This window comes from Diorhabda sublineata, chromosome 1, assembly GCF_026230105.1.
Source record: "Diorhabda sublineata isolate icDioSubl1.1 chromosome 1, icDioSubl1.1, whole genome shotgun sequence".
NCBI classification, from domain to species: Eukaryota; Metazoa; Arthropoda; class Insecta; order Coleoptera; family Chrysomelidae; genus Diorhabda; species Diorhabda sublineata.
Genome location: NC_079474.1, coordinates 8,312,046 through 8,384,134, shown reverse-complemented (window position 1 = coordinate 8,384,134; position 72,089 = coordinate 8,312,046). Strand labels below are relative to the sequence as shown.

Sequence of the window (72,089 nt, the reverse complement as noted above, 5' to 3'; positions counted from 1 at the left end):
TATCTGAAGCACTGAATATTTCATTCGAACGCGTTCATGATATGGTTCATGTCAATTTGGGCATGAAAAAACCTGCTGCAAAATGGATCTCCAAATGTTTGAATGTTGACCAAAACCGTGCAAGGGTAGAAGCATTGCCCGATTTGAAAACGATATAGACTTCTTAAACCGAATTGTTACTATAGATGAGATTTGGGTAAAAATCTACGATCTAGAAACAAAGCAACAATCTATGAAATGGCGACACTCTGGTGCTCCCAGACCTAAGAAGTTTCGTGTCCAAAAATCTGCTGGAACAGTTCTTTTTGGAAAGGTCTAGAGACGCTGCAGGTTCGCTGTAATAAATGTATCCAATTAAGAGGAGAATATGTTGACTAATAAAATATTTTGACGTTGAAATTTTGTTTGGTTCTAGAGTAGGCTAAGAATTTTTCAATACTCCTCGTAGTGGTGCATATTTTGGGATCAATTTGCTAATTTTACCAGAAATATAAAAGCGCATATAGATCTCAATTATTATTTTGACATCATTTATTTCACCACGCAGTAGTGTACACGATGGACTTTTTGAGGTCAGTACAGAAGTAATTTTCCGGTGAAATTAAAGTTCTCATTATTTCCTATCGATACAAAAGTAACCAAATTATAGACAATTTCAGTACAGCCGACATATTTAATGTACTTCTACTGTTGAAACTACACATATACGTTAATCTACATATGTTATTGAAGAAAATAGCGGTGATAACTTATTTACATGAAAATCCAAATGAAAAGTAGACGTGGTGAATTTAAAACGAATTTATGTGACATTTTTAAAATGCTAATACGCTTTAAGCTACTCGTACACTTACTTCACAGTTATTTCCTTGTTGCTAACATCATAAAGTTAAAAGCCAGCTGCGTGAATATTTTACTGAATATTCCTCCATAGCGAGTTGTATTCACTCTTTGAAATAACTTTGAAAGAAGAGTATGAAAATCTATGAAAAATTCAATGCACGAATTTCTAGCGATTCTTGGCCTATATACCAGACACTTCGTAATATCTGGTATCATAGAATATGAATATGGTTTTCACGATTCTAAGCACTCACGCGTTAACGTTAGAATTACTACTTTATTGTAACATGTCAATCAGGTCATTGTTTATTTTATTAAATTTATATTGAAACCATTTTATTCCAATACTTTCAATGTCACTTGATATCTTTTAACAACTCTTACTATTTTTGATCTAAGCAAATCATATCACGACAGTAATCAGTTATCCGAATAAGCATAATTGAAACGTACGGAAATAATAATTACTTTCTTTTCCAGTTCAAATCGAAAATTTGGTCGTGAATTTGAGAAGTGCTGGAGAACTTGTTTGTGCAAATAATAGTCGTTACTACTTACTAGTACTGAATAAACTGCTACTGTTACTACACCAACAATCACAATAAAAGGTGCGTTATAAGGAAAAAATTGAATGAACGAAAATGTTATTCCAAGGAAAGGTGAAACTTTGACATTACGACTTGTTGCGGTCTTTATCAAAATCACGGTCTTACTAAGAGGTATGGAAACGAGATAAGAGGAATGGGTTCATTTCACGGCGTTAAGCTCCCTCATTTTTGCTCGCCAGGTCGGCGCTAGAATCGAGAGATGCTGTCAGTTGTGGTAGGACAAATACTGCGACTATGCAGGATCTTCCTGATCTGAATACTTCCTGCTCGTCTGCTACTAATGTGATTGATGTAATTTTGTTGGTGCTAATTTTGGTAACGAGTCTCATTACCGATTTTCAGCAATTATCTATTTTATCGATAAGGCAAAAATTTTTTCAATTCATGTAATTCAAACTAATGAATAATAATAATAATAATAGTAATAATAATAATAAACAATAACATCATCATCACTTTATACCAGCATCGGTTATTATTTTATTATTTTCAAACCAAAATATTCCTTAAATGGTACACAATATTAAGTTGCAGTATATAGAGTAGGTGTAAAATTGAATAATGATCAAGATCTTCTAAGAGTTTCAATGATAACGCTATCCTTGAAAAAGTTATGTGTTATATATACTTCTTAATACGAGCCGTCAAACTAACGCCTTCTATGAGAGTCAGATATAAAAACATTTCATGGAATATACCAGCTTTCAAGACATATTTTTATGAAATTTTATCAAAATGTTGCCAGTAGTTTCGGCAAAATCGTAAAAATCGCTTTATTTTGAATCCGGCCAAAATCTTTTTCTCATTTTTCCATTGCCTCATTTCTTCCAACTTTTCCTGTCCTGGGTTAGTATCTTTACTCGATTTATTGTCTGTTATCTTTGTTTTCATATCTGCTATTTGTTTGTTCCATGTTTTTCTTCGTCTGCCTCTTCTACTTCTTTCTATAGTTTTTGCTTACAATTCTCGTTTCGTTAATCTATCATGTTTTATCTTTGTCAAATGTCCAAACTAGTCTAAGATTCTCTCATTTATTTTTTATTTCATTGTTCCTCAATTTCATTTCTTATTCTATCCATCTTAGTTTTCCCTCCTATTTTCCGTAGGTATTTCATCTCAATTGCGTTTACTCTACTATATATTGTGCGTTTACTCTACTATATATTGTTTGTTACTTACGTTTCACATCAGTGCTGGAACTGTTATTGTATTGTATACGCTCAATTTCACTTTCTTTGATATCTACTTCTTATTAAAAACTGTTTTATTCAAGACATAGTACATCTTTGTTGCTTTTTCATTCTATTTGTAGCCTCGGCTTTTATTTTTTATCCTTTTTTTTGTTTCTTCATAGTTCTTAGTATTGCATCATTATTAGTATGAACAATATATGGGTATTTATTATTTCATTCAATATATTCCACAAGTTATGTCTTTGATTGAGCTGATTGATGTTCTCATGTCTATGAACGTTAAGTGCCTTATTTCTCTTTCTTCGTAACGTCTTTCTATTATAGCCAAAATCTTATGAAATATATCATCTTCTTCTAGTCTTTTTATGTATGGAAATTCTCTTTAATAATTTCAAAAAACTTGTTCGTTCTACATTCAGTAAAAGTCCCCTCATTACCCTGATGTGATTCAAGCTTCATTTAAAGCCAGATTAAGTTCGTTTGGATGAATTTTAATTTCCTTCTACTTTTTTCTCTATTCAGCTCTTTCAAATAGTATTACGGAATAATCAGAGAGTTTTCAATTTCAAAGAAACGTCTGTTTTACTAAGAAGATCCGAATCTAAAATAAAAAAGTTTAATAACGTTAAAGAAGATAATTACGATGAATAAATAATTGTCCTCGATGATGCATATTGAGGTGAGTGTTGATAGCATGCGTATTGAAGTAGATTGAAAAATAATATTTTGAACAAATATGAATCAATACAAAATATTAAGACTCGAAAAAGCTTCAATTAAGTGTGTCTGAATGCGTTGTACAAATTTAGAGCGCCAATATCATAAAAAATAATGGAATAACACGGAAAAGTCATATGAAGTGAACAGTGTACCACTCTTGGGATCAAGGTTAAAGACATCATCCCACATTTTTGATTTTGTCCACTTATACAAGTGTCAAATGCTTATCTAATAGAAACAATTGGTCATTGGTCAATAGATCTCTTCCTAAGCAGACCATCAGCTTAGTTCATTTCGGAAATAGCATCTATCAAATAAGAAATTTGAGTTGAAAAACGTGGCAAACGAGGAGTTAACGAAATGCTATAACTCACCTGTCGGATAACATGTCACAAAAGTCACAGAAAATTATACCCTGACAGATGCTGGATTGCTTCACACATTTCCTATAAGGGTCATTCTATAAATCTATAGAATCAGCAAAGTTTTGACAACAGCTGCAAAAAACAATTATTTGAAAAATATTCTTAAAAAAGGACCAATCAAGTCACTCGCATAGCAGGCACCTCAACCGAATAGGCGATAAATAATCTTTGAGTCGCAGATACCTATATTTACTTGGAAGTAACAAATACGCAGGTTATTTTGTCCAAATTTTAGGACGCAGAAAATGAAGAAGAAAAAATGAGCATGTGGAGATTCTATACCTGTCTGGTCAATTTCGGATTTTATTATTCTATTGGAACTGATTCTTGATTATTCTCTCATTTATATATTGGAAAGCACACAAATGGAATAATTTACTGAATATAAATAAAAAAGTTCCATAATTTGAGATAAAAATCTGATTCAAACAAAAATCAATCCAACAACTATCCCAAATCGGTTCAAATGGTTCTTGGAACATTGAATTCACTCCATTACTCCATGTTAACATATTTAAGGGAAACCGAACGGAATCTGGGAAACTGGGAAATATTTTTTTTTGCAAATTCTCAGTAAAGGGAAATATGTAATAAAAGGAACTATTATTATATCATAAATGTCTATGATAGGATTGAAATAAATCAATCAATCAAGTTTTCATATGAATTATTGGCGTGTATGTTTCAAACTTGTATTGAACGGAATTTCGAAATTAGAACAAATCTTCAATTGACGATTAAATACTAGTTAGTAGTTTTATAGTGACGAGAGTGTGTCTTTTTTCCATAAACTGCCTTAAACTCTCTTTCTATGGGTGTTAATTCCGTTTTTAAAAAGAAAATTATAAAAAAAATAATTAGACATAGTTATCTCAATTATTGTCTTCCTACCATTAAGTTTGGACAAAATTGTACATAAGAAAGTATTCTGGTTTTGTCTAGTTTATGATGAACATACCTCAGATTCACCTTGTATATAGTCTTTTTCCAATCAATAACATTGCTCGAAATAAATTCCCACTTAAAATCAACTACTTATGCAAACCGCAGAAATTCAGTTTGTCGCGAAACATTTTTTGTTACAATCCAAATTCTATCAACACTAAAAAGTATATAATTAAACTCTGCTGAAAGTTGTCGGTGAAACGCAATTTGTGCCGCATTTAAACCTCCTCATTTTCACTAGTATAACTGTTCCAAAACGAACGTTCATTTATGTTAATCTCGTTACCTCTTTGTTCTCTTTAAAGTGGGAAATTCTTGCAAAGCGACGTGACTAGAAAGAGAATTCAACCAGTATACTTATTATAGTCAACTGAATTGGTTTCAATAACATGAAAATTGGCTCTCAACAGTTCTAAGACATGCTGATGTTATTGTGGTGAAAATGATTTGAGGGATTTCAACAGATTTTGCTATGGTTTTTTGTCACTTAATATATAACTTACAACTCCATTTGTCATGAATTGTTTTGAATTATAAAACACTATTTTAATTCGAATAAAGAATCACTAAATTACATATTGCTTAGAACTATACATTATGGAAATAAGTACATGCTTCTACATATAATTACATTGGTGACTATCACTCTTTTCAAACTTCAAGCTCTGTTTTTTCCTCTACACTCTTCACTGTAGCTATCCATGTCTTTGTATGCTCGGTTCTTGTCAGTTATTGCCACTTATGTCAAATCTCATGTTACTTTTCCTAACCATTTCTTTTTTGTCTTAGCTCCTGGTACTTTATTTTTGTTTTCATTTGTATCAAAGTAGTCTCAATATAGACTTTGTTGAGCTCAGTATTCGTTCTTGTTCTCCATGAATCGTTGTTTATTTTCCAGGGCATTTTCCTTTTTCACTCTCCTATTTCCTCAGCAAACACTGGGACAGTGCCCGTACTTACTTGTCAGTGCACTCAAATGCTCCACTTAATAATGATGCTCTCAGACCCTATTGCCTCAGAGACAAATAGTATTTGATAAATTCACACAATAACAAACAGACGACTGTGAGGTCACTGTATACTTTCAATTGATGCTTTTCAAACTATATCAACTCTATTAACTTACACATTTAGTCACAGTGTAATTATGAGTACGGTTCCAGAAATCCTAACTTAATAAAACGGAGAATTCCTAATTAAAAATATAAAGTGGCAATTTAGCCCGCTGCTACTTTTTTGTTAATTGATAACTTTGTAGAGAGTGATAGGTAAGTGATAAGTGAGAGAGAAAAATTACTTTGATAATTAATTTGAAGGATGAAATTATTCAGAACCAGATAGATAGATCTTGTTATATGTATATGCTATGTTATTAATGAGGAATTTAAAAATATGTTTATATTGTTTACAAAATTTAAATAGATAAATATGAACAAGGTAGAATAATAAACGGAAGAAACAAAGATGACAAAGTGTAGAAACAATAAATACAAAAGAAGAATCAGTATATCAATACCCAGGCTCTATTACAATTTCACAAGTCGTCAAAATAGACGCTGAATGAAATAAAAAACAAGCAAACAAGCAACAAGATTAGGCGTATGAATCAAATGATCCTTAGCAAAAAACCACGAAACAAAAATAAAGAAATTGAAATAAAGTATTAAAGGATAATAGTAGAAAGAACTAAATAGGACAAAAACACAAAAAAATGAGGTAAATCACAATGCAAACATCAATAATCGATTAAATAGAAAAGAGAAAGTGAGATTGGCTTGGAAATATAATCAAAATGGGTAGGAGGAAGGTTAAAGAAGAAAAAGAGAAAATACTATGAAGACAATGGATAGCGAAATGGTGAAAATAGTAAGATGTAGAGAGAAAACTCTGAAATAAAATGATTAAGTTCGCAGTGACAGAATAGCAGAAAAATATGAATTAATAGGTACACAGAGTTTCCATCTTAAAACTGAGAAAACATTATGATACGATAAAACAAGTAGCGTTTATCGGTCAGAATTTGAATCAACACACACATTGATTACCTGGAAAAGAACCCAAGTTATCTTCCACAATGAACAACTTCGTTTAGTTATGATCAGAAATATTATATTAACGCAAGTTATTCCTGATTCTCAGTCGAAAACATTGACTAAATCGTTTTACTCTGACTTTGGAATCAAATTAGACTATTAATATTTTTATACGCACTTCAAAGTGAAACGAAATAAATTATAGCAATTCTCCACTGAAAAGGGTTGGTAGTAAATTGTATTCATGTTATATAGATATTCAAATTTGCATTTAAATGATGATCGTCAGAATTCTGTTTTTGCTCATTCTGAAAGGCAAACAGCTATCCTGAAAAATAACAAAGATAATGACTCTACTACAATGTGGAACGTATGCAAGCATGATTGCAACAATATATCGTAATGAAGCTGTGACAACATGTAAACAACTGGAATTCCCGTATAAAAATTTGATTGTTTCTGGGGGAGGGTAGTGGTATTGTATAAAAATGGAAATTGAACGATAGCCTGGACAAAGATATGTTTTTGAAGGATTGTTTAATCGGCGATGACACAAAAATATCTTGTTCTACTGGGGCGTATGATTTTTATTGAATTGGAACCGTAACATATCTTTCAAAATGATTACTGAGGATTTAACGTCTTATAATATTTGCTATATTGAACTTACTGTTGATACATAAAACTGAAGAGAAACTGGAACAACTTTGTTGATACACACCTGTGGGCACGGATACGCAATGTTTCTGCGACAATCCATTAGAAAGCACTAGTAGCTAAGATGACTTTTGAAGAGCATGAGCTCACGAGGGTTGTTACTTAAGTTTTGAAATATAGCAACACACAAAATATGAACATATCAAATATGACATTCTCATCATGAAGTTTGACATAACGTGTTATTATACGAGTGCTATTCGATTTTTTCACAGACACTTGAAATATTAATCTTGGCCAAAAAATGCAATTAAAACGCGAACCTTTCCGTGCAATGATTTTCTATGATGTTTGACGTGGATTATACCAATAGCAGTATGCAAAAGAGGAAGCTTCGACTGTTGGTGATTAAGTATCATCTAGAGTTATCATATTTCACTGGTTGAATTCCGTCCAAAATCGGCTGTTGTGAAATAAAACATCTATGCTGTGCGTAAAGTGATATACCGTGAGATTAGGGCATACTTGGGCATCAATTCTTGCATCTTAGTGCTTAGTTTGAGAATGATAATTAATGTGTCATTATATCTGATTTAGATATAGAAGAATATACCCAGTACTGGATATTTTATGGTTCTCAAATCTAATTATTGACACTGCTGTTTATAACTGGTTCACTTAAAATTTAGTACAGAATGGTTATTGGCCGATTATTATTTTATGAACTCAAATTAAAATTTCGATTCATTATAGATTTTTGAACATCATAGAGTAAACTGATAGTATCCATTTCATACTATACGGGGTGTTCCGGGACTTGATGCACAAAATTCGGAAGATGACGTGAAAGTATTGATGTGATATAAAAAAAATATTTATGAGTTATGGGGTTTTCAAGATGCGAGATCAGACCTCATATTTAAGTATATTTTCTAAATTATACATTCAAACAATACGAATTTTTAATGGATGATTACGTATGTTCATGTTATGTGTTTGACGGAATGAATACTACTATCTGCAGGCTCATGTCCAATGGTTAACTTTTTGTTTGACCCGATACAATTCATGATTTAGGAGATATGTTGATTTTAAGATCGTTACATGCCAAGGAAACCGTTCGCCGTAAAGAGACATTCTGAAAAAAATTGTAATTATTTATTTATTTATTTATTGAAACGCATTGTATTTAAAGTTTCAATATGATGGAATTTACCTTTAGTAAACATGCTGATATGCATTTGATGGCTTCTTCTAACCCATCAGAAGCAGAAGGTTGTATACTGAACACTCTCCGGGCAAAATTATACCCGATTGTATAACTTCAACTAGCGTTGAGAGCAGCTTAGAGGAAACATGTTTGTCTACATAAATTAAGTAGACTTGTCTCCATTATACTTCATAAAATGATATTTAGGAAGTTGTGAAGGTAAACGAATTATAAAAACACCAGATGCTGCATCTAATGCGTACATAAAATGTCACCACAATTTAATGTATCAACGAGATTTATTCATAGGATTTTCCAGGAGCAGCTTCTTAGCCCCTTCCTTCAAATCCATAAGGTGCATCCCATGGAAGTAGAGTATTATTCAGCAATACTGGCCTACGCTCGTTGGTTTCTCAATAAACAACGAGTTGATAATACATTTGTTGGAAAAGTATTGTTTACTGATGAAGCTGGTTTCATATGAGACGATTTTATTCATATATTCATCATAATTTTCGTTCATGGGTAGATGAAATCCTCACGGTATTATTTAAACAAAGAATCAACATCGATTTTATGTTGATGTGTGGGCGGAAAGAATGGTCTTCCATTCTTATATTAATGACACCATAAAAAATGAACAAAGATCATTTCATTCGTCGAAAAAGTGATGACTACAGTTTTTTTGAGACAGTTATGAGATTGCGTTAAACGTCTATCTTCAAACAAGTGGAACAATATCAAGAGATTTTTACGCATCATCGCAAATTGCAAAAACTAACCTTTAAGCTGACTTTTTTCATCTGATGAGGACTTAATCGCATACGTTGAAGCTTATTTTGAAGAGGAGGACTGCACCTATGTTGAGAAATAGAAATTATGATATAAAAAATGTCCTGTTTCTTTGTTAAGTAGGAAACTTTCAGCTAACCATCCCATAATTGATTTATCAGGTTAAGGTTTGATTCTGAGTCTTTGTTTATGATTAGAAGCAGTGAGCTCATCTGCAAAGACGTATTGTGACGTCAATGGGCGTCACTTATAATATTAATAGCACTATACATCTTGTTATAGTAATTTTACCAAAAAAATATACATTCAGTATTATCTTCTCCGGACCTCACAACATATAAATTTATCAATATTTTCACTTTCGAAAAACGGAGCAGCGAATCCTTTAAAATATAGCACGTCAGAAAATCGTGACATTTTTACATTATATTTATTCGCCTTGCACCTGAATCGTTTGAAGCGGAAATTTTCAAATAAATATACTTAACACAGAAATTCCTAGCAGTTTTAATGACATTTTATATCATACACAATACATGAATAATATAACAATACCCTGATTCCAGAACAAGAGTCCGAAACTGAAGATATTTCTGTGATTTTCTCTGGAATTTGTCTGAGCCAATTATACAATATATAGATTGTAGATACAAATTTCTGCTGTAGTATATCAAGGAGTATGGGATTTCTAAAAAGCTCTGTGAATTACAACAGTAACCTCGAACACACTGTTTATATTATCACCACACCAACACTCACAATTATCCTGCCTGACACGCGCCGTAAGTGTTGTTGTAGTAGTATTGTGAACAGTTTATATCAATATGCGATTTTACTTCACTAATCAGTTCGGTTGACGTCTTAATACGCTATTCTCACTACGAAGAATATATCAAAGTTGGTCACTTGAATTCAAAACAACTTCTCAACTTGTGTACTTTTGAAAGAAAGAAGGTCATGTATTTTGAGAGATATGAACGACCAGCATTCCATCAAATTCATTCTGTCATAGAAGAGTTAATATGTATCGTAGATTAATTCCAAACAATTAAAATCAAATCGGTTTCACGAAGATCGGAAGAATTGACGTCTCTTTCCTCAATACAAAAAGTAAAATATTATGTTTGTTGTCTATGAAACCACCTAAAAATCTTCAAAGAGTTTTATTCGAAACTGTTATTCACATATCCCTCTGGGTAAAATCGATGCAACTACTAGGTATTGCCCAGTGTGTTCTACTGCAGTTTAATATCCGCAATGTAAGTACAGTTCTCTAATAACGAAAGCAGCTATATACATCACGTCTTATCATTTTATTCGCTCCATGAAAACGAAAGCAATATAAAATATGTCACGCGATATTACAATGTTTTACAAATGTTCATCATTTCTTATTATTCACAGAGTTTGTTGAATTGGAAAGTATGATGATCAATTAAAAAGAAAAACTGAATTTCTGATACGCTCAATAAATAGAAGATTGCAAAAGTCCGGAGACAGGACTATCCACTTGAGTCAATACCGAATGAATGGCAAAATTTCTGTTATTTCAACATTATATTCAGAGGATCAGTTGGAAATGTTTCAATTCAATTCTTATTCGACGTTATAAACTGTCATGTATATTCATTTGAAATTCGGGATTGTTGATGTCATTCAAGACAATTCAGTAACTAAGCTCTTGATCCGTTGATGATAGCACGTAAACTGTGAACATGAACAAAACATGGTATAGAGAGCAAATGCATAGAATTGTTCAGGGAATCACAAATGCGCTAGAAAAGAGATACCTCTCAGAAATATAAAAAGAATCTGGCGATAAGAGGCAGAAAAACTTCGTTTATAGGTCCACAACCGTCTAGGTTTCTCAAAAAGCCAAGTCATAGTTATAAAGAAACGAAAAGAAATCAGAAACACGAATCTGAAACAAAGCTGAGAATTACCGATATGCTCACTGTACACTGTCCGATGATCTGGCATCTAGAGGACATGCAGGAACCCGTGCTAAATCTGCAAGGAACCAAAGAAAAGCGCCGAATAAGTCGACACTGGTGATACACAATAAATCAATAGGTCATAGTATTAACAAGGAAGATTTACAACTTTTATGACCCAAATCATCTAATCGCGTATGTACAAATATATTTTCCAACTTATTTTGAGTCCTTATATATTCAGATTGAGATCAGTTAACTCTCTTTATCTTTAATTGATAACACACTCTATACATTGATATTATATAGAAAAATAATCGTAGTTGGAAGAATTAATCGAATTCAAGCATTTTTTGGAAAAAGTACATAGCTTTAGAAATTACCCATGGACACTCCAATTTCATTATTAATATTACTTTAAACTGAAAATCGATACTGGGGTCAGAAATAGAATGTTGTAAATGATTTCCATTGTGGTAAAATATTTATAACATCAAGAAACAATGGTAAAAATAAAATTTATAACACTGTCATTAGTATACCCCGCAAAGGTCAGTTGCTTGTAATTGGAACAATTAGAGAAATGAGGGGTTGTTATCACTACCCTCGGGCAAATATGGATTGTGGTTTCTTTAAACGGCTCCTACTGGAAAACTTTATCTTTATCAGGACGCTCTGCATGCGGTAACCCCAGCTACACTCGCATATGAAATCTGAACATTTTACGGGCGAGAATAAATTTTTTATTCAAATTCAGATACGTTTTGGTGCGGCGACTGAAAATTTAATCGCACGTTGAAATAATTGATTGCCCCGCTTCTTTTTAATTATGTTTTACATTGAATTCTGTCTGTGAATTGAGGAGTTACGATTGTCGGCAGTCCTGTATATATTCTTATTTCAATCGAGAATAACTGCAGTGTTCATAACAGTTTGTCTCTAAAAATGTGTCGAATATATTTCGAAGTAGGAGGAACACTTCAATTCGATTTAATATGTCAATTCGAATACTTTCGAAGAAATAATGCTTAATAATTGTGCTAACTGCATTATTTTGATATTAAGGAGTAGGTTCATAACACCAAAAGACTTGTTATTAACGCAAATTTAGAAGTGTTTTACACTAGACAAGTTTAATATATATTTTTCACGAAGTACATTATTTTTTTTGCACTTGACAGCTCATGCAAGTGCTTTTTCAGGTATATAATGCTAGAGTGCGTCTGGTCCCTATTAATTAATAACGAGATGGATCTAAATAATGTTATGCATGTATGTGAGTTGAGTGGCATATACACTGGATTTATGGTGCTCCTTTCCTTACTATGGAAATGGGATCGTCTATGTTCACAACTGATCTATTAATCCAATTTCTTTCAGAAGTTTTCAGGATGTGGGATGGCTCTTACTGTCATAAATTTTCATCCTATATATCAGATGTAATGCTCTGCGATTTCGTAGTCTTTTATAATTCGACACATTAAATTGTACTCAAGCCATTAAAGAGGCAACTCAATTTCTGCAGATCGTTACAGTAACTGGTTTACCTCTAGCCACCTTATTTTCCAGTCTGTCAGCTATTTCGTTTCTCTCCACTCCAGTGCATCCCAAAATCCATTGAAGAATAATTCCAGTCTTTTTGCCTAGCTCATTTGACTTGTTTAAGAATTTCAGAACTAACTCTAAACTTTTGACAGTGATGTTTAGAGCCCTAATGGATGTTTGCCTATCGGAAAAAGTGATAATTTCCTGTTTGTGATCATTATTTCCATTTAAAAAATACTTTGTGTCTTACTCCTCAAGGTTCCGGGGTGTTTGCTTTTGAGCCCGTCCAGTTCTGTCTGGTGTTTTAAAGCCGTGCGTGTATATTTGGGGGCATTTAAAATCGGATCGGTGAAAGTTTTTCTTCACGTTACTAATATGGCAGCCCCAATATTCATCTAAACCAAATTAAAATTTGTGTGTACTTAGTAGGAATATTTGTATTTTGTTTATTTGGTAATCATCAACATATTTGGCAAAACTCTTTTGATAAAAATATTGATACGCAGGGTGAATAAGTTTCGAAATCCGAAGTTAATATTAGCCATATATTCGACGAAAGCATGCTCTTTGGCTAGCTATATTTATTCGTTCCACTAACGCTCGTAATCCCTAATTTACCAAAAACATCGATATAAAGGTAAATCCAATAAAAATAATTTCTTTATTCTTCAGTTCTTCATTTATTATTTTTAAAGTAACTTGTTTTCCTGAAAAATGAAAAGTTTAAAACTACCTAATCTGTAAACTTAGACGTAGATGATGAAAAATCACACTTTATAGATAATATTTCATGCATGAGTGATGTGTAATCCCAATTTTCCGTTTATTTGAAGTATAAGCTGACTTTAATCTAATGATTAGGAACATGGGCCGGTATTGTCTCATTATTTCACATGTTATTTAAGGGATTCTGTACTGCTATTTCAGTTCCCTTTGGTACATCCTTCTCCTTCCCTTTTTTAACAGAGCATACCGTTTTCACTGATATTTTCAGCGCAGTAGCCACTCTCTGAAATGTATGATATGAAGTCCTTAAATAGATGTTAACTTCAGTATAATACCAACTGAACAAATGAAAGAGGTTGAAATGGACCGCAGTTGTTTTTTCCATCTAAAATATTCAATTTAATTTATAACGAACTGCTGTGTGAATTAAGTTTTCCAGCTTAAATGAACCTTTTTTAGATATTAAATGAATTAATGGAGCCGTATTTTCTGATGTTATTTCGCTTAGTTAACGAATTTCAAACGACAATATTACTGACATTGACCATTACTGTCAAGTAGGCAGGCAAGTGCTATTCTTTTAATAGATGTTAAGAAAATAAAACCCTGTTTTTACTTAATTTCTCAATATCAAAAGCTAAATGGGAAATTAGTATGTAGCGTAATGTAGCGAAAAAGTGCAATGAAATAAAATACTCAATATTTCTAAAACAATAGAGAAAAGGTATTTCACATGAATTACGTCCAGAACATCAAGAGAATCAATCTCGTGATGTTAGAACGATTGGCCCAAATATAATATAAAAATATGTATAAATTCATAACAATCATGAATTATTTATATAAAAATATTCAAAAATGTATAACAACAATGAATTACTTATACATTTTTTTATATTTTATTTGATCATAGTTTCAGTCCCAGATGATGAATTCATAAGTATTCGAAAGCTCGGAATATACTAAAGTTAGTACACCACTATGGTGTTAAATTTTGCCTAATTCACATCACAAAAACGCTTTTGATCTAGCTGATTAATTTTTCCTCAGTCCTCAGTTAACAGCAATCATTTCTGTTTACCTTCAGTCTCTGAAGACGATAACTTGGTTATCGAAACGCGCGTCAGACAGTATAATTGTTAGTGTTGGTGTAGTGGTGGTGTAAACAGTATGAATATCGCCAACGGTTTCAGAAATTCCAACTTAACTGAAACCACTTAATATTTGTGAAAACAAAAACAAACAGTTGAATATAAGTATAGTACATTGAACATGAATTATGTCTAGATTTCTCTAAGGAATCTAAAAAATGGAGACTATACTGGAGGTTGCATCTCGAGAAGAGAAACCTGGCTGCTGTTGCATGACAAACCCTGTATACTTTCCAAATTTGCATCGGAATATACTGAAGTTTCCAATTCTTCTTCTTAATACACTCTCATTTATTCATTGACGAGAACTCATTTCATTTGTCTTTACCAATTTCAAAAAATTTTTGAGTGAGAATAAAAACCAAATCAATCGTTTATATTTACAACTATAGATTCAAACACAGATTCGTATTTTCATCTTATCGAAAAAAAATTTTAAGTAATCATTTTACAAGGGTTTTCTGGAAAAAAAATTGTTTTCTGAAATATTTTCTATTGAAAGACCTATATTTCATATTTAGTGAATTAGGTGAGTGCAATTCGTGAATTCTAGCCATAAAACGTGAGGTGCGTTATTCTGACGAAACTTTTTTATCACATGCAGTAGCATTTTTTCACAATTTTTCTCTTTGTCTTAGCAAGTAATTATACATGATACTCTCCTGCTTTTAATTCACTTTTTAAAGATAGTCGATAACCATTTTAGGCTCAAAGTAGGTTCATCCTTTGCAATCGACTGTTTTGAATGTTTCTTATTTCAAAACTATAAATGCATCGCCTTTCAAAAATAAGTATTCAATGGCACAATTCCTTCCATTTTCACAACGTCTCACGCATATCACTGTCAAATAGAAACCGAACGTCCAAAACTTCCCCAACAACTCTCGTAGTATATCCATAAATTGGGTTTCAAATTAAGAGAAATAACTAAATAAGACATCAATAAATTCAACATTTACTTTTGTTGATTCACTATACTTACTGTCTGAACAGTTTTTAAAAGTTATTTCATCATAATTATTCTACTCTGTAAATATATAAAATTGGGATTTCTTCAACAGTTCTGATGCGATTTCAATAAGGAAACAATAAATATTTGCAGTAGAAGGACACAAGAGGCTGAATCAAACCGGATATTAAGAGAAGATTAATTATCAGAGACTTTCAGGCCATCAAGAACAGACGCGACCCTTTTCAGAGATAAGAATTAGAAGAGAAAAAAACATTTCTTGCTCTTTTTATTACAATGGAACATAGGTGAATCAAACAACATAATGGGACAGTTTGATTATGTTGAGAGAATTCTTCGCTTAATGAATAAAAAAATCTCAGAAATCAAATTATTTCTATCAAATGTTTCATGTATATCGTTTTTTAGCCTTTGAGTTGGATTTATTTTCAATGAGTAACATTCAAAAAGTTTATTATCTTCGAGTACCTTGATAGGATAACTATCCTATACATCATAGAAAGGAAAGAGATGTTAATATTAACTACTCATCTCTATTCTTGTAAAGATAGTATTTGACACGTAATGTTAACATATCAGAACATTTCTTTAAAACTCAATAATATACACACCACCAAATTTATTCCATAAATTATGAACCAAATTTGTAAATAGGGTATTAGCGTCATATAAAATCGAAGATTCACATACCTAAATAGAAAACACATTCGCGCTAGCGCGTCAGAGAGCTCGTCCCGTTAAGAATCTACCACTTAAAAGTCAACAGTTGGATGCTAAAGAGAACATTCCACTATTCCCTGTCATTCGTCTTGTTTTTTGCGCGTAGTCTTTCTTTGGTAAATTCCAGTAGGTTTCCTCTCTTCGTAAAGGGTTATTTCGATGAATATACACCCTAACCTTGTTATGTCAGAAAAACTTTAGTCCGATTAGTCCTCACCCTTTTCTATAACTGTCACCGATTTATAATCTGGCACTTTCTCATGAATAACGGAGTTTTGACATATGAGTTAGCTGGTTTCTCTTCCATTAATGTTATCGTTTTTGGATGTTATATCAGTCATGTGAAAATCGGAAATGTATAATGAAATTTAGGTTCATATCTTTGAATAGAGGATAAATAATTTGATTCTCTTATATGTTATTTCAAGTTTATGGAAACCTAATACTCACTGATTATGTGAATAATGATAAATCAATGGCTCTCATATCAAGTTGTACTTTCGACAAACTTAAAAGGTATAAACTATTTAAGAACTTTCCAACGACATGAATTTCATGCAAGAAACTTCTATTGAGTATCAGTATATGGTAGCCAGCGAAAACTGATCCCATATAATAATAACATCGAATTGTAGATTATCTTGAGAAATTGTTGTTCCACAATTCGCGTCCTACTGATTCTTTAGCGATTCCCACAGTTGCAATAATTGTAAAAGTACTTAACCGATGATCAGGTCAAATTAGACTACCGACTCTTTCGATATTGTCTTCAGTTTTGATATGAAATTGCTACCCGAACAGAAATCGTTCATAACATTTTCTTGGCTATGATTAAACAGCTTTACGTGCTTAAAAACAAGTGCACGCAATAAATAAAATCTGCAATACATTTATTCCGATGAATTATCAATTAAATCGCACTTTTCACGATAAATCAATGATCTGTTGTTAGAAATTCTTCCAGTGAGACACAAAAAAACAATTTTTATGATAAAGGTGAAATCGGCTATAGTGATTTGTTCGCAATAACAACAGATACTGCCTTGGTTATAGAAACTGTCATAGTAACAGCTGGAGATTGACACTACTCCTTGACTTGCCCAACGAACTTCGGTGAAATAAGGGACACCAGAAAAATTTATGTCCAAATATTATAAAAGCTAATTGAACCGTCAATGATTTAGTCCTCTGATTCTCATTAAATCTACTATTTCAATTATAGGTTGCCTCACATTGTTCATTTTCAAATATTCGGATATCTATGATTTTTAATGAATTATACAGTGGAATCCAATAAAATTTTATCCTGTTTTAACTTCGAGTCGACTATGTATTCTGCTATGAAATGTTCAATTGCAGAATAAATATCATTTGCTGTTATAGTACATGTCAATGGAACGCATTTAAATAGGTCTTCAGTTATCGCCAAACTACTGTCAATATCTAATAAATAACATCAATTTGGGCTTTATCCTTGGTACTGTCGTCAACTGCCATTGAAAAATATGTAAATTTATTCATTTTCTCCTTTAGCTGAACAGTTTTTTAATAGCGAAATATTTCAAGTTATTGACTTTTGGAATGGAAATGTATCATCAGTAACTTTCAACCAACAGTTTTTAATAATTCCACCATCAGTAAGAGGTTTTTATGTCTTCGAGAATTTTAATGCTATGAAAAATATTTCAAAGCATCTTCGCTCTCAGTATTAGCTTTAGTGAACATAAATTATTGATCTTGAAGTTCAGATTCTAAAGACGAGAATGTATCCATTGAATTTTTTTCAGTTAACAATCGAATTTTGATTTATGACTCGAATCATAGTGTCTCTTTAAGTAAAACTACTTAGAAACAATCAGACTGACAAAATCTGCACTATCAACTTGCATGCATAATACTTCCAAAACCACTAGTGCTTTTTTATTGTGGTCACAAAAAAATTCTAGTTATCTTCATGGATTTCCATTTTGTTTTGAACAAATTTTATATTATGGTTTCCGTGTGAATTCTTATTTTCATTAATTTAGAAAATAGAACGAATAAAATAGAACAAATTCCTATTATGTTTAAAAAAGTATATTTCAGTTTATCATATGCTAGATCATATATTTTATTGAAATCTGTTCTTTTAACTCGTTCCGTCTTTAGCAAATTTCCATCTGTGGTCCCGCTTCCTAACTCATTCTATTTTTTTCCCGCAGTTCTACAGCTGTCAGGTTAGGTGCTCAACCAAGGATTCAGCCGATACACCACGTAACAAAGGAAAACCAACTGTCCCAATCATACAAAGAACTTAATGATGAACCTACTCTAAAATTCACTACAACTTATCCTTATCTAACCTATAAAAATTCAACGTCATTCATAATCTAACCAATTAAAAATCCCTATAGTAACCAAAATCAATTTTTCGATTGAAAATTTATACAAGTATTAACACTATCAAAAATAGCCATATATATATATATATATATATATATATATATATATATATATATATATATATATATATATATATATTGTTTCTGATTTATAACTGCTTTTATTCATTGTGCTCTTTTGGATAAGCAGTTAATTTATTATTGTTATTAACAATAATCATTAATTTGGATAATCGTGTACGGGAATAGTTTTTGTTTGCCTAATTCTCATTATAAATTCAATTCATAAGGTGTTTCCAGCTCTTTCACCTTCATTTCTCATTCATTTTTAACGTTGTTCGTTAAAAAAATGGTGGCGTCCAATTTAATATTAATTGCTCACACTATCTGAATACCATTTATTCAAATACTTCAACTGATGCCAAATATTACTTCCTGAGGAAAAGTCTTCTACAGGGGAACTAAGGTTTAAACTAAAATATTTCTTCGATTACTCCACTCAATTGACTCATGAGGAACGACCATTTTATAATATCATAAAAGTCACAATTTCATAGTATAAGAATTGTGGAACATTATCTCTTCCATTGGTTTTCATAACAATATCAATTTAAGTGTGACAAGCAGCAGATCTTACAAATATATACAATGAAAAAATAATAATCGCTATGATCCTTTCATAATAAGCGGTATAATATAAATTATTACTCTAATGATGAGTTATTCTCACAAAATATCTTTTCAAAGATTTTACAATCTCGGGGCAATTTTACCCTCTAATTGAAATGGCGCGGAAATTGTCTTATTGTTGGATCAAAGAGAAATATTGTTACACTCGAGTTTTCGACGGCTTATTCCAGATGAACAATTCGCTCACATATTTCACTAGAGTCTCATCATCCTTTGATCGTCTTTCTATACAAAGTACATATAAATACCCGTACAGACAATTTCTATTACAAGTATCTATTCAATACCTTTCTGAAGTTAATTGAAATTAGAGATATTTATAGCAATACATAATAAGTTTGGAAAGTTCTAATAGATTCTTTATCTGGACTTTGTTATTGAAATTCACTAGCTATAATGAAACAGTTATAACCGAATAAATAAAGCATATTAGAGATAACCTGGATTTTCTGAAAAGCACCTCTTCCTCGACTACAAAGTCGGTAAACAGTTTAATCACTGTTTGAGCAACTTTTTGACCTTTCTCTGTGAAAGGCTCTAGTAGGACGTTAACCGAATCTACAAATCGACTTGTAGATAGTTAATCTCAAAGCTACGCTTGCCACATACTTTATTATTCACAAAAAAAATATTTGAAAATAATTTGATGAATTTGATTATAGAAAAAATATTTCGATTTATGTAGAATACCTTATTTACGTTCATTATTTTCTCAGTATTATTCTATTCAGTTATCAGTTTTATGTATGAATTTTAAGGGGCCAACTTTTTGTGTAATGTTGTTGTTTATCTATACTTCTAAATGACTCGCTGATTCTAAAAATTGAATATTGTTCTACTACTACAACTATTCAGTTGGCAAAGAGACACCTCTTATCTCTTTTTGTGAATAAAAAATTCCGCTATTCGATTATTGGCATTATGTTACTGAAAGAAGTCTATCGTGAGACCTATGTCCCTGAGAACGAAATTGAATGTGAGAAACCTAACCTAACCATTCGTCAGCAGTTTCACCGACTATAATTTGAATTTAAACTTCATGTGATAATCATCGTTAAAATGTTGGTTCCTGAAAATTAATTTCTTAATTCACCTTGATACGGAAGCTAACACTTCTGAATTTTCTATATTAGTGGAAAATGAGTTTTCTTTTCATTACTAAAAAAAAATTACTCAAATATCTACAGAAATGTATAAATTTCTTCCCAGAGTTTTTATATTGTTCACTTCAAATGGTTTTGATAACATAAATACATCCGAACGCTCAGTCAAAGTTCCGGATACCATTTTAAGCTTCGTTTTTATCGTCGAATTCAATATCCCGTATAAATAAAAAGGTATCTAAAGATACGTAACGATGAGAACTGAATGATTTTCCGACAATATATTATTATGTAAATACGAAGAACCAGCTTCTCACGTTCATATGATATTCATGATAGAAAAATTTCGTCACAACATGTTACATTTGAATATAATATTATCCCGAATGCACAAAGCTTCCTTTGATCTTATAAACTGAATAATTTCATAAAGATACATAGAGTATGACTCATTTGCTTTGGAAAAATACATGTAAGGTATATATAAATTTTTTACTGCAATCAACCATTTTTTCAAATGTTGAATTAAAAATGATTCACTTCTGGAAAAAGATTCAAATGTTAATCGTGAAGAATTTACTCCAACTCAAAACAAAACCACTAAAGAATATATTCTCACATTGCAAGGGAGTAAAGAGAAAACGTTTGAAAGTAGACTAAACTGTAAATTCTAGCAAAACGTGTTTCATTCAAGTTTTATGACATACATATTTTCTTCAACATCAATAGATTGAATCTAGATGTCTAAGTTACTCGGTTGGATCATAAATTGAATATGATCCATATTTAATTACAAATAACGCTATCAAATTTTTTCCCATTAGTTCCAATGGTACACTTGAATAGCATTAATGTGCACTTTAATGTCCTCGACAGAAAACTCTTCTTCAAGATGTGGAATTTGGCCTCAGTTAAAGTATTGTTACGCATTTCCAATTACTGTTGCGAAATTGAAATTCAATGGTTAATATTTAAATGTAACGAATAATTCTTTATTGACCAAATAATCGAAGATACATTTTGATACCTGTTACTCTATCGTGTTCTGTTTGCGACTGTTTGCATTCACACACATGTGCGTAAGAAATCCTGTCTTAGCATCTACCCCCGCATAAATCCCCGAATGGATGCGAGAAAGAACATTCCACCACTCTCTGTCATTTCGACGTGCAAAGATTCCTGCCTCTTCCTTGAGTTCTATAGGAGATTCTGAGAAGTCCTATATTTTTTTCAAGAGTTAACCTGTTGGCTATACACTCTTGTCTTTCTGGTCCTTAATGATGAATGAATGAAAATTTTCTTTTTGTTTCCAGTATTTTTTTTTATATCTTTGAAAAAAGTTTAACTTAACTAATTCAACCTAATGATGTTGTACTCCGTTCTACTTTACCTGTTGGACAATCAGCGTTGCGTCTGCATGTTCTTCAGCATACTGAATAGCTCGTGCTTTCCTTGTGTTGCTGGACCTGGCAATTTCTTAGCAGCTAGTGCTACTTGAGTGGTGTTCGTGGCTGGTTCATTTGTTTCTGTCTTCTTTGGATTTTTCGGCTACCCCCTATCGTTAGCCGGGTACTTACCTTCGTAGTTTTGCGTTTTCGGCTCTGCTAAGGGTAGAGTCCTCCACCCAGTGTACTTCGGCATATCTCACGCAGTACATGTCCATATTGCACGTGTTTTATCCATGGTGGAAGCCTTGGCATCAGTAGCATTGTACAGGTCAATCGTGTTTATACTGGTCAACCACACTTATCTAGGTTTGGTATAGATATCTCAGTTTTTTGTAAGACTGCTCCTATGCGGGCTTCTTTTACTACACGTAGTAGTATTTTTCGGATATGTGTCGCGAAAAAAATTGATTGAAAGTAAGAATGGAAGAAATTGGTTCAAGACGTCTTACTGTCTAACGTTGGGACCATGACCGTGTAGAACTGCCGAAATCTTCTGTTTCGACTTGTGCTTGTGTATTGCATGGTTTTGTATGTTCGATCTTTTTCAATTCGATTGGAGTGTCTTTTGTTCTTGAATTTGCAATCTTCTTTCCAGATCCTTGATTTTCCCTTCAATCAATATCATTTTATTCTCTATATCTGATTGTATCTTCTCATTCATCGTTGTCATCTTCTTCATGGTATCCGATTGCAATGTCAACTTTCAATGATAGGATATCGGCAGGAATATCATCCTTCAGAGTTGAAATTTTCTTATCCATAATAATAATTATAATAATAATAATATATAATATATAATAATAATATCCGTAATATCATTGAAGCCTCGTATTTTAATTGATATGTTCCTGGATCAATACCTTACTTACCTGTACTACTTTATGTCTTCTCTCTTCTAACCAGGCGTTTCCAACTCGCCATTATCCAGTTCACCTTTCAGTTCCGTCACTATCAGGTCACTTAGTATGTTGGCCATGTTTATGTCACTTATCATTTACAAACTGACAATACTGACACCAGTGTAATGTTTTTGATTCATATTTATACGATTAATAGACACTGTCTACTACATTCTTGATTTATTTGAAGAATATACAATACACTAACTTATAATAATTCACTTATCACTATCACTCAACTAACTTGATTGATTAATTTGCTAATTCGTTGTGTTCACTACGACTATTCAATATAAACTGAACTTAACTGCGCTAACAAATCCGCTTATTTATCCAAAGAAGTTCTTAAGAGTTCTAGAAAAATGAAGAAACAAAACAAATAAATAAATAGACCTTCCTAGAAATTATTCAAGAGAAACAATGTAAAGTCAAAGGCGCCGCGCACCTAGGCAGGATCGGCTCTAGGGCGGAGACATCTTCGTAACAATATCCATGTAGGCTTTCATAAGAATATTTTTAGTTATATCCTAAAGCTCGTACAGAAACCAGAATATTAAATAGCATTTAGATCAGAAGGTGAATATTTTATTTACTGACGTAATCTCGTGATAAAGAATTGTTATATAAACGGCTGGAATGAATTTGAAACTGTTTGATCATAGCCCTTGTAATTTAATAATCAAGTATATTTCCTAAGCGTTGATATGGGAAATTCGGAATCAATATCTAAATCCTGTGTGTTGTTTCAATTTCAAAGTTGTCGTCAGATTTTTGGAATTTAAAATATCTTTTGAGATTATCTAAACCTTGAATGCACTCCGCTATATTCAAGTTAGGATTTCACAGAAATTCAGGAAGCAATTGTTGAAAAAAAAAACATTCCAAATTTTAAGTTGAACAACAAAAATTCTATTGTTTGTAGATTCTTAATAAGTAATTTAAGACGAACTATGGTTATCGATTCTTTGTTGCGTTCTCTATTTTTCTACTGTACGTCAGAACATTCACAGTGCTGGAGCACAGTGGGATAACATATGCACGCCCTACTCTCTAAAGTATAAACCATACGTGAATCGTGTGCTGCAGTACAGGAGAATTTTATAAGCGTGCAAAGGCGTGAAAGCAGATGAAATCCTACCTACTTGGGGGTTAATTTTGTTATTATTTTGTTGTCTGGTTAACAAGTGAAAACTTCTATAATTCTTGTTACTGCTTGCTTTGGTTTTGCGATGGACGTAACGGTGTTGATAAAACAAAACCGCAACATATTATTTCAGAATTTCGTAATGTGGTTTATGCAATTACAGCAACTGAATCAGAAAATCGATGAAATGATTTAATTGGAAACAACTTTATAAAAGAAAATGGGAAACTGTTTTCATTCGAATGAAGTTTCGACAAAAGAATGGTTTATAGCTAATATATGTAACTCAATTACCTGTGGTCATAATACAAATAATTACACAAAAGCTTCAGATAAAATACTGAAAGACGTTATAGAGCAGAGATGTTTAATGTGTGTGCACTTATTGACTTTATGAAAAAGTGCGTGATAGTAGAAAATAATAGTTACAGCAGACCTCAAAAATGGAGCGAGTGTCCTAGAATTTTTCATGGGGTGAAACAAAAAAAGGGAAAATTTCCTGAAGAATATCATCATTTGATTTCTGTACGACAATCCAAAAGCCAAAAATTAATCGAAGTAATGTCTACACACACATTACCCTACGAAATGAAATTACGTGTTTGACTAGGAGGAATACAACAAAATCATTGTTTTTGGAAGCTTTTTGTTGTTTTCATGCAATCGGGAACAACAAAATTATAGCAGCCTATTATGGGCTTCTACATAGCTTCTTGATACCGATACAAAGCAAAAAAAGACATACCTCTTGTAACTCCAATTCAAGACGTGTTTTGGTGGAAATGACTTTACCACCAAAGAAGAACTTTAAGAAGTTTTAAGTAACTATCTAATCCCACTAACAGCACAAATCATTGCAAAATGTATGACAAGGCTAGTTTTTTGTTGTAACGAATGCATGAAGTGAAGACTTTTAAGAGTGAATATGACAGTAAAATCTTTCAAAGATGATTATCTATAATTTAACGAAAACATTCTGAATTAAATATTTATCAATTCGATTTCGAATCGTAACTGCAAAATGAATATTTCCAATTATACAAAATCGCTTTAGGAAACAAATTAACTGCTATATTTCAAGAGATGATAACGCAGCTGGATGAAAAGACTGTAATTACATAGGTTCAATTACGTATCTCAAAGAAAGATATCCGTTAAAATCAGCAGAGTAAAGTCTCTCTTTGAAGCTTTTAATGAGGTGAAAATTTTAATTGCAATACCTTTATCTCATTTTCATCAATACATTTTTATTCTGTAGATTAAAACATGAATTTATGCAATGACGAATTTAGAAATCAGTAAGCTTACATAGCTAATGAAACAATTTTTCTATTAGTATGATTAGTTAGTCAATTTTTTACTCAGTCATTCAAAGCAGAAAAAGAACGAGAAAAAATGTATAACATTGTATGAATCTCAATTCTCAAAGAGGGTTTATTTGTAGTATCCAATGTTTGCGAACGGAAATAATAATATTGAATTTAGGAAAACGGAAAACGATAATGGAAATGAAGAGAATTTTAAGACTTGTCTGCTCCTAATTATAAAAGATTATAATTTGTCAACCGCTTCTTGTCACAGACTTTTCATATTTCGTTAATTACTTATTGTATGCCGCAGTCCAAAAACTGTAATAAATTAATTTGTCGAATCTCAAATTTATTTCACAATTCGTTTTCTCTTGATAATCATAGAGAAAAACTAGAATATACATCTAGCAATACATATTTTCTTAACTTTTCTGAAATGTCTTTCATGATGTCCAGCTTTATATAAATTGTTTTTTTCTGAAGCCAGGAGCTCCCTTTAATTTCTCAATGCTTAGTTTTTTATATATGGATTTTCGTGAATAATTGATTTTCACGCATTCTGCATACATATTTAACACACTGTTCACACGCTCTTCACACCAACATTTAACAATTATACTGTATAACGCGCGTTTTGATAACAAAGTTATAATTTTCAAAGACTAAAAGTTAACCTATACCAATCTGTTTGACTTACCTATTTATACTAAATTATCACTCCAATCAAATTCCTTCCGAGAAAAACAGGATGAAATTCTTTATCAATTTCTCAACTAATTGATTTTAAATGCACAAAAATTGCTGATATTATTGAAATTAGTGTATTGGGATCTTCTCAACCATATTCATTCGAATATCAACAGAATGATGTGGCTGTATTTAGAAACACCTGCGCACTTTCACTTGACTGAAACATTTTCTGAATAGACCATCTCCAGATCTAGCTTCAATAGATTCTTTTTATGGGGATACTTGAGAAATATTGTGTGAAGTACTCAACCTAGAACTTGATGATATGAAAATTTGAATTGGGAATGTGCTTGATTGTATTATAAAAAATTATGCTTAGTTCAAGCATTTTTTGATTTATTAAACTGTTCCAAGTCAAATTCTGAGGAAAAGCAATGACATAATAAATACTACATATCTAAAAATGGCACTTCTCTCTCTCTCTCTCTCTCTCTCTCTTTCCAAAAACAAAACGCCTTCACTCACTGATAGGTGTAAAAATGAATCAATTACCACATTCACTGGAAAAACTACTTCAAGAAGACCCAAAGAAACTTATAAATTACCTGAAAGACTGCAAACTAAGTAGTAAAATCTAGATTTAACGATCGAATTTATTAAACCTTAATCACTCGCTAATAAACCTGCGTGGTTGATGCGTCAAAAAATGTTAAACAAATACTAAATAATAGGTTCTAAATTAAAATAATGTAGAAAAGTATGTTTACTATATATAAACGTGCGTCTTCTAATTGTATCGGTAATAAAGGATTATTGATAGTAGATCTTCGTCTTCCGTAGCGTTACTCTTGTACAATCTGTATTACCAGAAGTGCTAGGAATATTATCTTCATCTGCCCCATCTTCCCAAAAAATTGGTTTTTTATTAGTTTTGGGTTTTTATCTGTTAACAGTTCATTTTTTGTTTGAGCTAGTATTTTCAATTTTTCGAATTTTTTTTGACTCATATTTTTGTATAAATGTAGGCTACTTTTTCATTTTTATAGTCAGGAGTCTCTGTGCGTTTTTCGTTTCTATCATTAATAATTTTTTTCTTTTGTGGTTTTATGAGTCTCTGTTATATTTTCGAAAAGTCTTGGGGTTTCTTGTTTGTGAGCTTATACATAGTTTGAAATTACTATGTGATCGCTAAGTTCAAAATTATTTATCTTATTTAAGTGCCCTTTTACTACCTCGAATGGTATATAATTGGTGACACTTTGAATTGAGTTGTTATACCCGAGTATGGCCCGTTTTTTCAATTGATCTGATGTGAGACTTCGATTATGCTAATGATCTAAAAGTGCTATAGGAGTATTTTGAACAATACACATCACCCCTTCCTGGGAAGTATATTGAAGTGATACTGGTGGTGTCTATGATCACGTTTCAAAGATTTTTCACGACCCAACAAAGGAAAAATTTTATGTTGGCGATTGAATGATTATTTTGAAACCTATAAAACAAAATGGAAGGGAGGTTCCTGGTCCTAATATCAGTATTAAGGGCGTTACCTATCCTGGGAACTTCTGTTAAAAAATATGCCCATATTCTTCAAAAACGATCATGAATTACCTGAATATTAACAAACAAGTGCAAATCGTCCTAAAAATAGCCATGATCTTCCAATTAGAATTTTTCAAATGATATCAAAGGTAAATATAATTCCATCAACCGGCCACTTTTTTTCAAAATCAAACCATGATCTATCGATTGATATAGTTAAATCATCGCTTCTATATCTATGAAAGCCATATAAAAAGGTCAAAAGACTAAATTGAATAAGGGATTTCATGTATTAGATAATGAAGGAATTGCATCCAAATTTTCAAAGAGTTGTAAAATTATAGCATCTAGTGTATTTCATTATAACACTAATGATCCTGTAATAATGTACAATGAACCTTCGAACATTTATTTATTAAGTTCAAGTTGAGGTATCTCATGTCCATTTGCATTAAAATATTACTGGAGTCTCTGATATAAAAAAATGTCTAAATGTCAAGTGGCTTGGTCTAAATGCAGAATCGTGGATCGACGAAAATGCAAAAATATAAATTTGTGTATTTCTCTGTTAATAAAATTGATTTATAATCATAAAATTGTTTCCTTCCGTCGTACTCATATACAAGTGAATTATTTCCTATGGTGCTGTAAAAAAATACGGTTCGCTTCTCCGTTACAGAGGTTTGAGCCTTCCCCTATTTCTCTAAACTCATGAACTCTCATTCCTCATTAGTGTAACTTTAATACCTCATAAAATGTTTCCTGCACCTCATATATCCTTATCTATATAATGTCGTTATTCGATACCCATCTATATTATTAATAAAGTTATATTTCAACCTCCTTGTCACAGTCGCATGTTCGATAGCTAGCCGTATTTTATCAATAGAACAATATTTCCATTTGCTATAAAGTTTTGATAACACCTTATAAAACAAGTACGTATATGACTTTTTCACCCCGTATTTCGATAGTCCGATGTTGCCGTTATCGTCTTACAAAACACGTATGTATATCACTTTTTCACGCCGACTTTTTTCAAGACACTCCATATTCCGGTACTACGATGTTAATGCTATCGCCTGCGGTTAGACGTAGTGATAAGGATACTACGACGTAAACCGTAAACGACACTTCCGCTCCAGAACCAGCCTAGAATATCTACATACATGATAGTTATTATCTTGAATAATTAATATTCCAAGTATACCTATTGTCCAGAATTGACATAAAGTGCCTTGATGAAGCATTAATTATGAGAAAAATACACCATTTTTTATAAAATCTATAATTCTGGAAAGCTAGACATCTTTATGTACTACTCGAAAAATAAGAGTGCTATTTAATTAATTGAGAATGTAAAGGGTGTTCTGTAATTGATGTTGCCTAAGTAACCTTTCCAATATTGGAATAACCTATTATAAAATAAATGAACAAGAAATATCGCGATTTATGTTTCAAGGGTCCTAAACCTCTAGTTTAAATTCCACTTGTATAAATTGAATTAAACTCCAACGACAACTTTTAATTTTAGAAAAAAAAACGGCAATATGAAACCTTCAAAGTCGACCGTTTCTGATCACCCAATTTTCCTTTTACCATTAAATATATGTAAAATATAGAGCGACATCATGTATGGCCTTTTGTCAAATGTTTGCTTCTCTTCATGTAATGCCCTACTTTCGAGTAGATTACCAATTACTTTATCCCATGTCTCTATTTCTTTTTTGTTTTTGCGATATTTTTCATCCCACTTTTCACTATTCTTGAATTTTCGATTTATTGTAAATGGCACCACCGACTTACCTGTCTTTGTTCAATGGATTCCTTATGTGACATCATTTCTAGATCTTGTCGTATTTGGTAATTTGTTAACCTATATTTATTTGTTACACCTGTCACAGGCCTAAGACAATTCATTATGTATGCAACTCGCACTCCACTTGTTTGTCTATTAGTGACAGTCCATGTTTCATATCCGTAAATCAATATTGGTCTATGAATTGCTTTGTAAACATTCAGGTTCGTATTTCTGGAGAACTATTTTTCATTGATAGGAAAAATGTTTTTACTTAATATGTTTTTGAAGCATTTTTAAATCTGTTGTGTATTTCTTCGGGTAGCTTTCCAGTAGTCCCTATTCATTTTTCAAGGTTTTTGAATGTGCTCATCATTTTAATCCTTTATCCTTCTTTTTCTATGTTTAACGTTTTTTATATAAGTGTTATAACTGCAATTTATCCTCATATTAAATTGCTTTAGTGTATTTTTACATGTCAAAGTATTTCTGTAGATGTTTTCTGAAATGAAAACTATATCGTCAGCATATGCTCCTTCAGATATTTTCACTATCATATCTTATCCAACGCACACTTTCTCTGAGTTGGTTGAGCAGATATTTATTGTATAATCCAAAAATGTATTCGGAAGGCAAGGACTCAAACCACTAAGTTAACGTAAGCTTTTTAGGTTTATAATTGCATTTCGAGAGTTAGCATGTATTTCTCTTCTTCTAAAATTTTTTTATGATAATTCTCTTCAACCCAATTATATATTCCCTTTGAAATCTCAGTATTTCACAAAATTCCTTTTTTTTTTAAATTTTATATTATATTTCTCTAGTTCAATTATTTTCTCTTGTTTCATAACTTGTATCTGTGAAATCTTGTTTCCTTTTTAATACTCCTGTTATTTTTATAGCAAATTTTTATCCATAATTTATTATGCATATCTTTCAATTTGATTTCTATTTTCTCCATTTCAGTTATAAAAACTATGAGGGTGTCAACAGTTTCTAGGATTTGGATACAAGCCGGCAACAACTTAATTTATTTTGTCGTTATTCCATCAACTGTTATTTGCTAATCACTCAAAACCGTCTTGATATCTATTATTCACTTGTAATTACGATAATAAATACTGTTCACTTATTTTTTTGACTGTTTTATTTAAATAGGTACCTTATTTTCAGTCACTGTTCACACTTGCAACCAGATTGCTGATTACAAAATTTATTTTCAGCAATATCAAATAATCTCTATTTTTTCTCAATCGTCTTATCTTAAAAATATCTCAAATGAATCATAACTGTTATTCAATTGTTACTAATTGCTTAGAGGTTGTGATGTTGAGGGCTACAGCTAGTTTTCTGATGTTTTCTATAATATAAATAATATTTTCTTAATTTCTTCATTACTCCGATCCCGAAATTTTTCAGGTTATATTATTCGAATCATTTCAGTTCACTTTCATGGTTTTTCCATTTCCTAACTACGACATCCAGTATGTTTCTATTTATTAATATTTAATTAGAGCAATTGAACCTTCATAAAAATGAAAAAATATTGGAAATTTTTACATCTTCACTTATATTTCTATTATCTTCGTCATATACTACACAATCACAATCGATTGTTCTCAAATCATATAAAAACATACTTACCAAAATTATTTTTGGTAAATTTAAAGTTATAGTTTCTATTAAAAAATTACTTAATGTCATTTCTATGTTCTTTTCAACACAGAATTCCCATTTTATGAAACTTTGTCGTTATCAAACTTTATTCAGAATTTAACAGAACCATTTCATTCATCTTTGTACTCAATTATCATTATAGATAAAAACTTAATCTCCAGAGAATGAGAACCAGAAAGTTATATCCCATATAATTAAGTTCTATGAGCCAATTAAAATTTATATAATTAAGTAGACAGTGACTTTATGCTATAGTTTAATTTGGGTATGTTTAATGGTTGGGTACTACAATATATAACATAATTAACAACCAACTATGGAAACTCACTTTCTAGCGGACAATGTATGATACAACTGCTTAAAATGAAGTTAAAATAAAACATATAATAATATAATAATCATATAATATATAATAATATAAAACAATGAAAGATTTTGAAAATGTTCATATGTAGACAGTTGCGATTATTATTCATATTCCATGTGGTTGTTTCCGGGACAGACGAACAGACGGACAGACGGACAGACGGACAGACGGACAGACGGACAGACGGACAGACGGACAGACGGACAGACGGACAGACGGACAGACGGACAGACGGACAGACGGACAGACGGACAGACGGACAGACGGACAGACGGACAGACGGACAGACGGACAGACGGACAGACGGACAGACGGACAGACGGACAGACGGACAGACGGACAGACGGACAGACGGACAGACGGACAGACGGACAGACGGACAGACGGACAGACGGACAGACGGACAGACGGACAGACGGACAGACGGACAGACGGACAGACGGACAGACGGACAGACGGACAGACGGACAGACGGACAGACGGACAGACGGACAGACGGACAGACGGACAGACGGACAGACGGACAGACGGACAGACGGACAGACGGACAGACGGACAGACGGACAGACGGACAGACGGACAGACGGACAGACGGACAGACGGACAGACGGACAGACGGACAGACGGACAGACGGACAGACGGACAGACGGACAGACGGACAGACGGACAGACGGACAGACGGACAGACGGACAGACGGACAGACGGACAGACGGACAGACGGACAGACGGACAGACGGACAGACGGACAGACGGACAGACGGACAGACGGACAGACGGACAGACGGACAGACGGACAGACGGACAGACGGACAGACGGACAGACGGACAGACGGACAGACGGACAGACGGACAGACGGACAGACGGACAGACGGACAGACGGACAGACGGACAGACGGACAGACGGACAGACGGACAGACGGACAGACGGACAGACGGACAGACGGACAGACGGACAGACGGACAGACGGACAGACGGACAGACGGACAGACGGACAGACGGACAGACGGACAGACGGACAGACGGACAGACGGACAGACGGACAGACGGACAGACGGACAGACGGACATACGGACAGTCGCCTAAATAGAAGAGTAGAAGAGGAATTGAAATCAGCGTTACCCAATTGTTACAAAGCAGATAAATTCTTTCAAAACCATTTACAACGGGTTAAAAGATACAGACTTGATACATTTAGTAGCACAATTAAGTTGACAACATAGTTTGAGGGTTACTACTTGTTCACTTGTTTTTGCACTTGAAAATCAATATTTGTTGTTATATATAGAATTTTCTTGTACCAGTTTTGTGATAATATAAAAGTGGAAAATAACACAGTACTTTTACTTCTCTAACCACACGAGAAATATTAATATGATGAAATAGTTTTTCAATTTAGCACTGTAACTTTGCAATAAAAATTTATTCTATGCTAATCGCCTCTGGATCGGACATTTTGATAATAGTTATTCAGTAACCCAGTCAATATTGCAATATCTTCGTAGTTCGGCATCATCAGGATTTAATAGCCTCTCTGGAAAACAATCATGTGGTTTGTAAACCAGAAGATTGTCAATCATTCTACTGTAAATAACTCCGAAGTTCCGAAACTAGTGGAGATGGGATTAGTTCTATATACGAGTATTGCAATAAACAGTCGGCAGCAACCATCGATCAATCAATAGGGTATCTCGGGCATTCACTAGAAACGTCAGTTACTTGTCGATAGCTTTTCGTTCCAGTTTTAAAAATCTAGAAAAATAGGATCAAATATTTGTATACGCTCCATTTATGTAACCATTTGAGATATTTTAAGTCGACAGAAAATATTGGTTGGGTATTAAATGTGCGCTGTTGAAACCAAAATTCACTGGAAAGTAAAAGCTAGGCTCAACTAATACTCGACTGTAATTGTACAGTGCTGGATTCAATATTATAAAAATACAAATTATTATAAATTGAATAGATATCTTTTTCGTAGGTGCAATAAGTGTAAAAAAGTGTATGATAATTTTCTGTTATAAACACCGATAAATTTTATTCCATAAGATGTTATTTATTAGTTTTAAAGATACATCTCAGGCTGCTACTTTCTCCTTCAATATCCTAGAATGTGTGAAGTTTCATTTCATGGTTTCAGAATAATAAATTCTTCTCATAATAATCCAAATGGAATACTCTCTTTGAGGGTTAGTCATGAAGTCATCTGAGAAAATAAATTCAATCACATTATAACTCTCATTTCAAATAAACTATTACTTGTTGGTCTTGTGAAGAAGATAATCGATCTAAGTTTATTATGTTTGATTTATATTGATAGTAGAAGATAATGTGTTAAAACTTTGTCTTTCATAAATTGTACATTGAGTCACAAGACTTCCACCGGTCTTACTGTGATCTCAAAGGAGTAATTTTAGATTCAAAGTTCGACTGGATTACTGGAATACAAATTTGAATACTCTTAAAAAGTTCTAGATTTAGACAGATTTAGATGTATAGTTCGTTTGAAATTGATCACCAAAATTCATTAAGCATTGTCCAGCAAACTACCAGCGTTACAAACCAAACAAGTTTAATGAAGGGAATACTCTGGAAAATTGAAAATAGTAGTTAAGTTGAACAGCGCAGTGGAAAGAAAAGCTTTTGGGTAAGTTTACAAAAAATATTCAAGAAATTTTTTTAACGTTCAAGAATCAAACGAACTATGCTGGAACACAAGAAAAACTCATCTTGAAAATAGTCGATAGCTTAACAAACATCTGAAAAGAAGTTGATAGCTTGAAGGACAATCTACAAAGAGATCCAGTTACTACGGTACCAATTAGCATTAAATTAAAGCCACCAACCTTTAAAACTACAGCAACAAAAATAATAAATAAACGACAAAATTATAATTGTTTAGTGAATGCGTTGGAGTTGAGATTTAGTCACAATCACAAAAATGGAAGCAGTAGAACGATCCAAAATACGAGCGTCTAACGATGGAATTCGCGATTCGAAAACTAAGATGGCCGTATTAGCATCTCCAAAAGCAACATTAGCAGAGACAATTAGTTTTGCTCAGACAAATGAAGAGCAAGAACCCGGTGTAGGCCTAATCCGAGAGTGCAACGAGTTTGTGCAGTTAGAGATGGTGCAGAAAATGATTTCCTCACTAACACAAAAAAGAGAAGGGAAAGTACCCGTAAAGCAAAGTACGACTGGAAATCACTCATCGCTCCCAAATCTCCATTTATCGAAGTGAGCAGCAAAACAATGGTCTGACTATAGATGGAATAATAGATGGTAATTGTTACAGTGTGACAGAAGTGATCTATTGAGAAAGAGAGTGTGAGATTTCGTATAGCAATAGACATTAACGCAAAGGTAAAAGAGAAAACTAATGTTGAAAAAACCTTGAGTTTGACATCGTACATTTTTGCTGATCTTATAGAAGAAGTAATCCTGGGAATTGGGTAACTTCATGGTAAAACACGGGTTCACATTAGACAAAGGCATAATAAGGTACACAAATGTCGAACTTTCACTTAGCCTATGTTCACGCGAAAAGGAAGAGGACAATGTTTTCATGAGAGTACTATAGTGTTATTTTTTAATCCACATCGCAAGAACTGCAATCAAAGTGGTAAGGACCAAACCAGGTGATAACTAGTATAAATGATGTGGTGTATAGAATAAAGAAATATCCCGAGAAAAAAAAAAGATTTGAAGTTGTCTACTTGGAGCGACTAGCTTATTATGGTGACAAGAATACTGAACCTGAACTGAATACGGGAATAACAGATGTAAGGGGAGGTCAATGTTGCGAATATTCGCGTAGTTAACTACAAGCAAAAATAGAGTCGGTATTTCAGGAGTCTGTAGAAAGAGTTAGAGAAATAGCCAGTCAAATATAAGGTAATGCGATCAGAGCAACAGTAAATTGAAAACTAACAAGTGTCAATTGGGCATGAAAGTGTATCTTGTAAATAGTCGATTTAGTTTATTGAAGAATTCATTCAAATTCCCACTCACGAGTAGTGTAACAATTCAGTGATCCAGCCAATAAATATATTGGAAAATATAGTGAGCTCAATTTTTGCCTGAAGAGTAAGTGAAAAAAATACGTAGTCGATGAAGTATTTGAAAAAATATACATGATGAAGACTATTTGATCAAAAAAGCTGAAATAATATTTCATAACCTTTTAAACAGTTTGAGGTTTAAATTCCGGAAATATTCAGGTTGCATTGTTAATGAGGGCTTCTTGTACTTGTGGAGGCTGTGAATTGATAAATTTAAGAACTGGTAACGTAGAATACGAATTTTCCACTGTTTCGATAGTAGGTAAGAAGACTAGCATTTTATTTAATTTCATAACCGCATGTCTACTGTGACGATACGGGAAAGATAAATTCGTCTTGTTCGCAGAAATTACCTTTCCTAACCTTACCTTGCTAACCAGAAATGTACTTTTTATCAATAGTACGTAGAAATTTTCTCCACTATTTGCTTTTTTTGAACGAGTGACAATCCCAAGAGCTTATTTGTAGCTAATCTAAGTCGCGATTCAGATACCTAATTGGCTAATAAACCTGCCTATGATACTAGAATCAAACTAAAAAAGTTAGTGTAGAGGCTCATTGGAGGAGGACTATATCTTCAATTTTTTTCAAAGAAATAGAATCTTCTGGCATCAATAATTGTACTTGACCAGCGAAGACTTCGATTGTTTCAATATGAAACCGATGACAACACAATCTCTGACTTGCACTTATAATGTTAATTTTAGGCAATGAATTTTCTAATATGTATAAAAAACAGTCTCCTTCCTCAGTTACGACTCTAAAAGAGCAAATCAGATGTTCTCAGAAAAATCAAGCTTATTAACAATACCAATCCACTTATTTGATATTCAAATTAACTCAAGGAACTTCCACTTTCGAAAACGATGAAAATAAATGCTATAATGTATATTGAAATTAACCAACGTCTCTTCAAGATACAAAGAATCCGACACTGATAGAAACAACGAAGTTTATGATTTTTCTTAACGACAATTCTCGTCCTCGCACACAGCTGATGTTGTTTTTATCGAAATAATGGGATAGTGCATAATATTTGCCAGATTATATTGCTCCAGAGTTTTTTATTTTATTCCTAAAATTCAACAGAAATTCTTTTATTTGAACTTCTTATAGTATATTTTCTAGCACATGTGTAGCAGATCTCACCGCTATACATATTAGTAAGTGACTTGTCATCCTTGTTACTGTGCTCTTGCAGTACTGAATTTTGTGTTCTGTTGATACCTTTAGTGGATCTATTATAATATTTGTGTAAATCTGTAGTTTTTTATATGAGAAACCATTTTCATGTAGTAAATTGTTTCGTAACAAACTTTCATTTATATAAATTCATCCAATTATTTATATTATTTTTCAAGTAAAATCGAGAATACCAGTTTACGAGATCTATAAACATAGAAGAGTGAGGTTTCTACCATCTTCATAATCAGTCAACGTCAATAACTTACATGGGTGCAATATTTTTCTTCACATTTAACTCAACATTTTAGTATTCGGATCAGAATCTCTGTAAAGAATCACACTTGCCTCCGATTTTTCCCGTTTCAAGTTGGCACAATACGCCCTTCAGATGTCGGTTCATACTATTTCCGTAATACAATTTCTTGATACGGAGCTTTTCCAGACATAATCCACAGACAAATAAAGATAAGTTGAAATACAATAAGATAGAGAAACTTGGTTTCGTCTCAAGATGGTTAGTATTAAGGTGAATGGAAACTGTTTCTGCTTGACAACATTATTTCTATATTGTAATGAAACTTCGATTTTTCTGAGCATACAATGTTGCCTTCTTAAAAATAAGAATATGATTTATATTAACAATTTGAAACCTTGAACGTGGTATAGATTATTACGTACAGTGAGAAGAAAATATATGAAATTCAAAGGAACTTATTTGTTAGTGGAATCTTATGTTAACATGGCAAGGGCGCGTGATAAGATGATTTTTAACCATAGATATAAAAGAGAAGAACAAAAATTGAATAAGAAGGAATTATTTTATTTTTGTGTTTCGTTTTTTTATGAAGATCATTGTCATTAAATGGATCCAAGACAGAACTTTCCCTCTGCCTCAATAATGGAATATTCTAATTGAAAAATACCCAGTTATCGTTATAGTGACAAAAGATTGTGTGTAAAGATTGAGAAGAGTATTTAAGGGATATAATTATCAAAGTAACTGCAAAAATTCAGGCAATGAGATCTCTGCTGCAAACTCCTCAATGAAAAACTGCGTTTTCATCACCAATAGCTTGGTGAAATACCCTCACTTGGCACTTACTGACTTATCGATGATCCATTTACTGACACAGGTTTGGTGTTATCATATCTGTTTACATTACAGCGGAATCCACCATTGCAATAAATTAGATATTTGCTCAGTGATTGTTTATGTATATCATTGTCATTATTGTTGCTGAATGAATAAGGAAATTGAGAAAAAATCCTTTTCTATTGGCGATGAGATGTAACTTTCTAAGAATTGAGAGGAATATTGATTTTACCGTAACATCTGAAGGTTGTAACAATGAAAGACGCGAATCTCAAAATTTGTAGCCATATCACTGAGAGTATTATTCCAACCTTGAAGTAGTTGTGCTCTGTTTTTTACCAATTATGCGTAATAATCAATTTCCAAGTGTATTGGGTGATCAATAAACATATTTCTGGTAGACATATTTAATATGAAATACGTACAAACAAAAAAAATACAATAAAACAAATTTAACACAGAAGACAGGAAAAGAAAAATTAAAAACCAAAGTGTGTCAAAAATTAGCTGTTTTCATAATCAAATTCATTTGCATCCGCCTTTTCTCTAGAGTTTTCACATAAAAAACAAGTGTGATTCAAACTAGATATTTATTACAATTTCTACAGTAGAACTTAGTTTTTTAACTGATCTAATATATTCTTACTATACTTTATCCTTCATGTTTATCAAGAGCATGTTGTTGACGCTTTTTCAAGTCATAGAAAATATATAAACGAAAATGTTCGCAATTGAATTTTTTTTTACCAAAATGAATGTTTCAGTATCTGTAAACAACTCAAATACAACTCGTATGACAACAAGTTGGAAGTACGTTGACTATTTGGAATGTCAAACTTTATGATGGGAGTGTAAGATTTGACATATTTACATCAGCATTGCCATATCTCAAGACTTGAGTAGTAACCATCGGTTTTCATTGATAAAACTATTGTATCAATATAACTAACTATAAAGTCGAAATAAAAAACGAAAAATTCTTTTGAATTTCATTTATTGTTATGATACTAATTTTTGTATATGTTGATTAGTCTCTCTGCTTCTCTAAATCCAGATTCAACTGCACCGTGAGCACTAGAGTGGTGTAGAGGACTCGTTGCTTCTCCAGCAAATAATATAATCGGACAACCTTCTGCGTTTTTGATGGGAGCCATCAAATTTTTCACATCTTCACCGGTTGAATTTATAGAACTAAATGAATATGTGCCTCTAAAATGTGGATTATGATACCAGTTTGACCTTAAACATAAAAGACAGATAATCGTTTTGAAAATTATTTGTACGGACAGTTTTATGAAAATTAATATGATATAAATGGCACAATGCATATACCACTCCATGCATAGATTTCTTATTTATAATGCTACGAATTTAAGTTTATCGATATTGTTTCAAAATTTCTATTCCTCCTCTTTTATTATCAATATCTTTATCCTGAATCCTGTCTCTGGCTAATGGTTTACGCTCTTGAATTATTATTTTCCATACCATGATTTTTTTTGACCTATCCACTATCATGTAATTCTCAATCCCCCACACATATTTTTCAATTTCCACCTATCCCTATGAAAGCTGTTTTTTTGTTTGGAATACAAAACGACGAGGAATTACTATAGGTGCCTATGGAGATAAAAAGGGCTTCTTATACTATACCTAGTTTTAGCAACCTAAAGTTATTCGGATCTAAAAATTCATTTATTTTTAAACCGTTTATGGAATGAAAGTGAAACTGAAACACTTGTCAATAGAATGTACCAGAATAACAACGTAGAGGCCAGACTTTGGGAAAGTGATGCAAAGAGTTTGAAACATGTTCATTTCATATAAAGTTCGGTGTCCAAATGGTTCGTTACTTCCATTTCTTGGAAATGACTGTGAATTGTAAAGTTCATTGCGATTTATATTTCAGTCCGACTAAGAATAGATTCGAATCGTGATGTTTGGATAATGAGAATAATCTAAAGCAAAAGAAATTGACGACAAAATTTTCCTGAATGATTATAGTTCAGTGATGTGGATATAATCTGTGTAATTCCATATATTTTTGAGTTTGTTCAGCAATTATCTATTAGGAATCCAATTTGTTGTTAAATCTATCTGTAGATACTTCCTATATGATTCATATACAGCCAACGGGAAAAATTCATTAAACTAATAACAGCTTGAAATTTTGTAATTTTCTGACAAATTGTGATTTATGCAAAAAATGCATGAAATGGTACTTTTTCCACGAATGGGAAAGTTGCCCGTGAGTGGAGAGAGAAACTTTATGCGCAGTTGCATATATTATTTTTTCTACAACCCTATACAATAAATCAAATTCAAATAGAAATTCTTAATTAAGCTCTATGGTAAATCATAATTAATAACCAACGCGTAATGATTGAATTGAAAGTTAATTATTAAAAACGATAATGAGAAACACTAACAACTAAATTATATATTTCTGTTTCACTTCGCAATGTGAAAACGCAATTATTGGGTTGATTACGACAATTTTGGATCCAGTCACGCTGTGTCGTTTTATCACCAGATAAAGCTTCTAACAGTCAAATTGGTTCCTTGATTCGCATATGATGTGGAAGGTTGGTTTAAGGAAGTGCGATTATTAGTTACTTATAATTTGTTAGGCACAATTTATAACTCTTAAATTCACAGTCATTTCTAGACATTATATCTTATTCAAAATCCACAAGAACAGAATTTTTTGGCCTACGAACCGATTGGACTCCAAACTTTCTATGAAAGTGGAATATGTTACAAACTCTTTCCATCACGTTCATGGAACAACCTTGGTTTTTAATGATGATATACATTTAAGTAAATGTTTCAAATGAATACCATTTCTGAAAGGAAAATTGGTTGGGTAGAAACTTAAAGAATCTAACATATTCTTAAGAGAGCAAATAAACGTAAACGTTTTTATTGCATAATCGAGATGGTGAATATTCAAGGTTCAAGGTAACATATTCAATTAGTTTTTTGTGAGCTGGCGGTTGTCGAGAAAAAGAGTTATATAGAATTAAATTCAATGACACAAAAATTAGGGGGAGTTTCTATTCATCACGATTCAATATTCAAGGGCACATACAAGTCGGCGTTTTGAGGTTATTAGAAAAACCAGTTCAAACATGGATTTTGTACGTTTATATGGAAAATATACTTATTTTTGATAGAAAAACGCAATCAGCAACCACTCATTTCTATCATATAGAAATGGAAAATGTTCAACACAAGTTTACCGCATTCAGAAAAATATATATGTCATACATTTCGACGTACTTCTATTAGATTCAGGTGGAAATATTTTATAATAAAACAACATGGGGGATAGAAATCCCCTGCTGTTGCCAAAGGATATGTAAGCAATTCACTCAACACAAAAATTATGATTTACAGCAGTTCCTTAAACCAACCTACTACATTATATGAAAATCAAGAGACCAATGTGATTTTTACAAATATTCACCTTTTAAAGAAGCTTTAGCTGATAATAAAACAGACACAAGCATGACTGGATCGAAAATTTACAAAAATCAATCCAGCCATTGCCTATTAAAAATTCATAGTGGTTAGTTTAACGTTCAATTCAATCATTACGCGTTCGTTATTGATTGTAATTTGCAACGGACAATAAATTATTAGAAGTGTCAGTGTAAGGTTTGACGTCAAAAAAGTGAGCCGCAATAAATTGAACGATAAAAGATGATCACCGAAATTGTGAAAATCGAAATATTGGAGTATCGAGCCATCATCAAGTACCTATATTTCAAAGGGTTGTGATGCAGTTCATGACATGATTTTACCAGACCGTCGAGTTGGTCTAAAACGAATATCTGAAGCACTGAATATTTTATACAAACGCGTTCGTTTTATAGTTCACGTCGATTTGAACATGAGAAAAATTTCTGCAAAATAGATTCCCAAATGTTTGAATGTTAACCAAAAGCGTTCAAGGGTAGAAGCATCGCTTTCGATCTGTGATCGATTTGAAAACGATGTAGACTTCTTAAACCGAGTTGTTACTATGGATGAGACTTGGGTACATTTCTACGATCCTGTAACAAAGCAACAATCGATGGAATGGCGATACTCTGGTCTCAAGACCTAAGAAGTTTCGAGTTCAAAAAACTGCTGGAAAAGTTCTTGCTTCAGTTTTTTGTTTTTGTTGGACAACTATCATCTCAACTAAAAAAAGCTTAAAAGGTCATAAGTGCTCTTACAAATGATATTCATTATAAGTGATATTTATGGAATTAATTCTGTTTTATGGAAAATTGAAAAGCATATCAAACAATAAAATTTTTCGCAAGTAGGGGAGAGTAAGTGAGTTCTAATTGTGGCTAATCATGACTATTCTTTAGACTTTCATAGCAAGCAGACCATTTCGTTTTCTTCTTATCTTTTCTCAAAACATGATTGACGCTTATTTGATAAGGATTGAGAAGTCTTGTCAAACTTTTATCTAAAAGCTACAACTAACTCTTTGAATTTAGTGCCTGACTTTTTTGCATTGTTGCCGTAGGATGGAAACAATTTTTTAAGTTTTTGAGCAAAGGATACGCTACGGTAAAAATTATCTGTCGAAATAGTCTGCCATATGTCAAGTAAATACTCTCACAACTCAAGAACAGTGATAGTGACACCGGAAATATTTATATTATCAGTTTCTTAACGATACCGATACATGTGGCCAAAAACGTTAATTCATGAAAATGGGCCTCCTGTATCCTTGAATACCAAAACTTTTCCATGGAAAAAAAAATGAATGTGAGTGAGTGAAGCGAGTGAAAGACATTTATATGCTCAGTTTTTAGAAAATAATCAGAAGAGGGTAAATTTTCGAGTCGTCCGGGATGCCCAAACTACGAAGTCTAAAATATTGGGAGGAACAGAAGTCGAAAAGAATCCTGTTAATTATGTATTGGGAAAGTGAAAGCTATTTTGTGAGTTACTACGACACTGGAGAGTTCATGATTCACTACTGATGATAATTTCAAATACAATACTAATTAATTTATAATGTTCACTTTAGCTGACATGTTAACAATTACCAATAGACTAAAAATAATAAATATGTTATTAACACATAGATAACGTTAATTACCCAGATAAGAGAAAATGCAATAGTTGCTACCAGACTAAGAATTCTAGAATTTTTATAGAGCACATTTGGAAGAAATAGTCAGAATTATTTAAGCCCGGCAATGTTGCTTTGATAAATAGATCCCGTTAGTAATTGTGATCAAAAATGAATATTTCAATAAAAAAAATATTTCCTGAGATTTAAATGACTATCTGGATGATAAGGAATGAAACCCTTAATACTAATGCCGAGCAACTTTGATATACAATTTCTATTTTTTTACAATTTTTCTCTACTGGCCCCGAACATTTTCTACTTCTCCTATTTCCAAGAAATTCGGTTTGTATCGAGAGTGACCCCTGATTTCTTTTTTTGGATCCCCTGTCCACGTTTTATCGAATTTTCTATAACGTCTGTGAAAAATTCAATTTTATTTTTTTTACTCCTTTTTAAATTAAGCAAGAATTTGGAACTTGCTCTTATAACGAACGACCTTTGATATTACCATAGGTTTTTCTACAAATTGATAGACACTGTCTGTCCTGGATCAGAACATATTCATTGAAAAACATCGATTGTATGAAATCATTAGAGTAGATTCTAATGTAATTATTATTTGACTAATGTAAGAAAGTAACGTCTTTGAATTCAATAGTATCTTTAAAAGGTCATTAATATGAAAAAGGTCTGTAAAGAAACTGTTGTAGAAAGCCTTCAAGGCAACTGCTTTTAGAAATAGCTACCCTTCATTTCTTGGATAGAACGGAATATTTGTGTTGAAAATGATCAACGTTAGTGAAACACATATAATCTTAGATAGTTGATTCGAATACCAAGGAATTGGACTTTTTCAAGGTTTTATCATCATGTTTTGACAAGTGATCACTTTTACAAGGCAACTCATGAGACAAAATCTCTGTAAAGTTGTCTTCAGAGTGATTTAGTACTTGAGAGCTATTTCGATTCTCGGAGCGCCTAGTCTAATGAATTTAATAAAAAGTATCTTTACTTCGATTTTTTGATAGATATCCGCCATAATAGTCGATGTCTTTTGGTCACATGGTCTTTTCACAGACAAATTCATTTTGCTAAAGAGAAATTTGTAGAAAAGCAAGGAGATCATAATACTATTCAACTAATTTCTAATTAACCCGACACAATTGATCGGAGAATTTGTTTTTAACGCATTTCTCCTATCAAATTCATTTGAACTTCCTATAGAACAAAACATAAATTTGTTAAATCACGATAATGATATATTTTGTGGAGATTTCAATCAAAATTTCTCGACAACCACTAAATTCGAAAACTATTTCAAAGCAACATATAAAATCGATTTAGTACATTCAAGAGAAGCTAGAACAAAGGCAAACACAACAATCGATGGAGTCTTTGCAAAATTAAGTGCTAACAAACAAAATTTTTATTTCTGAATCATATTGTTTAATCCTATTAACCAATTATTATGAGAATTGAACAAATGATGAGCTCAAATTTATTGACGAATCTTTTATTAAGATTTTTGTTAACGACTTTTTAACATGTTTCCTAGGGCAACTTACCTATCCATGTCTCTCTACTACAAAACTGTCCTTAAATCTACTTTTAAAGGAGTTTCAACAATAAATCACAATCAACTACTTCAGAATACTGTGAAATTGATAATTCTTATTATAGCATAACAATTGATTAAGTGAACAAACTAGCTACAATACTATATTATTTTCATGCTTTTCCGGCATATTATGTTAGATCCCTGCAGATTGGGAACACTAAATACATACCGTATCATCGTTTGCGGTTCCATAATTTTATACAAATGTCCCAAAAACTTTTTTAAAGTAAACTTTATCCCATTAGTTACAATTTCAACATCCAATTTCTCAATAATAGGGACCATATCTCCTGTGAATACCACTAGTAGTATCCTTGAGTTAGGTATAACTATGACATTGTAAATTTCGGTAATCCAAGATTGACCATACTGCAACATAAGTATTATTGTAGCATAATTATATAACGTATTGAACATTAATTCAACTTATTATCAAAATATTAAAATTAAAATAATTGGGTTGTACAGGATTATACCTTTATCCATTATAAGTATCGTTCACTAAATACAATTGTACTCCCAAGTATATCCAAAGAGCGGTAACTACGGGGGCTGTTTCCGATCTAACAAAAAACGAGACATTTCAATTTTTAAACATAGTTTTTCCAATGAATTGGTAGCTGCCTTGAGGAAAAAGATTTCCTCAAAATAAACATTTACGTATGCCATGAGGTCCTCCTCTGATGAAAATCTGTTTCCTGTAAGTGAAACTTTTAGGTTAGGAAAGGAGAAAAAACCGTCTATTTCTGTTTTGAAGCAGCGGTTGATCCACAGTCATTATTCATCGCAAAAAACATATTGTTTATAACGTGATGCTTCATCTTCATCCCCAAGTCGAAGCGAGTTGATCAGCATATTGCTGTTGATTTAACGGACGTCGAAAGTTATAGAAAATCATCGCATAAAAATGTTCGCGATCTAATTCCGTTTTGAGACTATATGAATGTTTCAAGTATTTGTAATTAATTAGATTAGAGAATTAGATTTAGTGGTGTTAAAGAAACAGCCATAAAGAGAGCTGAGTATTTACATCTCAGTAGTGGTTATGTTAGTGCCTTCAGCGATCCGATTATACCAATAGGAAGTAAATTCACACTCGAGGAGCTAAGTATTCAAACTCAAGTAGAAGTGGTCAAACTGCCATTGGAGGAGCTATGTATACTCGTACACATGTCAGTGTTGGTCATGTTTGGGCCTTCAGCCTCCGAGTGAAAAAATATTTCAAAAAGTTGTTGCCGGAATTCATAAACGCACATGCAAATGCGGTTGATTTGCTAATGCAAGGTTTAAGAAATTTTGACAGAGCTTATTTTTTGCATCCTGCTTAACTCCGCTTGATACACGTACTCACGCACGCACCCACAAGAAACCCCAGCAGCAAATACTCATGCTACCTATTCAGGAGAGCAGGTAAAATCTATTTAAATGGCTTCAGCGTATTCTTCATCACCATAATGACCACCTGTCCTGTTTTCTTGACTAACACTGCCCGGAGAAAGTGGAGCATACTACGATGAAGAAAGAGTCAACCCGATACCAGAGCTCTGGCGTCAAATCGATTCGTATCGACGAACCACCGTAACAATGTTACTAAATTTCATATATATAGTTTTGTACAGCCAAGTACAAAGTCTCATTCAGATAGTTTTCGCGATTTTAACTGTGAGTATTGAATGGAATAATAAGATAGTCAGTAAGAGCGATTTGAAAATTGAGTTCATACAGTATCAAGCTCAAGTGAAGAAAGGAAAGTTTCACGTTTCACCAACACATTGAACTTGTTCAGTACTAGTTCGAGACGTTAAAAGTGTTGTTCGAGCAGCAATTGTTGGGTACGAATTCGTACTACACTATAGTCAACTCATGCGTAGTGCACCACTGTTCGAAATATGATTAAAATATTCTGTTAGTACCACCAAAAATTATTCCATAGCTGAAATAATCAGACGTATTAAGAGAAAGATGAATTTTATTTACTTTTTCTGACAAGAACAAGCCTCTTAAAATCATTAGATGGCTTAGAAGTTACTTTAAAAACGATGAATCACCCATGTGATAAAGTTTCGAATAGAAATGTTCACGTAAAGTTTAGCTTTGAAAAGCAAGTAATTTTTGAATTTCACTGAACAATAACAAGAATTTGAAATTCTTACTATATTGGTAATTTGAAAATGGTTTTTCTGGCGTTGTTTTGGCCACTTCAGTGCAAAATTTGTTCACAGCAAGTCTATAACTGATAGGTCTCATCTCCAATTATAATGTGATTACCTTGTAAAATGACATATTTCATAGTTAATGAGATATATGGTACCATATATGATATCAAATTAAATATCGAAACGTTGGCATTTTGACAAACTCTAAGACAGTTTTCTGCCCGCAACACCATTCGCAATTACATACTAGGAAGGACAATTGTATCAATAATGACATCGTTGATAAACTTTTTATATGGCTCAGGTTCTTCATTCAGTTGCAGCCTAAAACTTGTTCAATGAAGACATTCTATATAAATAGCACCAAAATAGTGAATATTTCGAATAATTAAATCTCATTCCAACACGCTCCCGAAATTTTGGAACTGAGTTTCCGTATTAACATATTATCAACATATGTTAAACTCCATTTGTATATGTTCCATGCTTATTTAGTTGATCTCACCTTATTTTCAGGACCTTCGGGAAATTCAGTACTGGATGATATCCTATCCTTCTCTGTCCAAATAAAATTGAACCCAGATGAGTTCCCCCACCATTCATGTTCATATTTCAAAAATACTTTTATCACAGCTCCAATTCCGATTCTTTCAATCGCTAACTGTTTATAAATTGGTAATTTAGGAGAGAAAAGTTTCTTGTGGTTTTCCTTCAAAACTCCTATTGAAGTTGTGAAAACTACATGATTTGCCTTATAGTGAGAGTTATCTGAGCAATTGATTACAATGTGATCGTCATTAACAGTTATTTTAGTCACTTCTTTATCAACAAGTAATTTCTCAAAAAAAGGAAGTTGTCTGCTTGGGTTTGGATACTTTCTGATAAGAACGTCCAAAAATTTGCCGTATCCGTGATTTTTCCAACCATAATTTTGATATCCTGGACATGTTTCGTGATCTGAAGTATAAGCGTTGTCATACCAAGAGAATGATCCTTTTGCAAATAAGAAGAAATGGCGTAGAAAAACTTCAGCCCAAATGAATATGTCCATGTCTCCATCTCCAGCTTTAAACTTCTTGATTATACTTTCACGATACCTGAAATGATTTGTGATTATTCAACTAAAAAATTATTAATGGATGTGAATTTTTTGGGTTGCGTTCAACTAGAATGTCTACAGGGTGATTCGTAAATAATAGACAAAGTTGTAATTCATCAGAAAATATCTAGCATTAACTAACGACTTAAAAATTGAGCTCGGGCTTGTTTTAATAAAGGCAAATAAGAATATAGGAAGACTTTAGATGTCACCACATGAGTAGTATCGATTCGATAGGAATTTTTTTTCTCGCTTCATGAAATTCTGAGAAAGAAAAATTCTGCTAATGACTATTATTGACCATTGAATAAAAATATATTGTATGGAATGCTTCCTAACATTGGAAAAATTTATTTTGTTCGATGAGAAAATGTATCTCATCCTTTTTCCACTTCCTATATTGTGAACAATGCATTTCGACACGTCGTTAGTAACAAGTACGAAAAAAGAGATTGTTCTTAACGAAATTGGTAGAGGAAAGTACCCTAAACCGGAGCCCTCATCCTAAAGTGGACCCCTATTCTTCTGATACTGCATTCTCCTAAACTTTGTCCTATTCAACTGTAAAAAGTAGTTTAGGCATCCACCATTATGTAGTGGAGCGCACACATCGCCCACTTCACATGTCCACCATCAGTTCACCATTACATGTGTTGATAGTGGAAAAAGTTTTTGAGCAGTGAACTTGATTCAAAATTAATCGAGTTAACAAACTGATGGCTTTAGTCGCTTAAACCGGACACCCTCTTGTTGCCTAAATAGGACCCCTTGTTTTTTCATGTACAAAATATCCTGAATCTGTACTCACGCTTATTCTTTTGGAATTTCATTTCAGATTTCAAAAGAATAATGGAAAAAATTGATCAAAGAAAGTGGATTTCTTCTAAAATGACGAAAGCAATTGAAGCAGTTCGGAAAAAGAAGATGGGGTGGAAGAAGGCCAGTAAAAATTTTAATGTCCCGAAAACAACGCTCATGAGGTTGTCCAACATGAAGTACGATACATCTGAAAAGGCAGCAAAAACAAAATGAGGCAGATCTACAGTTTTGGGTAATGATCTTGAACAAGAACTGGTTCGTTATTGTATATATTTTATATTGTATTTGTAGAATTATAATTATATTTGAAACTAGAATTAGTACTCTTTAATTTAATACCATTTTTAAATTTTTTTGTTGTTATTTTGACAAGGGGTCAGGTTTTGACAACCATTTCACAAACAACCTAAAAATGATTTATAAAAATTTAATAACATTGAATCATAATACAATTCTTAGAATTATGACTATTATTCCCAAAACTCATACAAACGTTCCTTCTCCTTCCTATTTGCAGTAGTAGGCTATGTTTGGCACCAATTACAAATTCTCTTAATTTTGGATGATAAGCTTGACATTATTGATACAATGGATAAAGCTGACCATAATTTTATACAAAAATTATGAACCTAAGTAAGTAAGAATTCAATTTCGCAGAAAAAGGGAAAAATCTCGATCAGTAAACATTGCTTACATCTAAAGGATAGATCTCGGCCGCTTCCATGTCCTTAAGTTTTCGTGATTGTAATTAACTTATCCCGGGATTTACGGAATTGCAAAAAATAAAATTGAAATCTTTATAAAACTATTGCATACAACAAAACGCATTTTCGTTGTATGCATTGGCAGCCATCTAAGTTTTACGATGTCAATTTTCAAAGAAAGTTATTTTGAACCGCAATTGACAATAAAACAGGTAATATAAACTTCGTCCAACTATTTTGATAACCGCAGGAGAATTCACAAAAAGATCACACACATTTATTCTTCTTTAAAAATAGGAAAAGCAACAACAACATCCAAAAGTACTGTTACCACTACTAAAAAGAAAGATAGATTCAGTGGTGGACTATTTCAATAACAATGATAGTATTGATGATGTTATGGTGCGAATGACTTAAGTGGATGGGTTTCCATTTAGCATTTTTCATTCAATAGACTTTTTCAAATTTCGATCTTGTTCGGATTGATGAATCTTTTAAAGCAGAGATCTCTATTATTAGTATCTTATGAGAGTGCCTACTTAAGTTCCATATCTCAATGAATACTCCAAATGGTGGTATTGATGATTCAGATGATGATGTAGATCTAGAGCTGGGATTAGTTATTGAAAAGGCAATTTTTTGGGTTCGATAAGAAAGAACTTGAACAGAGAATCCTTGAAAATGAAACCTTTCTGCAAAAGTGTATGAAACTGAAACCTAATAATGAGCTTGGTTCTCGTTTGATTGCAAGAATAGATGTGACAGTCTTTTCACTATACTCAAACGCTTTATGCAAAAAGCGCGCGTAGACCTGGATCATCCCGTACATTTTTTATGTATCTGATTTTGAACTCCATGAGTTGGTCTTGGTACATTTGGCTTCCAGGTCAATGACATACTTGTAAGACTGCATTAAAGATCGTCGCCGAAAAGAAGTGGGGGGCTACTGACAAAATTCTCATATTGTGACTATTAAGAGTAATAATTGGAATTATTTTCAAGTCCAAATGAAAGGCTCATAAAAAAGTTGATTACTATGTTAACTGAAAGATTGGGGAACAACTGCGAAATTCAGAAAGATTATCACTAGACAATCTGTTTGATCAACTTTCACAAGGGGTTATAATTTGGAGCAAACTTATATTTTAAAACTATACTTCCATTGAGCCAGAGCCCACTTTTTCAGCGTTTCATATTTGTACAATAAACTGGAAACTTGGAAATGGAACCTTAAATGAATTATGTTTTTGTAATTGGAAAAAGTGATCAAGCTTCTTTCAGCTACTCAAATTCACGTCAAGACACATGTTAATCTGCATTGTAGAGAGTAGGAAGAATATTCTAATTTCATTATATTATCTATTAGAAAAGTTTTTCTCATTGAGAAATCAAAGCTGTTAGAATTGGGGTTGAAGCTGAAGGATTTAAAGTTCAACATTTGGTAATCGTACGAAGTCTCCCTGTTATTCTACAAACATTTACTTAATTATTTAACCAAAGTTAAGAGGGATTTTTGTCTAAAATAATGATGTTTACTCCAAGTTCATATTCCCGGGGTTATTCCATGATCTCGAGACTCTTTTACCCAGACTGGAAGAAATTGGCGAAATTGAATCTTCTATCAACATCCCTTATAATATACAACACCATTAGAATCAAGTTTAGATTCCATTACATACTAACTTAATGACTACGGCTTAAATGATGGGAATGAGTTCATGAATTTATTAGATTGTCATCGGTCTTAACCTAATCCAACCTTAACTAACCTAACCTACCACATACTTATCAAACTTGACCTAACAATGCATTAGTCAAATACGACGTTTCCAATTGCTCTTGAAGCGTATTCATTTTTTTTGTTATATACATACAATTAAAACTCATGAAGCGTGTTGAAAAAACGAGAATTTTATGAAAAATTTCCGATGTAACGAAAAAATAATTTTCAGTCTCTCCTCTTCTTTTAAGCCGCTAGGGGCTAGATCTGTTGAATATTTGAATTCTAGCCAATGTTATAACCAAAGAGTAAGAGAGTGTGTTGTCCCAATACACTTTATATTTCTTTAAATGCCATCACTTTTTCTAATTTTCTCACTAACATTATTAAGCACTAATAGGTTTTTTTGATATATCGATAGTTCCTCAATCTGAGGTGCTAGTACCATGTAGTGAACATTTCCTTTAACATGGCTGGTTGTCGCAGTTTGTGGCCGTCCCGAATGCTCGTTGTCAATCAAGCTGTCACGGCCACAGCTAAATTCAGGTACCCACAATTTTACGGTCGTAAATGATAATGCGGAGTCTTGTTATACAGTGTTCAACACTTTCATATGTGTCATTGAAAAATAAATATTGGATCACCATAATTAGTGATAATTTAATGACTATAATATCTAATTTATAGTGATAATTGATGACACCTTTAGATTAAGGTTGATATCTTTTCAGACAACCCTCGTATAACTTACCTTTGTTGTATAACGGATCCAGTGCTGTTATGCGCACCGGTACCTGTATTAATATCAAATGCAGCGAACACTGCATCAAACAGTTCTTTTGATAACTTTTCACTAATCTTTTGTCTCGATGACAAATAAAATTTTTCCGGAAATACATCACGTGCTAATAAATACAGCAAATTTCTGCCCTTCAAAGTTTCATAAACAACATTATTCACTTCACCTCCAACCCATTCAGCACCTAAATCTACATTGCATCCATGAAAATCAACAGTGTTTATTCTTCCACCGATTCGCGATTCAGCTTCTAATACTAATATGTCGTCAATACCATTTTCTAAAAGCTTCGTTGCTGTAGCTATACCAGCTGCTCCCGCACCGACTATAACTATTTTGTATCGTTCCCTACAGACGCCAGACGCCACTAATATACTTAAGATTACTAACAATAGCTTTGATGGCTTCATAATACGTTGCTTAACTGTCGACTAACTCGAATAATTGCGTACAAAATTGTTTATATGCATTGCTAACGGTACAAGATAACCTTTGATGTCAAATATTTTCATATACAGAGTCTTTATTCGATGATGTATACAGGGTGTTTCAAAGAAAGTTCATCCCGTCTCTAGGATAGATGGAGAATTAAAATATATTTGGGGTTTGTTCAGTAAAAGATTTTCACATATTTTTCTCGATTTTTCCGTTACTACTAGTAATATTGTATGAAAATTTTATACGAATATGTTTTGGAAGCAGATATGTCTGTCCATTTTTGTTTTTATGTGTAACTCTTTTAGATGGCGCTAGTCACACTGTTCTTATCAAGTATTATTGAACATAACTTTTTCAGTATTACATTTATTGGAACAAAATTTCAGGTGAACTTGAAAATCATTTAATTTCACAGTGAGACCTAAAAAAATGAATTATGGTAGGCAAAAAACAACAGGAACCATTAATGAAGCAAAGATGATTTTTAATTTAGTTGATAAGAATCCAACAGTTAGCGTGGTATGACAAACAAATACGTCTTGTTCAAGTACTTGGAGGATACTGAAAGAGCAGCAGCTACATCCTTATCATTCCTGATAAGACCAAGAGCTCTTGTCTGTCGATCTACCGGAAGATGTGTTTAACTACCATATTGCACACTACTGGTGTGATAAGAATCCACATGTCAAAAGGGTATCAAATTACAAACACTCATTTAAAGTTAATATTTGGGCAGCAACTTTAGGTAACAAATTATTAGGTTGTCACGCTATACGAGCAAAATCTCTATTTTTAATGCACGATGGAGCTTCAACGCACTTTGATAGAAGGTGTCGTATTTGGTTGAGTAACTATTTTCTGAATTGGTAAAGGTGCGGAAGCTCCGATTCATTGGCCTCCTCGGTCATGCGATTTAATCCGTTGGATTACACAGTTTGGTCGTATCTTAACGAAAAAGTTTCAACGTCACTTCAATGACCTTATAGCTCACTCCCAACTGTTTAGAAGATTAATGGAATCTTTAAAAAAAAACGAAGGACTTGTGTATTCTTGAAAACGGAGGCCATTTTGCGCACCTAATCTAATTGAGTTATATTTTATGTTATTAGCCTATTTTCAAATTATAGGTTTTGAACAATTAAAACAAATTACTATACGAGGATCTATTGATATCTAGTTAGCCTAGATCAGTTCCAGGCATAAACAAAATATTGCGTTACCATAACAACGCACAATAACTTATTAGAAGTGTCAGTGTGAAGTTTGACGTCAAAAAAGTAAACCAAAGTTACACTATAGATTAAAAGAAAAAAGATGTTCACCGAAATTGTGTAAAACGAAAAATTGGAGTATTGAGCCATCATCAAGTACCTGTATTTAAAAGGGTTAAGAGGTAAGCAGGATTACGAAGATATGCTTAACACCCTCAATGTCTTTCCTATGCGGCATTGAAAAATTGGACTGCAAGCTTCAAAAAATGTAAATTTTCCATTGAAGATGATGATCGATCCGGAAGGCCAGTTTCTGTGTCAGTCCCCGAAAATATCGATACAGTTCATGACATGATTTTATCAGACCGTCGAATTGGGCTAAAACGTATATCTGAAGCATCGAATATTTCATACGAACGTGTTAATCATATAGTTCACGTCAATTTGGACATGGGAAAAATTGCTGCAAAATGAATCCCTAAATGTTTGAATGTTGACCAAAAGCGTGCAAGGGTAGAAGCATCGCGTTCGATCTGTGCTCGATTTGAAAACGATGTCGACTTCTAAACCGAATTGTTACTATGGATGAGACTTAGGTACATTTCTACATACAATCCAGTAACAAAGCAACAATCGATGGAATGGCGACACTCTGGTTCTCCAGGACCTAAGAGTTTTCGTAGAAAAATAATTGGAGACTACTAGTCGACATCACTGACCACTGTACGAGGCAAAATTGAAGAGAAAAGACGCCGAGAGGTATTTTGTTTTTGCAGGACAACGTCCTTATACACAAATCTCATATTGTCATGCAAAAAATTCGTGATTTAGGGTTTGAATTACCAAAACAACCCTCTTTTTCACCAGATTTGGCTTCATCCGACTGTTATCCCTTTTTTCAACTGAAAAAAAGTTTAAAAGATGGTCAATTTTCTTCCAACGAAGAGGTAATAAAAGCTGTGGAGGTCTGGTTTGCAAAGCAAGAAGAAACATTTTTTTTAAAGGTCTAGAGACGTTGCAAAAAATATTTAAAAAGTAACAATTAGTGGGAGATTGCCAGAGTTTATGAGTCTTACCCTAGGTACTAATGATTCAGTTTTACTTCTTCCATTCACTTCACCTATAATAAGGGAAATGCAGACATCAAAAATACTGATAACGCATAGGAGAGGAAAATCAATAAATGAGTTAACAAGTTCTGAGTCCTTCAGTGACTTCTCACGTTTAAACTACAGAACAGTAGATATAACAGACGAAAGAATGGGGAGAAAAATAATAGGTTATTCAAAGATCCTATTGTATAAAAATGAAAGAATTAGATCATCAACTTCCATATCATCTATTATTACGAATTTTTCACATTAGTGATATAAACTTCGTCTATTTATTTTATCATTATTTATCTACATTTGAGGCGTTGCATCATTCATTTTTTGAGAAATTCTATTAGCCTATCAGCTTCTCTGAAGCCAGATTCTACTGCTCCATGGACAGTTGCATGATGTATTGGATTTGTAGCTTCACCAGCGAATAGAACAATAGGTTCTCTTTTAGCGTTGATTATTGGAGCCTGTAGACTTAGAATATCCGCTACAGACGAATTTACTGAGCTAAATGAGTATGTTCCTCGGAAATGTGGACTGGAATACCAATTGGACCTAAAAAAATTACTTTGAGACTACAAATTTGGAATAAAATGTGATTAATGGTTTAATGGATTAATGTGTGCTAAAAAATGTATCACAAGATATTTTAGCTGGAATGGAAAAAAACACATCATAATAAAGATTTTGGAAAACAATATCATGTCACGTCTCTAATCATTTATCTTATTTCAACCTTACCATGTTATATAGTCGTTAGGATATTTAAAGAGTTTGGGAAACTTCAGACTTTTTTATAATAAGCAAGAACAAGAGGCTAATTCCTATTGCACTCGAAAAGTCGGTGTGGTGCCTACCGGGATACCTGTGGATATTGATCTTAATTTTCTGTTGGTAGTAGTATTCGGGAAAGACGTGCTTTGGTAGCTGATTCCTAAGGCCTGCACTTCTCCAAAGGAGACCTGATAAATTGGCGTTCTGGGAGTCTGCATGCATATTAGTGTTCACTTGCCCAGCCTACCTGTCGAGTAGGTCTTGCAAATACTGCTATCTGTTATGCTCTAGGCTGTTCAAGTTTCTGGTTCACCGTGGATGGCCTACAAGTTGAATTGCTTTTTTTTGTTGCGATGTATTTAGGCTTATTGCCTTGAAGAGGTCCACAAATTTTTGTAAAGTTACTTAAGCTAATTCAGCCACGTGACTATGTTGGGACAACAAGCGACTTTGCGGTAATGGTGATATCTTATGTTTAGACAAGACCAAATCCTGAACGGCACTGCTAGCCTTCTTTGTATAAACAGCAGCCTGGGTCTATATTCCATTGAATCAGACTTCTTCCCCATCGCTTCAAAATATTCTCCAGATCGGTATTCATGATGGTGATATGTTGCTGCTTACGCATTAATGTGTTAGCTAAGTTTATTGATTTGAACGATGACATCAGTGTGCTATCGTCGACGAAGTTATAGATGGGGTTTGTAGTTTTTTCGAGTATATCGTCTGTATAAGAGAGATATAGAGATTAGGTGACAAGATGCATCGTTGGGAACACCAGCATTGACGTCAAACCTTTCTGCGGTGTTTTCATTGATAGTGACCTGGATAGATCGGTCTTTGAGAAAGATTCCAAGCCATTTAGAAGTTTTTGTCCATTGCGATTGCTCTGGATTTCTCATGTTTCTCTAAAGCTTTAGTTCATGCTTTAGTGACATAGTTCAGGAGATCCCCGGTTGATCTATCTGAAGATATCTCAAGATTTGTAAAGCTATGCCCCATTACTTCATTCATATTACGTACACGAGTTCGAAATATAGGAATTTGTTCAGAAACATATGGAACAACTCAAAGTACTGTAAAATGTTACAAACTGTGGTGTTGCAAATGAATTAAACACCGTGTTTACCGAACTTCGTTTATAATTACTACAAAAAATATCTAACTAATTACATTTCTCTAAGAAAGTTATTTAACCGAAGTTTATTTTAGTAAAAAGCAGCACCCCATAAAATTAACAAGTTAAAAAACGCTTTTACGTTAGTACGTAATTTTAATACTCCATTTGTCTTCGTTGCCTTAGAAACATTGCTGATAATGAGAATATCCAGTTTCACAGCTGCTGTAATACCCTAAGAAGGAGAAGAAATAAATTCAATATTTTTAGATATTTATATAATTTTTTAATCACTCTATTGGACATGTTGGAGAGAGGTTTCTTCTTTCTTATTTCATATTGAAAAATCTCTATTCCAGCTATAACAAATTTGTACTGTTATACTTATTTTTATTAGGAAGGCACCATGGAGGTTGAGTTGTTCCTTGTAACAGTAGACCTGATTTTCTATATTCTTTGCATATCAATCTGTCGCCGATGAGCTCAGGTAGACTTACCAAGTATTGTTATTGTGGTTCCATGCCTTTTCGACCCATAACACTCTAGCCATTGTTTTCCTATATGTCAAACTCTATTTCCACTTGTTCAGTTTATTGAAGGAGTGCATGTGCATTCAATACTTGGGTCTTTGGATAGTCGTTCAAAGCGTAATTCCTATCTCCACTAACAAAAAAATTGTTTCCCCAATGTTTAGTCTAGCACTTAAAACTTTTTGTGACCAAACACCTAATTATTCAATTTGCAACGAATGCTGTAACGTCAATAAACTTTCAACTTAATAACCCAATCATCATTGGTAAAAATAGGGTATTATTTTATCATCTATTTGTGAAAAATTTTTCAATTAAGCTCGTCTCACCCTCTTAAGCAAAACCCTTGTGGCAAGTATTTCGAAAAAAAAAGGCGATCCTTCGGTTCAAATTGTTTCATGCGCAAACATGTTGGATTTGGCTCATCCTGAATGACCGTCATTGTTGTTTACTTTCAAGTTCATCTGCATGAACGCTTGTTTTTAACCTGTCATGATCTCAAAGAAGTCTATTGAAGCACCGCGATTGAATTTCTGATCAACACGAGCTTATTTGAGCGATTGTCAAATATTTTTCGCTGCCATATGTTCATTCAATATTGGATCTGTTTAAGTTAAACTATTGCCCAAGTATGCCTCCATCTCATGTATGTCATATGACGATATTGCAATATTTTACACACAATCACGTTGTTTTCTGGTAAAATAACCAATTTTGGACGACCTTCTTCATGTAGCAAAGTGGGACCACGATTGAATTCGGATAACCAGCGAAGCACAGTCTTCATCGGCTCACTGCTGTTGATTCAATATCCACATCGAAACTCATAAGAAATCGTCGAAAGAAAATGTGCCAGATTTAATTCCATTTTTTTGACTAAAACAAAAGTTTCAAGTATATAGAAACAATTCAAATAGCATTCGTATGAAAAAAGGTTCTGAGCACGTCACCATTAAAAATATCAAACTTCATGATGGCAATTCCAGATTTGACATATCCACAAAACCTGAATAGCAGCCCTCGGAATAAAAAACTCTCGAACTTCACTTTCTTCAACTTAGTTTTGGACAATTTTGCGTAAAATATTCGTTTAAATATTAGAAAGAAGGTACAAAAACATACATTTTCTAGATAAAAATAGCATAAAAAAATTTTTGCTGGAAATTAACTCATCTATCAATTTCTGAGATTCGTTTATAAATTCGTAGCCTCAATAGATGGCCCCTAGGTTAAAAGTACTCATCGACACAGTAAAGCTTTCAAACTTAAAAGAATTTCTCCATAATCAGTATTTTTCGAAGGAATTAGAAGCAAAAAATTTTCATCGGGAGCATATTTGGTCATGAACTTGATCATAACTTCTCTCATATCAAGTTGCATATATTCGACAATTTCATAATAAGTTAAAATGTACCTGCAATATTTAGGGTCTCAAAATTGTCAACTTCCAACTTATTAGTTAATTGTAAAATCATATGATGTGAACTAGTTTCTCAATTTGAAAAACTACTTCACATAATAAAGAAAAAGAAAAAGAAAATAAATTTAGATGTGACTTCACAACCGACGATTTTCAAGAAAATAATCTCATATCTCACCGCATAAGTTTTTGTGATCTAGGTATAGTGAATAAGTGACCAAAAAACTTATCCAATGTGTACTCTATACCTTTGATCAAAATCTTCTCATCCATCTTCTCTATAAGTGGAACCAATTCCCCCGTAAACCAAACTAACAAAACATTGGAATCAGGTACTGCGACTATATTGTACATTTCAACAATCCATGATTCTCCATTCTAAAACACAATATATTGATAATCTTCAGCATAATACGAAAAGCATTAGAAATTGATGAATTCTATAAAAATAAATTGCATTTAAGAATTCTCAATTCAAATTTAGAATTTCATAGTACTTAATGCTGCTTAATTTTAATATAAAGGGGTGGGTAGAATGAGCGGAACACCGAATGTGAAGCTCAATTTTAAATCCGGTGACCCAGCCAGCCACTTAATATAACCTTTTCGGATCACCTATCTTTTCTAAAATACAATATGATAATACCAAATTTCTTCTGATAACTGTGAATGATTGATATCATTGAGAATTGAACGAATTCTTTGTGATATTTTCTATCACCATTCAATGTAACCTCCCGTATGTAGGGGTCCAATCACTATTTCCCTAACTATTTCACACCAAACATCAGCTTTTTTGGATATTATGTATGACCTCTTTCCATCCAATGCAGATCATCATCTGACCATAATCGGCAATTTTGTCCATCCGTTCAAGTAAAATGTTGCTTCTGAACACGTCTGTTTACCAGAAGTGTTAAGAAAAATCGAAGAAATCAATTGCAGAAGACGACTCATTCTCCAACACAACAATGTAAGCTCTCACACATCATTTCAGACAAAAGCGTACGTAGATTTTACGTATCAACATTATTATTATTCGCATTATTGATAACAATAGTAGAGATTGAATTTCAAACTTTTTACCTCAAACCAAGAAATTTAAAGAATGAATAATACAATATTTCATGTGGACCTTTGTGGTAAATGGTAACCAAATGGTATTTTTCTGCTATTTCTCATGGAACGGTACTCCTTTATCCTTATCATTTTTTCGTATTTGTATTTCATCCACACTATACAGAATATTCTGGATAAAATCAATCAACACCAATTAACAATTGCCAGAGAAATTGCTAAGAACCTAAAAACTATTAAGTCACACATATATGTGGCTAGTTTTAAAAAAATAACAATCCATATCGAAAACATGAACAATATTTGAATTTTGAAAGACAACTTCATCATGTCACCTTCTCTTTCTCCGTCATTAAATTGAATTGCTTGCAACAGTTGGCTCAAAATGATCTCCATAAACTACTTGAATATGTTTCTCTCAAAATTATACAGTTCGTGTACGCTGGCTCAATTGTGAGACCTGTAGATAATACTTAGATGATTATTATCCAAACCATTAAATTAGTCGAGAAGGGCTGAAGTTTTATGTTAAATTTCAATCAGTAGTTACAGCATACCGGTACTTTATGTCGATGCTTTGATGTGTAATAGTGAAACATACACGCCTCAATTATTTGAACGAGCTGAACAATCAATGAGACCTAAACTATGTCCATGTATTTTTTGTTTGAAAAGTGATTTCCAACATTTGTTATGAGATTGATTTGATTCTTATATTTTGCACGTTCACTGATTAAAACTCTTTTTTTTTGTCTGTTATTTCTTAAAGACTGAAAATAACGATGAAGTAGGTGTTGTTCTCGTTTCAAAATCTAACGGAAAATACAGCTGGTTTGACCTCAACGATTACTCGAAATTCACAAAATTTGAAGTTTCCAAATCAACGTACAATTGAACACAAAAATATTAATATTGACCCTAAAAAATCTTACAGCCGGGCGCTGTGTGTCAAAATTCAAATTTTGGGGTAATTATTTGAATTTTGTTTTTTCTTTATTGCTTTATTACACTCAATTATGTGTCAAAATATGTCAATCTAATCAATACCTTGAAATAGAAGAGCCATCACTTGTCAAAATCCCAAAAAATTGCTAACTATGGATCCAATAACCAACGATATATCAATGACGACGAAATCAGTTATGGTAAACGATTTGCCCTGCTTAAATTGGAAACAAACAAAATGTCAACTTCAAAACACTACGAAAAATATAACATAACAAAACTCAATCTCGATGATCTATCAATACAACAACAATCGAAAGCCTTTTAGCGATAATATTCATTATTTTAATAGCATGTGTTATACATTCTCAGAAATTCTTATTTAGCAACATATGTAGATAAATCTTATTTCTTGTAAATTCATCTTATATAATTCATTCTCTGTCAGATCTCTAACAATAAACTTGTAATTTCTTTAATAAATATATTTTTTAAAAACGAATTTTTCGTTAAGAAAAATAGAATCAGTTACTGAGAATGTAAAATCATAACAATCGGTGATTCAGCGATACTCAACAGAAATCTGGTCAGCCGCGTCCGACGGAAGGTTAACTCACCACCAATCGGAGCTTATATATCTGAAGGGGGTAGGCTTGGAAAATACGGGCAGTTCCCTGCTAGATTTGTCGCATGAAATTATAAAAATCTTGAATATTGTCATTATTTTCAAGAAAGTATAAGAAAACTGTTACCGTATTTGTAGGACCATCAGGAAAATATTGCTTGGATAATACTCTGTCATTTTCTGTCCAAATTAAGTCAAAACCTGGTAAGTCTCTCCACCATTTCGTTTCATATTTCAAAAAGACCTTCATAACTGCCCCCATTCCTATTCTCTCTATAGCTAACAACTTTTTCGATGGCAATCCCTGTGGAAATAGAGTGGAAGCTTTCTCTTTCAATACTCCTAGTGACGGCGTGAATATCACGTGATTAGCTTGGTAGGTTGAATTATCGGAACAAACTATGAAAACGTCACTTTCGTTCGTAGATATCATCGAAACTTCTTTGTTAAAATGTATCTTATCTTCAACCGGAAGGGATTCCTTTATATTAGGATATTTTTTTGTCAGGACATCTAAGAATATTTTATAACCATGAGTACCCCAACCCAGTGTGAAATAACCCTCACAGTCTTCATACTCCGAGTCATATGAAGCATCTTCCCACGAGAAGCATCCCTCCAAACAAAGTGTGACATGACGTAAGAAATCTGAATTCCATTTGAAAATTTCAAGTTTCTGCTTATCGTTACTATATCTCGTCGATATTTGCTGGTTATACCTAAAAATTTTGAAAAACATGAATCTTTTCAAATTAATGTAGAGCAAGTTAACAAGTACCGTAGAAAGGACAACCTTTTGCTTAAGGAGTATCTATAAATATTTTTGTTATTTATTATAGGTCGTAATGTATTGTTAGTTGGTGTTCTTAAATTACTCTCTCATTTCTCTTACTACCGCATCATGCAGGGTTAATTGGTTTTCTACGTAATTATCAAAGCAAATAACAGAATTTTAGACGGTTCATCTTTTTTTATGAAACTATTATTTCATAGATGGATAGTTTAGGATGATTTGTTACAGGTAACCTCAACCTTAATTGGTCATGGTTCACTCGATGTTATGAGGCCGATTGTGTCACCTTTTATGTTTCTCAATTTGACAATTTAGTTAACTACCCAAACACCTTCCCATATTTTTCCCGTTTTCAGATGGTTTTCAAAAATTTACTGCTTATTTCTCATATTTCTGATTGTGGTTTTTTGTTCAAAACAATCGACTCGTGTCCTATTCTATCATTAAGGCAAGGCACCAGCATAGTAGATGTTCAATAGCCTCTTCTGGTCCGTTATACTGCTTGCTATAGTTGTCTATTGTCACTTCCCATTTCTGGATTAATATAAAGTTCTGCCATTACTACAATGGTCTTCTGGATTTAGTGTTTTGTTTATTTGAATATTGTTTCGTTTTCTAATCATTGATGTTGTTAAATGTGATCTTAATATAGTATTACCACTTCTGTTTGACAATTTATTCATATTTTTCGGTTCTTGTTCTAGCTTTTGCAACTATATCTACTTTAGAGCTTATTCCCAATTTTATAGAATCCAATATTCTACAAATTTAATCAGAACTTGATAAATTTTTCAAAATAAAATGAAAACCACTTGAGATATTTCAACTTTATTATAGGGTTGAAGTACATGCAAAACATTTATTAATGGAACTCGACTTCGCTCATATGGTCATATACTGCGGGCGTGTTTGCAGCGGTTGATTCGTTAGACCCAATTTTCCATGACTCGGTCACATATTTCGACCGAAACCGCTGCTGTTTCGCGTTAAATGTTGGTTTTGAGCTCTTCCAGCTTATAAGCATAGACCAATGACTTGACGTAGCCCAAAAGAAAAAAATCTAGAAGCGTTAAATCGCACGAACGAGGCGGCCAATCGACCAGTCCATAACACGCTCATCAAACTTGTTTTTCAATAAATCGATTGTAATGTGTGCTGTGTGGCTTGTGGCGCCGTTGTGTTGAAACCACATGCTGTCTAAGTCCATATATTCCAATTTGGGCTAAAAATAATCAATAGTTATGACGCGATAACGATCACTATTCACAGTAACGTGGTGATCACTATCGTCGACGAGAAAATATGGCCTTATGATGCCGCCGGCATGCAATCCGCACCAAACATTTATCTTTTGTGATTGAAGTGGTTTTTCAAAGCACATGCGGCGTATCTTTTCCAGAGCCCAATTGGAGAACGTACGTCGCTTTGAATGGTCCATCGGCTTCAATTCTTGAGTGAGACTGATCTTGTATAGCTGTAAAGTAAGATCCTTACGCAAAATTTGCCATATAGTGGTCTTGGCGATGGCCAACTCTTGAGAACGCCGTGAAATTGACAGTAACATCATAAAACGAATATGTAGATACTAAACTTGTTACAGCCTGTCTACTAAGTCGAGAATTACGACCGAAAATCGGATTTAATGCTCTTAAAGTAGCGGCCACCGACTCCGAATTTCTGTAGTAAATTTTGAAGATTTGCCGACGTTATTCGTTCGTGTACTTCACCATGATGAAAAGGTTATGTCTACTGAATAAACTGACGGTGACAATTCGATGTTAAGTGATAAGGTGCTTTCATAAACTAAATTCAAAATTGTCAAGTCCCTATTGGAAACCCCTTTAGTTACTATATTCGCAATTTGCATAGGGATGGAATGTTGAAAGAGCAATTAAAAAAATTGTCAAAATCAGTATTGCACGCTATTCCCAATCTATTGGGGATCTCAAATGATTAATTTTTTTGAGGTTGAATATCAAAATAAAGTATTGAACAACTCAGAGATAAAGTATGAAGAAATGTATATTACCACTTTCCAACAATAGATGCCATGCTTTCGTTTGTGGAGCCATTATACTCGACATTATACGCATCCACGGTCAATTGAAACAGTTCATTTGATAACTCTTCACTGATATTTTGTCTAGAAGACAAATACATTTGCGTTGGCACCTCGTCACGATGCAATAAATCAAGTAGATCCCTCTCTTTCAAAATTTCGTATACCGTATTATTTTTTTCGCCATGACACCATTCTGCGCCCAACTCTATAATTGTGCCATCAAAGTTAACTGTGTTTATTCTTCCTCCTATTCTTGATTCTGCTTCTAGCACCAAAACATCGTTAATATCATTTTCCAATAGTTTAGATAGGGCTGCTATTCCAGATGAACCTGCTCCGATTATTATCACTTTGTTTTCTTTCTTACAATACGAAGAAGGAATTGAAGCACTTAGAAATAGCAAACAGACTGTGAACATCAACATCATATTTCTAAGACTAATTATTACATTATTCATTAGAAAGTTCACTTTGAATTGATAACCCGAGTTATTATAGATTTGAAATATCAATTATGTAAACCAACAAAGAAGGAGATATTAAAAATACGATGTGTGATCAAATGAAACGGCTAATCACACAATGTAAAAAAGTGATTTTTTTCTTTTTTAGTGGATTCACAATACGTATTCATAATTCGCCACCTTAAAACTATTCCACACATTAGAATAATATTGTTATATCTTGTCAGGCTTATTAGTAAAACACATTTTTCCCAAAGGAAAACAGATTTTGTCATTGCAATGACAGGTGAGGTTGATTTGTAACAATTAAAATTCTTTGCAATCCTTTCGAGTGGCATTATTTTATCGACACCTCTAAGAAATTCTTCCTTATGGCTTAATGAAAATAGATTCATATTTCTGTCTTCAACTCATTTTGTAATGATCGAAGAAAACGTAAGCATTGAAATGGGGATCCAAAGTTGTATGAAAGGTATGCATTGTGAAAGATTTCACGATGATAAGTTTTGTAGTAGAAATGCAAAGCTAATTCTCTAAGTACATATATATATATATATATATATATATATATATATATATATATATATATATATATATATATATATATATATATATATATATATATATATATATATCTTTCTTTTCTTATGTTATGGTAAAGCCGGCGCACTGCTCTCCATCAAGACCTAAACTGCTATTTTAGCCGGTCTATAAATAAAGTATATAATGACCAGCAAAAAACTCTCTAAATGCTCATGAATTTTGAGTATGCTTCATAATTTTGAACTTATTGTTATAGAAGTTACATACCCAGTTCGATCAATTTTAAGATATCTTAGGAAGAACAATTTTCTCAAAATGGCATGACAGCTTTATCATGAACGATATGATCGGAATATGATGGGTGACTACATTTGGATTCTAATAGGAGAAAGTTTGAACTTTCAAATGTATTACAAGGGTCAGTTTATGAATAAACATGTCTTTCATAAATACTAAGACAATAAGTATATGTTTATGTTTCGGATTTCACAATATTTATTAATACATGTTACTTTGGATAAAAACCTTGTTTCTTATTTCACGTTGAACTATCTCTCACTCCTTTGACAATACTAATATTTCAAATATTCATATACAATATATCACATAAGCAAATACGAAATTTTTGACAATGGTCTAAAATATAAATAAAAATTGAAAGCAATAAATTTGTTCGGGAAATAACCCTGGGCGAAAATAAATATCTAGCGACCAAAGCGTGATACGTGCGAAGTGGACTTCCACATTTTCTTTGTGAAACATATTCTAGTCATATATTTCATTCGATATCTCGTCAACGAGCTATACTCTAGAGTCTTGAAGCTACTCCGTTAGAAATAGAAAGAAAAATGTCTAGTCATACCCTACTTTACTGAAGTATAATTACATATACATATACATAGAATCAGTGTATTTACCTCGAAATTTCAATAAAACGATATTATACCAGGTAGATTAAAATAAACGAATTGATCAAATTATGGTAAATTTGGCTGAGGTTTTTTATATCTTGTCTATCATTTACAGAACATTTATCTTGTTTGATGTGTATCATTTCTTTGATTAATAATTTTTGATAGTTAGTGTCATGAGCTAAGATTTTTTTTTAAATCAAATTCATGATGTTCTTTTTTTTTCGTGTTTATGTAGAGCAGTCGATGCATTTTTGGTGTATTTGTGACCATTTATTCTGTTCTTCAAGTATTGTGTAGTCATTCCTTAATAATTTTTAGGACAATCCAAACATGATATGGAATATAAAATATTTGATTTCTTAGTGTCTTTAGTTTTATTTTTTAGCGTAGTGAAAAGTGTTGATAATGTGTTATGACTTATGACTTATATTGATGTTATGTTTCGAAACAATGTATTTCAATTTTTCTAATAGTTGGTATGTAAAGGAAAGAGTGCTATGTATGTATATTTTTCTGCACTTGAATTTATTTGTGTAGTTGGATTTATATTGTTCTTATTGTATAATTTATATGTACGTTGTTGATTGATTCTAGTAATTTGATTTTCTGTGTATTGATTATTCTTTAAAGTATTTTTGAATTTTTTTATTACTTCACGGTGATATTCTGGAGAAGTTTATTTTTATGTTCTATCTGTTAATCTTATAACGACGCTATTTTTTTGTGATTTGGGATGGCATGAGTTATAATTAAGATATCTTCCAGACCATGTTTCTTTTGTATAATATTTAGTTTTTATTTTATTATTGATTTTAATAAGTGTTATATCTAAGAAATTGATTTTGTTGTTGTTTTCAATTTCTGAAGTGTATTGGATATTTGAGTTGAATTTATTAAAGTTATTAAGGAATGTATTGCATTTTTCACTAGAAATTACCGCTAAATAGTCGTCAACGTATCTTTTGTGAAACACCACATCAATATCTGTATCATGATCTATAGATCACTTTCATCATAAATATCAAAATAAGGATAAAATCAACTTAGGACTTTGTTCCAATAAGACAAATTAATTTTTCCTTGGTTTCCATATCTCAAATATATTAAATTTATTAGAATTAACAAAATAGAGCTATAAATTTTACTTAAATTATTTAGATCGTTTATAGCTTTTTCGTTCTTATGAATATGAACCATTTCTAAAAATCTTTATCTGAATAAAGTGTATTCTTAATGTATTTTCATAGAAATTTTACTTATATCCAAATGTTCACTACAAATAGAAACACCAATAAAACTTTCACCCTCTTTTGAAATAACAGAGGGGGAATCGTCATAAGAATAGTCAACGTAATTCCAGGTTAACACTGACCTAAAATGCAAATATGTAAAAAATCTAAGAAGCTATTTTAGTTGATTACAAGAATTTCTGTTTACATGAAATGGATTTTATAAGGATAATATCAGTGAATACTAAAATTTATGCCCGCAACTCCACATTTTGTACAGAATCATGATATGAAATATTTGACAGTGAATTTTTAGTTACTAAGCTATGAATACTTTTTGTTCGCTGGCGGTGCATTTCAAAATTTTCAATTTTTAAACACATATAACCACAATATTTTCTCGATACATAAAAAATTATTCAATACATATTTGCGAAACAAATAGAACATTTTTCATTATTTACTTTCATTTAACTGGTATTGTTAATACCTCTCGTCGCAATTTACGGTCACTCATGCCCATTCAGTGGTTGTGAGGAATGAACATTGAATCGATGACCTGGAATGCTACAGTTCGACGTGAATTAATAGTCAACAACGAGTTTCATCTGGTTCCAGAGGAATTGAAAATCGGCGTTGGCGTAAATTCAGTGAGATATTTGATTTTGGGAATATCCCGATATCGTGAATCGAATGTGACTCGTTGTTGGAAGTGGATTCAGGTATAATAAGTTACTATGACATGTCGCGTTATATTAGAAAGGACATATTATGCCACTAATGGTTTTATCAGATTAGCTTCTAGTTCATATCACAAAAATGGTAATATAAGAGAACTGAGTATATAGCTCATAGGTTATGCGATTTATCCTGAAAGTTTTCAACCTAACAAAGAAACAAGACATTTTTTCCATGATCATTTCTATTTTTCAATACAGTCTACTTTTAAGTCTGTACGCTTTTTCCAGCGAAACATTAACCTTTTTAATCTTTCCTTTCTACTTTTCTCAAAACATGCCCTTCCAACTTCTGCTCAAAATCTCTCTTCTGCAAGTGATACTTTGAGGTGAGGAAATAGAAAGAATTCGATGGAGACCTGATCTGGTGAATACAACGAATTAAAAAGTTAATTCGTGAAGTTTAGCCAAGGTGATCACCGAAGTGTATTTTGTCCTGATGTGAAAGTACTACGATTAATTCATCAATGACACGTAATATTCTCGTATAATTTTTTCACCTATCTGATGATAGTCAGCTCAATTTCGTAACTGTTTCGAAAACATATATCTTTCCAGTCTTTGCCTTTTTCAGTATAGTTTCGCCCTTTGCAATCCTCTGCTTCAATTATTTTTTCGTTTGATGCATGTAGAGGTATGGATAAAACAAGTACCGTGAGGCAACTTGAATTAAAAATGGGATCGATACTTAAGGCGACAGTCAGGTATAGACCTTAGCATCAACTATTGTCATACTAACTAAGAGCACTAAAAAGTGTAATACAAAAATATTAGTTAATAAATAAGGATTTAAATGAAGTTCATCACTCCTTGCTAACTTGTTCAATTGAGCTCCAGCTGAGGGTTCAATAGTCAGCACCCATAATACTACACGCCGTGACAGGACTTTAAGTAAAAAAAAAATGTGACCGAAGAAACTTGGACTGACTCTAAATTAGCTAATAGTATTAAAAGTTTCTAATACTTTTTGTAAATGATTTGAAAAAATGTCACAAAAATTTATTTTAACACTAGTACATTGGTGGTGTGGTGATTGTCATGTGTTGTCGAACGGCAAGGGCTTCCAATCAGTGGGAACTTTATGAAACCATATCCTCAAATCACTGGTATATTTTCAACTCATATATTCAATAATAATAACATACATACTACATGTGTGTGTCTATATCCATTTTGCTGAATTTGAATATATTTTTATACAAATATTAATATCATTATTGAAGTTGAAGTTGAATGTTATATACATACAAAGATTATATTATTTTGTTGTTATATTCTAATGGTACGTGTGGTTTGATTGAGTTAAAATGCACGTTCATTTCTTTATTGTTGCCTACGGTGAACCTTACTGATTTTACGACCTTTTTGTTAATCAACTACCACATTGACCCCTTTTGGGAAAGGAAAATTATCACTAAACTTCTTGTTCATTATCAACTAAATTGTTTGTTTATTTTTGAGTTTGTTGTTGACTTCACACGTTTGATGTTCTATTCACTTGTTTCAAATTATGAACGTCTTGTCTTTTATAATTTTGAATTAATATCTCACTGTTTACATCTATCATTCTCGTTATCTAGAACAGTCCTAGGTAATGAGGAACAAATTTTGTTTTTTTCCTTTTTCTATAATAAAACATAGTCCCTATCTCAAAATTTACTGGTGGAGAGTCTTTTTCACTCTTATTTTTCAAATCAACTTATGTTTCAATAAAAATTTGTCCAGCTCGATGTTAGATTTTTTATCAAAACAGTAATTCAAATGGCGTATAACCATGATACGTATTATAACAAAATGCAAACATTCTCACAAATTCCCACAAATTATCTTTGGATTTTCTCATAAAATTTTTTACTTGTTAAATGTTCGGTGAAGTTTTTCACAACTCCCTATCGATTCGTGATGATAAGCTGTGGAGAAGTTGGGTTTTATTTTTAATAGTTCTACTAGCTTACTTTTGATTCCATTCTCATATTCTGTTTCTTGGTCTATCCTTATTCTATCTATCTCATTAAACCGTACCTTGATATGAAATTGTGGAAAGTTGCTTTCGCAATTGTCTGTGTTTCTTTAATTTCAATCACCTTCTCGCTTATCAACCATAACATAATTTTTTACTTATTTATGAATTATGCCCCTTCGAAATCAAGCAATTAGAAATAAATTATTGGCAATTAGGACAAAGAAAAAATACAGAATTCAAGTTATAACAAATTACTAGTGAATGTACACGTTGACAGGAGAGTTTCATAGTCAGTATCCATAATAATACAGTTCCATTGGTAGTTATGAATCGACGTAAAAAGTGAACCCTTTCTGCTGAATCCGCGTCATTTCTTCAGTCAGTATATGGCAAATGCGTTATTTGATATGTCAATAACCTCTTCTATATCTTCTAACCTCAATCTGATTACAATGATTAAAAAATAAATAAAGAAATGAAATAAAGATAAAGAAGAAAAAGTTATGTAATGAATGGCCCAGTCTTGGTGACCAAGCTTGGCCCAGTCTTGGTGACCAAGCTTGGCCCAGTCTTGGCGACCAAGCTTGGCCCATAGTTCTACATAGTTGGACCAAGCCTGGGCCAAGCTTGTGCCCTTGGAAATTTTCTCGCAGGAGCGCGTTTTCTGAAACTCTATTCGGCATTCGTCTAGTAATTCATATTATCAGCATAATTTGGGAGTCTAGTGCTAATGAGTTGCATAAAGAGTTTGGCTATTTGATTTATTAGTGCAATATTGCGGTAATTTTAAAGATTATCTATCGGAAGTTTTTATAAAAATGAATAATTTCAATGTTTGAACGAGTGGATGGAATTTTTTCATCTATCAGGATACTATTGAAAAGCAATTTTATTTTTATTATTTTCAAGAACATGTTTCATGATTTCACCAGTAGAGAACGATATATCAAAAAATATATGTAAAATATCTAGATACAGGAAAGTTGTCTTTGGAATTTGTTCGTAGAAATCTTTATATCAATTTCCTCAAAAGATATTAATATTATTTTTGGTAGAGCCTTCAAGCACCTTAGTTTCGTACTGACGATCCAGATCCGTCTCTTCATTTTTCAATAAGTATATTGGCTTAAACCAAATTGAAGTATGCCTGTCGTATGAAAAAACCATATTAGCAAAATAGATCATATCAAAGTATGCTGAATATATGTGGATCAAGTCCAAAAATATCTATCCACCTCAAGGAACACATTAAAATACACTGTTAAAATACTTCGACCTAAATTATATGTCAACCAAAAGCTCTTCCCAGATATCCCTTCACAAAATCTGAATGAATGAAATTGAATATACAGAATTTCTAGGTCTTTCAAAAATAAATACTCCCCGGGTTCCCATCCGATCCCACAATTTATTCCTGTTGCTGGAATATCCACCTTGGATATTCTTTGCAACACTATATCTTACGTGAGAATGAGATTTTTTTACCGTTTGGTAGTATTCTCATTACTCCTATTCCACATAGTTAGCATGAAATTATCTACTACTATTAGACTCACTTTTTTCATGTACTATATTTTATCTTTACTTTGTATATTTGTTTGTTATGAATTATCAACGCTACATGCTTAGAAAAAGAATTCTTTTATGTTGGCTTAAATGGCAGAAATCGATTAGGTTATATAAATAAACACCAACTTTTCCGGTAGACTGGCAAATAGTCACAACCAATATAAAAGGACCAAAAGTTCGGGTTTTGTTTGTATCTCTTTCGCAATAGTTTGTCTCCGGTGAATTCCGTGACATACAAATGGAATAAGTTGAAGAAAAACTTTCACAAAGAATGCTTTGAAATCTAAGGTCGCTTTTCGCTTGGGTGCTCAAGTCTCTTTTGTAGAAGATTTCTTGATAGTGAATACCAACTGGATACTGAAAATAAGATTCCAAATTCCTTAAAAAAAGATTTTTACGTTATAATAAAATTATAAGATAGCTTAAATTTGAACAAGACGAAAAGTTTGATTTCAATTTTTTGAGGCTTCTTAAAACATCACAATCGGGGCCTGTATATCAATCACAATTTATCTGTGGCACAATTCTTAATTTTCAATTTTTGAATGCTGGACTTATCGACTACACGATAACTTTCATTAGTTAGTTGATTTCTGACATAGATATTTCTTAGTTTCAGATGGTAGATACGTCAGTTAACTGGATAATAGCCCATAATATACCATAGAACAGAATCTAAATATCATCGTCGCCCTAGTAGTAAATAGTTG

The 72,089-nt window shown here is 32.6% G+C and overlaps 2 protein-coding genes across 4 annotated transcripts; both read right to left on the bottom strand.

Moving 5' to 3' along the window:
* Positions 1–38,844: 38,844 nt before the first annotated feature.
* On the bottom strand, positions 38,845–52,336 carry LOC130452450 (spermine oxidase-like). The gene is made up of 4 exons (XM_056791736.1): positions 51,818–52,336; positions 47,230–47,821; positions 44,738–44,937; positions 38,845–39,106 (listed from the first exon to the last, which is right to left on the bottom strand). Exons 1-4 carry the CDS (start codon positions 52,273–52,275, stop codon positions 38,875–38,877), a joined length of 1,482 nt encoding a protein of 493 aa, XP_056647714.1. The 5' UTR covers positions 52,276–52,336; the 3' UTR covers positions 38,845–38,874.
* Positions 52,337–54,834: 2,498 nt separating this feature from the next.
* LOC130452449 (uncharacterized) lies at positions 54,835–64,435 on the bottom strand. Of its 3 annotated transcripts, none has more exons than XM_056791733.1 (4): positions 63,928–64,435; positions 61,233–61,824; positions 58,637–58,836; positions 54,835–55,172 (listed from the first exon to the last, which is right to left on the bottom strand). In XM_056791733.1, exons 1-4 carry the CDS (start codon positions 64,416–64,418, stop codon positions 54,941–54,943), a joined length of 1,515 nt encoding a protein of 504 aa, XP_056647711.1. In that variant the 5' UTR covers positions 64,419–64,435; the 3' UTR covers positions 54,835–54,940. The 3 variants fall into 3 exon arrangements, with proteins under 3 accessions (XP_056647711.1, XP_056647712.1, XP_056647713.1); XM_056791734.1 differs by having other exon boundaries at positions 58,707–58,836; XM_056791735.1 differs by lacking the exon at positions 54,835–55,172 and adding an exon at positions 56,620–57,914 and having other exon boundaries at positions 58,707–58,836; positions 63,928–64,410.
* Positions 64,436–72,089: the final 7,654 nt, after the last annotated feature.

What these genes read in the sequence shown, in the direction of transcription:
- LOC130452450 (XM_056791736.1), bottom strand. Translation starts at nt 52,275, where the DNA reads ATGAAGCCATCAAAGCTATTGTTAGTAATCTTAAGTATATTAGTGGCG. An exon ending in CCGAAGGTCCTGAAAATAAG is followed by an intron (nt 44,938 to 47,229) that starts GTGAGATCAACT and finishes CTTATGTTGCAG; the next exon opens with TATGGTCAATCTTGGATTAC. An exon ending in GAACCGCAAACGATGATACG is followed by an intron (nt 39,107 to 44,737) that starts GTATGTATTTAG and finishes TTTATGTTTAAG; the next exon opens with GTCAAACTGGTATCATAATC.
- LOC130452449 (XM_056791733.1), bottom strand. Translation starts at nt 64,418, where the DNA reads ATGAATAATGTAATAATTAGTCTTAGAAATATGATGTTGATGTTCACA. An exon ending in CTGATGGTCCTACAAATACG is followed by an intron (nt 58,837 to 61,232) that starts GTAACAGTTTTC and finishes ATTGTGTTTTAG; the next exon opens with AATGGAGAATCATGGATTGT. An exon ending in AGATCACAAAAACTTATGCG is followed by an intron (nt 55,173 to 58,636) that starts GTGAGATATGAG and finishes TAATTTTTTTAG; the next exon opens with GTCCAATTGGTATTCCAGTC.